The 72,089-nt window shown below is 38.9% G+C and overlaps 1 pseudogene; it reads right to left on the reverse strand.

The window, feature by feature from the left end:
* Window positions 1-1,686: 1,686 nt before the first annotated feature.
* LOC139207912 (piggyBac transposable element-derived protein 4-like) lies at window positions 1,687-24,393 on the reverse strand (annotated as a pseudogene).
* Between the last annotated feature and the right edge of the window lie 47,696 nt (window positions 24,394-72,089).

Below are 72,089 nucleotides of genomic sequence, written 5' to 3' on the forward strand. Positions count from 1 at the left end.
TATGAACCATGGATACACGTATGTTTTGACATTGAGGTTTGAGGTTTAAACTACTGGTTTGTGATCTGTCAATAGAAAATAGCATTTAAATGTTTAATCAATCTAATTTAAAACGAAGTGACCCCATCCCTTCACACAGTCTCACTTAATTTTCAGCTTGATTTAAAGTATAAATAATACTGAGCCTTGCACTGTACTTTAAGGTGCCCTTAAAAAGTAAAACCATTTAATACTGACGTTTAGCTCTTTGAATTTTAAAATTAACTATGCATCAGTGCCTCTAAAATAAATAAATGGATCAAAGTTAACACAGAAGTCATACAGTTTCTAGATTGGGTTCATTCGAGTGTTTCAGGTGACAGCATAGAGTACAATGTCCACCATGAGGTGAAGGACGGACGGACGTTAGATCCATTAAATGAAACACAATTGCACTGTCAGTCAAGTGATAAGCAAAACTCATACATTTTGTGCTGTATGTAAGGTCCTTATTACTTACTTGATGAACACTACTTGATAAATTATTACAAAATTTGGTAGATATCAATGGTTCTCTGATGATGTATCTTAATTACTTTCGTGATTCTTTGACGTTTCCTCCAGCATCATGATAAGGTTCACATTTGTGGGTTTGAAGTACAGCCTCACAGAGCTGCTAGCTGTAGACTCTTAGTCTTGTTAAGTGTTCACAAAAAGTAGCAGTGTACTTTTTTGAGAGTGCTTATAGTAAAATGAAAACTTCCAAGAGTCAACTATCTCATCACTCCGCCTTGATTTGTCTGCTCCGAGCTCAGTTTTACATTATCAAATTTGTTTCTGCATAAACATCATTTCTGCATTAGCATTTTAGTTTGCCCAAACTTTATGACTGACTTTTAGAGCAACTGACATAGAATTAAAAGTTTTGCATCTTGAAATACACTTTCAGTTTATGTTCTTATTTAAAGCACCCAATGGTGAGCAGGCAAACAGTCAGTGACTTTGATAGGGTTACTCTAGGTTTCCAGATAATCAGTTATCCTCCATCCCTCAGTGCCTCTCTCCCTCTTCCCTTTCATGTCATTTCTTCACTAACCTCTGCAGAAAAGTTGTTCTAAAAAGCAAAGATGGCAGCAAGCCAAAACATAATACCGGGAAATATGCTTAAACGCGCTGTGACAATGACCCAGTTTGCAATTTAATGACTAGCATAGTTTTTGAAATAGACTGCACAGTAACAGTGCACGTGATGAGGTAAAATCAACGGGTTGGGATATAAAAATATAACCTGCAAAATTCTGTACCAGAATAACAAAAATTTGCAATAGATATATATATATATATAGGTATATGTTAGTGTTGTGCGGGGGAAAAAACCCATTACATTTCAGAATGGGCCGCATTTAGTAAATCTGCATAGAAATGTTCTTGTAAAATAAATGTGAATGCAAAATTACTATTGAATTTATGATACATGCTCACTGGAAAATTTTATTGAATCAGAATCAGAAACTTACCATAATTTTTGGGCATCCATAAGTAGGATACTTCCAAGAAATGAAGGGCAAAGTAATGACATCCAGCTGGGACTTTCAGTAATGTAAGATGGTTTTGCAATTTTTTTGTAATTAATGAGCACGATAACATTTACATATCATTCTAATGAAAATAGCAATGCAAACAAAACTTCACATTTGAATTGCAGGCTCACATGATGCTGGAGTGAAGGACAATGTGGCATCGACCTCTCACTCCCAGCGGCCAGCTACACAGTCCAATTCCAAAAGCACCTCCCAGTGATCTCGTCAGCATGCCTGCATCCTGACCAAGAAGGTTGTCCACAACCAGCAGGCACGCCTGGATGCGACGGGCTCAAAAGATATTAAAGGAGACATGTTATGCAAATTTTCAGGTGCATGCTTTTATGTGGTGTTCCTAATATGTTTATATGTTGTAATGCTAAAAAAAAAAGCTTTATTTTTCTCATATTGTGCATACTGCTCTTTTTCGGGCCTCTTTCTGAAAGCTCCATTTTCGCTCCTGTCCCCACTCCCATCCCGAAAAGCCCAGTCGGCTGATGTCAAGTTGAATGGACTCACCAAATAAACAGCAAAACAACATGAGACATGGCAAATTCTTAGAGCTTCCAAAAACACATTAAAAAGTGCATTTTGCATAATATGTCCACTTTAATGAAACATTTGTTGAAAATCCTCACTAATAAATACACAAATGTTTTTAAGTGTGTGATTAATTTCAGCAAAACAGCCCTGCTAAGAGGTCCCACATTTGATTGTGTGTCAAAGTGGCCTGTTCAGTGTCTACTTTAGGTGGTTGCTGAAATCCAAAAATTACAACATTTCAGTATGGACAATAGGTTCCGTCTCTTTAAAAGCCTGCTGCTAATTATGATGTCATTGGCCTAAGTGGCCTTCAGGAAATTAGGGAAAGAAGGAAGAAGAAAAACTGTTGGCCATATTTTACATTTCATGCTTTTTGAAGCCACTGTCGTATTGTTCAGTTTTGATGTAGGGTTTTAGGTTTAAAAGCATTGGTATTTTCCACGCTAATATTAGCATGTGCTAGCTTTCGCTTGTATTGAGATGGATGGGATGTCCATGTTAGCGGTTAAGGCCAAGTAATAGCATGCTTTTAGAGATCAGCTGTATACTATGAATATTGAAACAGTGACGCTGAATGTTAGCATATAATTTAGTAGTCAAGATAATTCTGATAAGGTCTGTAATGTATTTTTCATACATACTTGTAGTTTTTACCCAATTCTGATGACCATCAAATGGAGCTGAATGAAATTTCTATTGCGTGATGATTTGAAGAGGAGTTGTCTGTCTGCGCAGGGCGGACAGAGGTGGCAGAACAGACATTCTTATTTATATATAATATAATATATTACAATTTCTTGGTCATTGCAGTATGTCTATTGAGCTGCATTCCCTGTAAAGGAACAAAACATTAATTTGTCATATACACTGAATTCATGTATTGATAACATTTCACCTGTGGTTAGCAAATGCTTGCAGCATGTGCTCCCATCCATGTTACCATACTGTTTAATCATTGTTGTTATTGTTTCTGTGCACAGCTTCCAGTGTAAATCATTTACAATGGAGTTCCTGAGTTTTGCCTATGGGGATCAATAAAGGGCGTCATCCTATCAAGCCAAGGGAGCTTCTTTGGGGTTCAGCTCAGTGCAGTTTGGTTAAGTTTCTTGTTGCCTGAGAGCCGTGGGCATTCTGGATTGTTTTGTTTGGCTGCTCGGTTCATTTATTAATTTTTGACATGTTTTTTCTGAGGTTGTCGTATATATTTTTCCCACAAACTACATTAAAACTGCACTCTGTTTGTTTTGTCTGGTGAAGATTATTCCTGGTCTTTTCACCACTGGGCCAATTTTTACATGGCTGAGTAGCCAGGATTGATGGCTTTGGTCTGCTGGCAGGAAGCCAAAATACCCTCTAATACCAGAGCCACACTGCCTACCTCTGAGTGGACTGCTGTGACAAGCACGCGTGTGGAGACCACACAGACAGAGCTACTGTGGCGCTGCTGCAGCGATGTCTGCCAGCCATCCTCTCTTTCTACACCAAGTTTGCCTTTGATTTGATTTATACTGTCTTTTTTCACTGTGAAACCAGTGCCTGTGTCGCAGAAAAACTAAAGACGCCTACTCTCAAGGTGAGCGGCAGCTGAGCCGTGCATGAGCCGCACCTGAGCCGCACCTTGCAGTGCTATTGGGGGGTGTGCCTCGGAGGCCACTCCGAGCAGATTGATTGCTTTGCAACGGGAAGTGCTGTTTGCAGCAATGTGGAAGAACGTTTTGCAATTGAATGAACAGTTGTTGAGAAAGAAACACACACCGTTGTGATCCTAGTCGAGGCCCATGTGCACACACGTTTAAATATCTCAACAACAAAAGAGGTGCAACATGTAAATATGAAACATCAAATATCAACATATCAATATCAAATGTCAAAAATAATTTTGTAGTGATTTTGGTTTTAGTTATTAAGTTAATTATTAGTCATAATACCAAATTGATAGTTTAGTTATTTCAATGAGACTGAATTAGTCAAATTGGCTTCTTTTTTTATCCTTGTTTATCGAGGTGGTGCCCCAATCGAGGGGGACCAAGTCCCCTTAATCAATATCATTATTATTGATTATTTCCCACAGCTAAATTGCCCCAGAAATGGTGCAAACCCCTGAGCACAACACTATTATATCATTTACATCACTGAAATAAATCATATATCATCTATATGCAGTGTTAACTAATTCGGCTTAACTAGATATTTGATATATTCGATAGATTTGATCATTTTACAACCCTATTTAGATTAAAATGTTGTGATTATTTCACGAACTTCTGTGATACCAGGTTGTGTATAATGAGTACCAGCTTTATCGAGTCACTTCATAAGTAACAGTTTCCACCTGCGTGTTTAATGATATCGTAACCTATTTTTATTGAGTTGCTTGTCAGCAAAAAGCGTTGTCTGATTTTGTTTTTGCCAGTAAAACAGTGCATGGATCTGTGGACTTTTATTTTGAAGGGGAAAGGAAGTAGTGGGTGAGATATACACAAAAACCCTCGGCTATAATAAAGAGAAAACCTGTGTTTAAGTCACATATTCAGATATTTGTTCATATATCAGATAATATTGAAATATGAATCCATATGCATGGACTGTTAAGTTACACTACTTGTGTACATCTGAGTATAAGCATTGCAATACTATATACTTTCTTTATTTTTTTTTTTTGAACATTTATTAGAACAAGATCCTTGACAGTGAGTCTCCCACAGTATGACATACATTAATACAAGTGTAAACCAAATAAAAAGAAAACATAGATGACAGAGGAAGTGGAGGGCTATCCTTCATGGATTCACTTCTTTCCTTTTTTTAGCTTGTCCAGGGGAATACTAACTGTATGATCAGTTTGCTAAATACGTTATAACAGGTGTCCATCTTTTTAAATAAATGTCCATTCGGAGTTGTAGGCTTGCGGTTATATTTTCCATGCAGTTCACGGTTTGGAGTCTTTGCACCCATTGGTCCAAGGTAGGTTGGTGGGGTTTAAGCCAGTTTACTGTGATTATTTTGTGGGCAATCAACATCAAAACTCTGAGCATATATAATTTGTTTTTTCCTAACCCCCTCGAAGGTGCAGTGCCCAGAATTAGCTGCTGCGGGTCAATCGACCTGTCCAAGTGTAAAATCCCACCTATTTCCCTCTTCACCTCCCCCCAAACCTTTTGCAATTTGGGGCAATCCCAGAAAATGTGAGAGAAGTCCCCTATAAGACCACAACCTCTCCAGCAGAAAGGGGAATACTTCCTTTCAAACTTGGCTATTACTATAGGTGTTCTAAAATATCTCATTCTTACCTTCCAACTGAATTTTCTCCAGGTTGGACTACTTAAACATTTATGCCAGGACATCCAAGAGTTTTCCCATTCATCATCTGCAATTATGGTATTAGCCTCCAATTCCCATTTACCTTTTATATCCAATGTGTCAAGTGATGTGTCCATGTGAATTTTACCATACAAACAGGATATTATGTTTTTTGTAGGGGTTTGATTCTTAGCAATCCCAATCCAGTACTGTTCAAATTTTGTCCCATTCCTTATGTGTCATCAAATAGTGCCGAATTTGAAAATACCGAAATAGATCATTGGCTTCAATACCATATCTTGCTTGAAGTTGTGCGAAAGCTCTGAGTCGTTCCCTCGAATAATTGATTTATTGTACTCAGACCCTTCCCCGTGGTAAATTTAATACCCGTCTCATCTTCTCCCAAACCTTTAATGTATAATTAACCCATTCATTTTGTATCTTAAGTTTGCGCCACGCATTTGTCTTAAGAAAGGGGAGGGCTGAAAGTGAAATATTTACTGAGCTTTGCTCTATATGTACCCACTTTGTATCCAAATCTAACCTCATCCACGAGACCAATACTCTAAGTTGTGCTGCCCAGTAGTAACTTCTGAAATGAGGCAGAGATAGGCCACCCTTTTCTTTACGTAAGCTAAGAACTTTGAGTCTCACTCTAGGCCTTTTGTTCTGCCATATGAATTGGGAAACCAACCTATCTAGGAGTTTAAAAGTAGATACAGGGACCGTAACAGGGAGAGAGCTAAAGAGAAACAGCAGCCTTGGCAGAACATTTATTTTGACGGCTTCTACCCTCCCAACCAAAGAGAGGGGTACCACATCCCACTTTTCAAAGTTTAATCTGGGAAATAAGTTTGTCATAGTTCGCTCTGTATAATTTAGAAGAAATATTAGTCAGAATCACCCCCAAGTACCTAAAACCTCCTTTTGACCATCTAAATCTCACAAGTCTGTCTAGTTGTGTAGGCCAGTTTCCTGTAATCAGCATTGCTTCAGATTTCCCCTCATTAACCTTATATCCTGAAACTTCTCCATAGTTCCTCAAACACTGCATAACCGCCGGTACAGACGACAATGGATTTCTTATAAATAAAAGAATGTTATATACTTTCTTTTTAATATTCATGTCATAGTTTTCTTTATTAGTTTGTAAATATGTAGTTTTTTATTGTTTATGTAGATCCACGTTAACTTCCACAAAGTAATTGCTTGTCATCCTGCGGTCTACACAAGAACAATAAAAACTAACTAGAGAATGCAGTGTCTGCAGATGTTGCGGCATGAATGCTGACTGCTGAACAGCTGATGCCAAACCTGTTGACTTTTGAGTTGAATGAAGAATCAGCTGAGGGAAGATGAATGAGGTTCTCATCACTGTGAATGGGATTTAAGAGTGGAATAATGCCCAGAAAATATGAAACGTGGACTATTTAAGTGTTTGAATGGATTACGAATCAGTGGATAAGGGTTGAAACCCTTGATTAAGTTGAATTTTCTGAATAGTTTGAACATTATTGAAAAGTTGAATGATAACCAGAATGTTAGGAGGAATAGTTGGAAAGGTGGGAAAGTTGACAGGCTGATGCTAAACTGGACTGCTGACCTTTGACTTTTGAATGAAAAATTACTTGCTGAAAAGCTGACGCTAAACTTATTATGAAAATCTGGTGGCTATTATTTTGAAAATCTGTTCGGTTTGGACTTGATGTGTGCAAGTTTGCTTGTGTCTATATACGTCTGTATGTGAATCCGTATGTGTCTGTGTGAGTGTCCAACGTCACTAGTTGACTGATTTCTTTCACCTGAGCATCCCCGTAGTAGTTCATGGTTTAAGGGTCCAGGGATTTCCTACTGCACCGTCCCATCAGTTAGGAATCCACTACCTGCTGTTAACTGCCATCTAAGTCCTGGATCAGACCAGTCATTTAATGAAACCTCACAGGAGCTCATTGAGGACATGCAGAGCAAATGAGCTCAGAGTGTGTAATTCCTGTCGCTGAGATGTTTTTACTTTGGAGATGTGAAAACTTATGTGTTTGTTTGTTTGTGTGTGAGAGAGTGGGTGTGTGTTTGTTTGTATCAAACTGCACTAATTAGCTTATCTCAATAAGTTGTGAGGTTGCCATGGTGCTGCTAAGTCACTTCTAGCTCACATATCTGTGGGATTTCAGCTGAGGTGCACCCCAGATTTTAGCTTAAGACAGTAACTGCCATTGCTTTAGAGTTGACACCACAGGAGACCACATCCACCTGCAAAGCCTGGACGTGCCACCCTGAATTCTTTTCTAAATTCTGACATCATAAACCGAATATTTCATTGTGCTGTTTCTTCTGTGCTGCTATCCCATACCAGATGTTAAGCTTTTATGGGACGGGGCAGGCTTCAAATACCCTTTATGACTTCAAGAATGTCATAAAATATTTCTGGGAGGCACATATAAAAAAAATAAAAAATAAGCTTCTGTGACAGGTTGTGTTGGTTATGCAATATACAAAACTTTGAAGCCAAAAAAAAAGAAGGTTGTTACTTTTCTTATTGTTGTCAAACAAGAATCATTCAGTTTGTATGCGGTGCTTGAACCTGTCTTTATACGAGATGATCAGTGTCAGTGGAAATATAGAGCAGGTGGTTATTTATAAAACCCAGACTACATTTAATTGATCAATAAATGAAGAAATCGCAGGTAACACTGAGGCAGTGTCATGAAACACATGCTGGCAATGGACCAGCAGCAGCGCTTCCTAATTAAACCTCTAGCCTGAACGATAAAAACTGACCCAGCTGGCCGCTAAGCAGGTACTGGGGAAAACACAGACTCCAGTGAACGGAGCCAATATTGTTATCTTGTCCAAGCTTTGGATGCAGCATATGGTCTCTTCTGATGAGAAAACATTGGGCTTCCACCTATCATCAACCAAAGACTTGCTAGGGTAAAGAAAAAAACCGGCACTGCCAGGTACCAACTGCTGCAGCCACCACCTTTTGTTTTCACCCCACTTGCCCCAAAATAACCCCTGTGTCTCATACACATACCCTGTGTTTGACTACAAGATGGTATTTAGAGATAACGCGTACACACATAGCTAGGTTCAAGGTTCACTTATTTTTTCATCTATTCTTTTCTTATTAAAACAGAGGAGACATCCCAGTATATTCCATTACACGCATTTGACAGGGTGCACAGATATTACTAAAAAGGGCAACATATGGATGATAAAGTCGGATTCATGAAAGATTATAAAGTAAACAAAGTTGGCTTTATTGGCGTTCCAGAAGCAGCTCGGAGCTCCACTTCTGTTTTCGGCCCAACAGCATCAATCGGCACAGAGCAGATGAGGTGGGCAGGAAGTCAGACAAACAAATGGCGAAAGAGAATCCAGTCAGTTTTCAAAATAAAAGCCCCCTGTGCCGACTTTCAATAGCATATTCCACCACCACATCAATATTATTGTATAATTGGTGGCACCATGCCAGACATTAACCAGTATTTTAACACCATGTTTGATGAGAGGTTCGTCTTGGATGTGGAAAAAACTATTTCACCTTCACTTTAGAGTGAATGGATGAATGTCTTTATTGTCATTGTAACAGGTACAACGAAATTGAAAGGTGCAATCCTCCTTAGTATAAAAGAAACATACTCGAATGCAGTGTAATAAATAGCTAAAAAACAAAGTGCAAAATAAAAAGTGTCTAAGTACACTAAAGTGCAATGTAAAAAAATAAATATCATCCACACCAAAAAAAACACGTCATTGCACAAGATTCCAGTCATACAGTATTTAGTGCAATTATGGCTCTTGCATAGAAACTGTTTTTTAGTCTGTTTGTTCCAGGATTTAATGCTGTTTGTTGGCTATAGTTCAACAAAGCAGTACATACACGCAATACACACATTTAAAACAAACAAACAACAAAACGTAGCTTGTTTGGACACGTTAAAGAACGAAAATCACAGGGAAATGACCAAATCAACTAGATTTGAGCAAGACAACTAATCAGCCAGTGGGTTTTACAACTGTGCTGAGGACCGAGCAAAACTGGACTGCAGCCAGAACGCAACGCAGACGTCCCCAGTAAAATTACTTTATACAATTGCCACACCACTTAGCTATTAGCACTGATATGGTGTCACCTACATTGTGTTCTGTGCAGCTTTAGAATATGGCAAAAGTCAAATTAAAATGATGAAGTAAATATATCTGACATACCTTTTCCCTGCATTCTTCTATAAACACTTTTACCAGCAGAAAATGACACACTTAGTGTCTTCTCGTTCAAATCTAACCTTAAAGAAGCTCATAAGCTTTTGATTGCTTACATTTGCATTTATTACATAAAGACACCAGAGCTCTGAGGCACTGCTGCTGCATTGAAATGGATGAATGAAATGTCGCGCTTGTTGAGGAAAGCTTTAGCTGTTTTCCAGCTTTTTGTGGGAGCCATATAAATATTGCCCCCTAGTCAAGCAGCCGCGTGATGAACATGAATGGGTGCGCTGACCTACAGTCATGTTATACCCTACATCGCAGTGATAATAACAGATGCAAAACTCATTACTGTTATTTCATGCGAGGCTTAAAGAGAGGAAATCTCTTCTTTGGTGCTACATTCACACATGAGTAACGTGGCAGCTGTGGTCACACAGCCAGGTCGTTTATTTCACACAAATGAATGCTCCTCGCCTCATCTCAGCGCTAAATTGTGTGGGTTGATCCGCTTAACGGTCTGACGGAAGCGGGGATATTGGTATTAATTGCACACCAAGGAAGCACCCCCCCCCCTCGACACAGACACCCCACCACACACACACACACACACACACACATACCTCACAGTCTGATTTTGCATTACTCTCATTTATTTAACTGTTATCATTATTGTCTTTAATTTTGTCTCCATTCTTAAACGGCCGTTGAGAGACGGAAGAAATTCATTCAAGCTGCACCTCCACTCTCTTCTTTTCCATCTATTTTCAACACTCTACCATTATCTATTATTTTCCACTTCCCCCTCTTTTCCTTGTTTTCATTTCTCTCCATGCTCATTGAGAAACGGACCCATAATGATTGATATTCCACAGTTACACACAGGTGCTCTGTTGTTGATTGCGCTCAGAGAAGTGAAGGTCGCTACTCCATTGTTTCATGGAGGATGTTGCATGAATAAACAGCTATTATAACCTTTCTAGAGCGATTATTATTACTGTGTGTAATTTTCAGCTTTTGTCCTCTTGTTTCTTCAGTCCAGTGTTCAGGTGTGAGGTAATGATTACTGTCCAAATTATAGAAAATGTTTGATTTCACTTTCTAAGTTATAGTTATCAACAGTTATAGTGATATATATAGATATATATCAACAGTGAACAGTGATATATAATAACGTCTGTATCATGGTGAGCTTTTACAATTATTGCAAAGATTTTTTATAATAATAGTTATAACAAAATAATATTGTAGAAATACATTTTCACTCATTCATAGAAAAAAAAATAAAATAAATGTACATAAATAAGTTAACGTTTTGGGAAACACACTCACGTCTGTATATCTGTATGTTAATTATGAAGCTAACCAGCAGGCAGTTGGCTTAGTTTAGCATTAAGACTGGAAACAGGGAAAAAGATTAGCCTGTCTCAGTCGAAAGGTGTAAACAAAATCCACCCTCCAGCACCTCTAAATCTGAGTAATTAACCCATATATCACTTCCTGGAGACTTTCAGAAGATAATGCTCTCGGCAGAAGAAATAGTCGGGCACATAACACCCATATAGCATCACAACTTGTAGTTGTTACACTTTGTTATTTGTATGGATTAAACAATTGAAGAAAGGCATGTTAACAAGTGAGCTTCAGCAGTGCTGGCAAGCGAATTTAACAAAATTGTTATTATTATTATTATTAGATTATTAATGCTGATGCAGTTGCTAGCATTTTAGTGTTATAGCTGGTTGAAGAGGAGACCATTTCAACTATTTTATTTACAGGCAGTTTGTGACTTAAAAGCTGTTAAATAACGTGTGGTTGGGTAAAATGTACAAATTTCCCTCTTCACTGTAATGAAGTAGAAGTGCAAAGTGGCATGAAAAGGATCCACTGTAGAACAAGTACCTCAAATTTGCACTTGAATACACTCCTTGAGTGTGGACAGAGCTCTGCTTTTCTCATGTTTGCAGCCCCGGTGCTATAAGCTCAGCACATCGAGACATGAGAGCAGAATCGATCCTCTCATCTACGTCTTCGGCAAGAAAGCATATGAGCTCATTTCCCCCCCAAAAAAAGTTAAATATCTAACAGAAGCCTTCTAAAAAAAACGTTAGAAGAGCAAAAGAAATCAGCATAATTAAAAAAAAAAACAAGCAACAGTGCACTTCCCATAATCATGGGTTGTTACATTGTATGTGATGATATTTGCTGCTTTGGTTCAATGGCCCCAGTAGGTTACTTTCTTTCCTGTTAGACCTCGCTAAACGTAGAGCGAATTTTAGTGCTTTGCTTTTGAGCACAGACAGCAGAAGTGCCAAGGCTCATTAAACAAGACAATTACACTTCTGTCTCAGCGCAATGCCACTACCTGATGTCTGATTTGGTTCAGGTAAATTACAGTAGGGTGGAGAGGATGCAGGTAACGCCAAGCAGTTTGATGATTACACTTACCATGCAAGGACACACACAGAGATGCAGTTAAGCACAGTCACACGCGTCCGCTTTCTCGTTCTCATCGGCGCTCTGAATGTCACACTCGGGCACATCCAGAAAAATAGATTACAACAGAAGACGAGTCAGTTTCAATCAACTATTATCGCAGCGAGGTGTGGACTATAATTATATTGTATGAACATTGAGAGTGCTCTTGATCAGCAATGGTATTACACTTTAGGTAATGCTGTGCAGAAGAAAATCATTTCTCTCCTAGGATAGTAAAGGGATATAAAACATGTAGAGGAGAGTCTTTTTGTATTTGGCCTGCAGCAGGGAAATGTCTCTGGAGAAGTGTTTTCACCTCACAGAACTTTTTATTTACTTTAATTATTAAGATTTTTTATTTATTTTCTCATTATTATTTATCAGAGCCAATAGATCATCATCACCTTCAATGAACTGGAAGGCACGATAATTGCTATTTGACATTTGTTGCTCTCTTTTACAGTTTTTCATTTCACAGCAGCTTTTTGCACTTTTTCTAAAAGGCCCAGTTCGCTGTTGTTGCAAAGGCTTATCTCCATCCTTCTCCTCCTAATGTAAGTAGTGGGTTTTTTTTTTGAGGAACAAACAGAAAGACATAAGCTGAAGAAAGTTGTGGATATCGGTGAATAACAGTAAATATCCTCATAAGTGATGTAGAGATGACTTGCAGGGCTAGCTGGAAAAGGTGTGCTATGATCGGCAGTGATAAGATTAGTACATTAGTACATTAGTATATTTGAACAATGTGGTGAATTGTATAGCCCACTGAGCTGGCAAAAAAATATGCTGGACTGAAAATGAGACCTCCCAAATGATTCAAATTCGAATCGCAAAACCGTAAAAGACGAACCGAATTGGCGGGAGATAACGATAAACAGTAAACGCTGCTAAAGGTTGTTAGAAATCTGTCCAAGACCAAAGAACTGTTTAGCTACCCCAGGAGAGATGAAGTGGAGAGAAGACAAAAAGTTTGCCAGGAAGGATGGCCACCAGGAGAAATAAAGAGGAAAGCCCTCCTAGCATTAATGGAATAGATAGATAGATATCTACACATGCACAACCTGCTATACAGTATTAAATGAAGATCTTATTGTTGAATATGAAAAAAATGACTGACAGCTGAAAATTTACTTCCCTGACAACTAAAAGCAATTAGGCCTTTATTTTATATTTCTAAGTTTTTTGTATTTTAGCATTTCAGCAAGGTGCATTAACAGTAAAATGTTGTACTGTAGAATACTATTATTGGTTGTAATTCCTCCATTTATCTGCCTTTCAAGCTTTTGAACAGAGTAAACTTTGTATAACCAGTTCACCAATGTATTTGGGCCATTGTTTGTTGCTGTCTTTCTTTGTTTAAAGATCATGAAAAAGGAAAAATGTTTAACTTTTAGATTTATTATTACGTCTGTTGTAAAAGTTCTATCATCTTTTTGATATGACAGCTTAGCTGAATATATTGGGATTAAAGCTAGTTGCATTCTTCAGCAGGTGGGGAGATGAGGGGGTGATGCGTAATGATAAATACGAGAGCCACCATATCTGGTGCCTGAACAGGGGTCTATGGGGAGGTACTCAAGCTTGTGTAGATGTGGTCTTTACCCAAAATGGGCCTCTTTACTTTGGAATGCATTAAAAACATGTTACAACATGCTACATATATATATGTGTATATGTATATATATATATATATATATATATAGCAATATCATAGATATATATTGTATCACTATTGTAAGAATTAAAAGTTTCAGTAGAAGAAATTCAGCATGTGGAACTGAAAATAGAACTTTTGCTCACCTAGAAGAGGACATCATCTCACCAGTCTGTATCTAGTTATTGAGCTGTGACTTCACTCCCCAGTGTGATGCTGTTGGTGTGTCCTGTGGTGTCCTTGACCGGTGCGCACAGAGGATAAATGAGCTCTTCTCTTTATTGGCTTTTTTCCCCCCTCCAAGTCTCAGATACCCTCAGAGATAATGTCCCGTTTGTTCTTATGCTCATAGTCACACTCACAGGTAAGAGCAGCTTCACATACGTGTCCATGGTAACAGATACCTGCTAGCTAGAGACTCCAGTGAGCCAGATCAAACAACTAACCCAGTCTTTATTCTTTTATAAGAGGTCTAACTTTCATTTAATGCGTATTGGATCAGAATTGGTGTCATCCGACACATGATATCGCTGTAACAACTGTGCACAATCTATTCTGTTCAATCTAACCTAAAAGTCGTCAGTAACAAAATGACTTTAGATGTATTTGCACAATCTCTTTGAAGAAAATTGACTTAAGCTCTTCCAATCTGGATGCTGTAACACACACACACACACACACACACACACATACACAGGCAAATCCTCAGCTGGCAGGAAAGGGCCTTAAGCTGCTCTATTCTAAATAGCATTCCAAAGACAGCAAGGGGCATTTGTTTGCTGAAACGCCTCCATCCTTTAAACCTTTAGTAACATACAGACACTCATAAACACACTCTCTCACACACACATGCACACAGACACAGACAAATGCTGCCTTAGCAGTCCAATCTTTACCACATACCGAAGTCTTAACATTTAAGTGTCACCTTACTGCCCCTTGTGAGAAGGAAATGGTGAAACAGCCCCCATGTGGCCACTTCAGAAACAATTTTACAACAAAACGTCTTCAGTGGTGAGAGTTTATGCACGTGTTTTACATACGACGTAGATTCAACAGGTTTAATGGCAGGAAAATCCATTCGAAACGTTTCTGATCGTATACAATGCAAGCGTCAGCAAGAAAATAAAAAATCCCGACTTCCTGGCTGTTTGTGAGGTTCGCTCTCACAGCAGCACCAATCCTGCTGTTGTGCATCGTGCGTTTATTGTTCAGATGACGGACGTGACAAACATCTTTACGGTGAAGCACAGCAGGGGTGGCGTTCAGGAGGATCTGTTTGGACTGGATGTAAAAATTACTCTCTAAAATCTCCTTCTACACTCCATCCTCTGTCTCTCGTCATAATCTTCTCTCTTTTCTTTTTCGTTTTGTTTGTACACCTCTCCCACCTCTCTTTTTTTTGTGTTGTGTTGCCATGTTCCCTTTTTCTCTCCTCCTTTGTGTTTGTCTCCTTTCATCCCCTCCTCTCCTCTCTTCATATTTCTCTATCTCACAGCCCTCATTTTTCCCCCTAATAGCCTTCTCCTAGATTTATTTTTTTCTCATTCCCCACATCCACTTTTTCTGGCTTCACGTGTCCTCTTTTTCCTCTTCACCTCTTTTGTGTTCCATCCTCTTCTATTTCACACATTTTCTTTCTCTCACCAAATTCTATTTGAGTCTTCATCTAATTTTTTCTGTCACTTTTTTCTCTATTTGGTCCTACCTTTATCATTTTCTTCCCCCTATTTTCTCCATGTTTTCTTCACCCTCACTCCCCTATTATATATTTTTTCTCCTTCTCTTATCTGTCCTTCTCTTTATCCCCCTCTCTTATCGCACCATCTGTCCATTCCTCTTGTTCATCCCCTTGTTCTTCTTCTCTGCCTCTCCTCCCCTCATTTCTTACCTCCCCTGCTCCCCATCCCCTCGTTTGCTGGCTTTCGTTTTATCGTCACGCTCCCCTTCCCTTTCATTCCTCGCCTTCTCCTCCCACCCATCTGTCTCCTCTCCTTTCTTTTCCTACCTCTTCACATCCTTTCATTTCCCTTTCTCAACCTTGTCTCCACGCGCCTCTCATCTCCCTCTACTTTTTTTTTTGCCTCAGTCTTCTTTTCTTCTTCAACACTCTTTCTTGTCTTCTATCAAACCCCACAAATCAGTCTCCTGTCTTGTCTAACTTTGCCCTCTCCCACCTTTCATCTCCTCTTCTCCACCCCATCATCAATCTATCTCCTTTTCTCTGATCCTCTCGCTCTTCTTTTTCCTCCCTGTCTTCTATTTGTTTCCCCACATTTTTTTTTCTGCTGTGGCATGTGATGTGCTGTTGAGGCATGTCTGTTTGTTTGGCATTCCTTTAGCATTTCACATACCTGCAGTTATGGAAGTCAGGTCACAGATTAAATAGACAAGTCGGTACGAAACAGCCAGGAGAGGTTGCCTTTTTGTGTGTGTGTGTGTGTGTGTGTGTGTGTGTGTGTGTGATGACTGTAGGATGTTGTGTGTTTAGTGTAGCCCTGTAAAGACAGAGGGAGAGAAAGAGTTATAGTGCACAAAGTGAGTCATCTCTGGCCCCTTGCTATACCCTCTGGCATTCTTTTGTGAGCTTTAGACCAACAGCCAATGACTTATCTCTTTGTGTTTGTGTGTATGTGTGCATGTGTCTGTGTGTGTGTGTGCGTGTGTGTGTGTGTGTGTGTGTGGGATTATCTACTCTGTGTACACTGGTAAAAAAAAAAGTTGTCAATGGAATTTTGGTTCAAGGACAAAGGTCTTTCTAAACACACACACACTGCTTTCTTCTACCTACTCAGATGGCACGAGTAAATGGAACGCATGTCATGTCAGGCTCTTAGCAAATGTCCATTAAAGCAGAGAGAGAAACCCAAACCTAGTGGATTTTCATTGTGATCTATATCTGTGATTCATGGTGACATTATTACTATTGCTATTTAGACAGAATTACCTTTTCTAAATCCCAAATAAGTCTAATTGGATTTCTGTTTCTGGGGTATTAAACTGTTAAAAAAAAGAGTTTAATTGACATCTGTAATGTCAGTCTGTAAGATAACTGCTGATACTGTACAATCTCTAAAAAGGGAATTTGTATGTGTTCATGCATATAACATAGGGAACTTGACATATTTTCCTTATTTGGTGTGATAACAGTGAGTGATTTATGAGCGTTTGTTTATTTGTTAATGAATGTATTTTGCCACATTCAATGCCAGGTTGCCACCAAACAGAAGTTATTTAAAGAGCTATTTGTTTGTGTTACCCTTGTTTGCACTGAGTCACTGTGAGTCACTATTGTACTGCAATACACAATACGCATTCACAGACACACATTTGCTTTAAAGGAACACTTCAAATATATCATATTTGAATATTACTAGTGACATGCAATGGTAAAAATTAGGTATTTCAACCAAATAATGCATCTTTAAAGTAGATATGTGTCGTGGAGACAGAAATTGTAAACTAATTCTACACTGTTACAAAGTTGGAATACGCCCAATTTTGTTAAAGCCTGAATACACAGTTTGCAAAGGTTAATTGTGGTTTAAGTTTCACTGTGATATGTTTGGAAGAGTTTGATCAATAAAGTTGAGAAGATACACACTTTATTTATCACGAATAAATCACAGTGTCACAATCATTTCATGAGAAGAGGAAGAAAAAACATGTTGTTCCAACTTTATGGGCAATAGTGACACACATCATGTCACTTCTGTGTAAAAACGCAACATGTAAAGCAACTAACTAGAAAGCAAGATGTAACATTGTTATTGGAGAATATGTCTGTGTGTATAACTAGTTGCTTTCAAACACTTGTTTCTTTTGGCGATTTTATTTACATTTTTTTTAATGTATTTTATTTGCACACTAATGTTTTCATAAGCCACAGCCTAAGTGTTATACTGCTTTCCCGTTTCCTATTTAGCTTTATTCTATATCTAATTACATAACGTTTAGTATTTTGGTGATATTAGTTTTCAAGGTGTCTTTCTCTCAAATATCAAATATTAAAATCAAGCAAGTGAGATGTCAACAAATGTGGTTCATCATTCCTGAAGGTTTGCTCAGAGGCATTATTAAAGCACTGACTCTGGAATATTCTTCCTGCGTTCCAAGCCATAAACAGTAGTCTGCATTAATATCCCTCGACTAATGATCACCAGCAGCAATGCAAATCTTCATAATTAGGTACTTTGTTGATTTGCTATTTCTTGTTTGTATGTTTAGTCCCCAGGGCTTGCTATTATTCTGTTTATTATACTACTCCTTTGCAGAGCAGGAGATGAAGAGAACAAGAGCAGGGCAAAAAAAGGGGGGGGGGGGATTATGGACATGATGTTTAATTAGTTTTAATATATGGGGATTTCAATATCTCCATTGTGCATTAGTCTCTCATAAGTGTCTTTTCCTGACACACACAATTAAGAAAAGTTGCAATTTACTTTTTATTTACTGTTCCCGTCTGTCTTTGTATAACACACACAGAAACACAAAAGAGTTTTTGGCTTTCACAAATAATAATCAGAATTTTATATGCAACTGAACACCTGATTCTGAATGGTAACCAGCACTGAATGTGATACAATTTTCAATTCAGACACCAAAATTCTAGATGATCTGATCTCTTTCAGAGATCTGATCTATATCCTCAGTAGCCAAGACGTTTACGTCTGTTTATTTCCTCTTCATCTGACATTTTGACTTTGGGGTTTTCACTTCTGGCATGAAAATCGTTTTTCATATACTGATGAATAATTTGACCAATCTGACATGACTAAATTAGAATCTATTCATTATCAATATTATGTGGTTTATTTGACAGATGTATCTTCTTTGTAAACAAGGAAATGATAATTGAGTGATGTGTTTATTACATAGATCTTAGGAGGTGGAGAATTTAAACTGTCTGTGCTGCTGCAAACTTTACGTTAACCTGACTTGCTGAAATGTTACTAGGTTCTTATTACGCACTTATTCACACGCGAGACTGGCGTGTTATTTTGCTGTTTATTGCTACCGCAATTACATCATGAGGTGCTTGTCTGTCAGGAGCTTAAGATAAGATAAACCTTTATTCGTCCCACATTGGGGAAATTTGCAGCAGCAAAGAACAAGAATAACCGTGCAAAGATAAGTTAAACAACAGTTGCCTGTATAAGTAGAATATTATATAAATAGAATAAAAAAGATTAAGATTATAGACATATTACTGCTACCTGAAAACAACTATACTATTTTGACCTTTGTTTCCTCACATCTTTCTCTGGCACATTTCTGTAGCTCTACTTTCCCTTTGCAACACTGTCTACTCTGATTCTCTTTCTTCAATCAAGCATCAGGAAAGGCCTCCAGAAAAGTTAAAAAAAAAAGCCATTCAATCTCCCTGTGAAATATAGTTGCTCTAACATGCATGAGCCTCCTGTGTGGCACGGTTTTATGTGTGAGTGGTGTATGCATCTTCTGTGTCAGTGTTCACATTTAGGGGGGGACAATCAAAAAAACACCTGCACAATATACAAAGATTATGAAACCAGAGATAAACATAGTTTGATTGTCTCATCCGTGGTCTGTCCTCAAGAATCATACCTCATTATGGGCAAACTGCTTCCCTGTAGTCCCAATTTCAAAGCATTAAAACCACATCAATAACATGTTGCTAAGTAGTACTCATTTCTCTCTTTCTGTGTAATTTATCATCTCTCTTTGTCGGCCTCTTCCTCTGCTGCTCTGCCGCTCTGGTGTTTGAAGTCTACCTGTGGTGGATTCCCAGGGGGCTTGGCCAGGTCTTTATGAATCATTAGTGCTGCACTGGGGTTGTCTTTTCTGCTGCCTGCTCCACACCCACATACTCCCCTGAGGAGAACTACACACACACACACACACACACACACACACACACACACACACACACACACTCTCCTGTGGCCCACCACAAAGATTGGGAAGGTTACTTTGAAAATGTGAACTTTAGTTGCATGTAAATGACGTGAAGATCAAAATGAAGCATAATGTTTTCCATTACTAAGAATACTATTATCCATTTTATTTGAACTTTTCTGCTACATTTTGTTATTAGTTGTATTGTCTTGATTATTTTGCATTGTCTGTGTTCTACAGATGTGCTGTATTTAATTAAAAAAAACAAATAAGGCAACACAAATCTTTTCTTGTCTTACATTAACATAGGAATAAAAAATACCACAGCAAAATACAACAGCAAAAATAAAAAATAATTATAAAAACAAACAAAAATGAGCACCTCATAATTAGGATAAGAGGAATCTAATCCTGACTTTTCCGTATGAATGTCATTTTTGTAATCTCTTCCCTTTATTCCCTCTTTGAACAAATGTGGCAAATGTTGCAGCTTGTTACTTTATTGTTCTACATAATTTAATCGCCCCACTGTGTCCACGAATAAGTGCGGCTCTTGTCTCTGCCCTTCACACCAGGTTACACACACCCGATACACACACCCACACACATACATTCTGACCTTATATAAAAGCTATTTAGAAAGGTTACAGTGGAATAATATGTCACATGACAAATATGAGAGGCACATTTGTGCATTTCCAAAAAAAGCATGTAAGTGTGTATGAGGAAAGTTTGAGAACATAATATTTCACTTTACTAAACAAACGTCATTATTATTATTATTATTATTATTATCATTACTAATACTATTATTGTGTCACTTGTGGTAGAGTTACCATCATGTTCAACAGTCACAGTTTCAGATATTACTAACACGCTCAAATACCGCAACTGTACTTGTGTAATGTAACTAAGACATCTAAACACTTATTCATGTTACTGTATGTAAAATGAAAGCAAAAATGATTGTAGGACTAAACCTTTTGGGATGTGAGATTATCTCTGGCGTGCTGAGCATGCAAATGTGAAATTTACCACAGCTGAAGAACACTGAGTAGTATGCTAAGGCTAGAGATGTGCTGCATCAGAACAAAACAGTGAAAGAAAAAATAAAGAGGGAAGAGGCAGAGATAAGAAAAGACTGACAAAGAGAGACAGACAATAATTATACAAGGACACAGCGGGAGACACATGCAGTCAGACAGTTAGTCAGATAAACATACAGACAAGATGAATGTATTCCAAAGCTCAAAGCATGTCTTGAGGGAGCTATGAATCTCCTCATCCAGCTGTTACATATTTTCAATGCTCCATTTACAGTGGGTGGACATTCGCTATGAACCTGATCAACAGCCTCATAAGTATTCTTTCTCTCTTTAAGCAATGTCTGGGTTTGGGGAGAGGCTGACTGGCGGGAGGGAACAAGGGTGGCACTAAACACTGGTTAGACTCCACAGATTAAATGTGGTGGAAATGTGTCATGCTAAGCTACTTACATTAAGATATTGGACATTTTGCCTCAGTGTGGCTGGAGCATTGGTGGAGAATGTTTTGCTCTGTGACACCATTATTTTGGACACCAGTAGTAAAGGTAATTTGGTCTGGATAAAGAAAGGGCAAGGAGGGGGGTTCTCTGCTGTTGCCCTCTGATTTCTTGTACGGTTCATGTTCACACTGACTTATTACAACCAGACTTACAACCAAGAGCTAGAAGCTCGAAGTCAAATGGACTGACAGGTCCATTGATTGGACTATTTTGACAGCTGTCATCCTGCATCATCAGTGTTACATAGATCCACAGAGGAAAATAAAATTCTGATGACTGACTGCAGGTCATGCAGCTCTTTGCTGAACCTGTTGTATTATTAATGTTCACTCGTGTCACAAAGAGGTAATGGAGAAATAACTTATAATAATATTACTAGTATAAGTCTGCAACTGAGCCTCATGAGAAATAATGACAACCAAATTGAGAGAGGATAAAAAAGTAAAAAATTTGCTGTAATATTACTGTGGGATCATTTTCTGATTGATCAGGTAACATCCTTTCATATATATGTGTGTGTGTGTGTGTGTGTGTGTGTGTGTGTGTGTGTGTGTGTGTGTGTGTGTGTACACTACTATGCAAAAGTTGTAGGCAGGTGTGAAGAAATGCTGTAAAGTAAGAATGCTTTCAGAAATATTAAATTTAATTCCTTTTTTATCCATTTTACAAAATGCAAAGTCAGTGAACAGAAGAAATCTAAATCAAATCAATATTTGGTGTGACCACCCTTTGCCCTCACAACAGCATCCTCTTGGTAGACATGCACACAGTTTTGGAAGGAACTCGGCAGATTGTTCCAAACGTCTTGGAGAGCCAACTACAGATCTCCTGTGGATGTAGCCTACCTCAAATCCTCGTGTCTTGTCATGTAAGCCCTGTGGGGGCCATACCATAACTTCCAGTTCTTCTTGGTCTTCTTTACGCTGAAGATAGTTCCTAATGACATTAAGAAAAATGACCCCCCTTCACTAAACACCTTCAAAATAAAGCAGCTTAATTGAATTTTAAATCCCAAATCTATTTTGCATGATGAAACAACCTGTTATTCATCAATTCAACTCAATTCAATTACATTTTATTTGTATAGCGCCACTCACAACACAAGTAATCTCAGAGCGCTGAGCGCATCATAAAACTTTTTTCTGACTTTTCTCTTACACAGTGCAGAAAAACTTCATCTAACCAGTGGACATTAGTTTTCATCACAACGCAACTGTCATAATTGTTTTCTTCACTAAAGTAGAGGTTTATTATCACTATTGCTAAATGTACTGCATAGCTGAAATGTGCAGAAATTAGTTTTGAATGAATTTTATTGAAAGGAAACAACAGTCAACAGTCTGGAACGTTTTGGCAACAGTTATATATTCTTATAGGAATTCGACTACAAAATACTAGTCTTCTCCCATTTTCTGAACCATTGCCCCCACAAGGTGTATGAACAATAACAATAAATAAGAATAAAATAAGATAAATGATACAAAACAAAAATGTGATGAACAATCCACTCTAATTAGCACATGTAGGACAGTATGCAAGTGTGTGTGCATGGGCTTTGCAGATGTATTTCTCACATGTGCAGCATATACTATTTGTTTTGCAATCCTTCATTGGGGGGCAGAATTGACATCCTCTTCTCTTGCCCGGCCCAGCTGCAGCCTCAGGTGGGTCAGGACATGATTCGGCCCCCTGAACAGCTTTCACAAGTGCTGCAGAGGCATCTGTGCGGGGGAGGTGCTCCCTTCTCTCAATGTGTGGGGTTACAAGTGCCTTTCCCAGCTGCTCCAGGAACACCCTCCTCTTGTTCTTCTTTTCAGACATCCAGGTTGGGTTGATCTTGTTCCATATCACAAAGGCATTGTATGAGGACACATCAATGATGTTATGGAAGATGACCAGGGGCCAGCAGGCAGTCATCCTCCTGCAGCTGTGTGTTCCAATAGCCTTGTCCAGGTTGTCCACGCCTCCTTTGTTGCGGTTGTAGTCAAGGATGATGGCTGGCTTCCGGTCCTGACGATAACTGATCTCAGCTGTTTTGTGCAGTGTGCTCAGGAGGACCACGTTCTTGGTCCTCTTTGGGAGGTAAGAAACAAGAGTGGTGGTGGGGGGTGGAGGCAAATTTTGACTAAACGACCTCTCTCCCCCTTGTTGCGAGGAATGCAGGGGATTTCAGGCTTGTTCTTCCTAACTGTGCCAACCATGGTGATCTTCCTCTTCAGGAGCTGCTGTGCGAGTTCATAAAAAGTAAGGAAATTGTCATACGTGACATTGTGCCCCCTCAGTCCATCTGTCACATCAAGCACAACCCGCATCCCCTGGTTCTTCTCCGGACCTCCATTGGTCGGCTTCCCTGTGTACACTTGCATATTCCAAGCGTAGCTGGATTGTGCATCACAGGCCACCCATATCTTGATGCCATACTTTGCTGGTTTGCTGGGCATATACTGCCGGAAAGGACAGCAACCTTTTGACAAAAAAAGATTACAAGCAGTAATGAGTATGAGTGTCACAGAAAACAATCACATAAATCAATGATGTTACAGCACAATAAAATAAAATTAACATTGCAAATGAGTAACATTACAGATATGAAAATAAAAAGTTACCTCTGAATGGAACCAGTTGCTCATCCACTGTGACTTCAGGCCCAGGGTTGTAGAGGTATGGCAGACGCCCCAGACCTCTCTGATGGCCGCCAGTTTATCTGTCACGCGGCTTGTAGGTCTTGACTCACGGTTGTCAAATCTTAGCATTCTTGAAAAAGTGTGGAAGACTTTCAGTGGCATTGTCCACTCTCTGCATCCCAGAGACGTGGATGTAGCATCGCCTCAGGACCTATATACACCTGCTAAGATAAGCAGCCCTATGTAGGCACACAGGTCAATCTCATCCATCCTTTTCCAGTTGTCTCCATATTTATGGAAACCCTCCAAATTTGTCATCTCCTGGATGGTCTTTTCAATTGCTGGTGTGATGAACATGAGGAAAGTTGAAGATATGTCCTGGGCATGTGCAGCTACATATCTTGTGGGCCTTGGGGTCATCCTTATGACATTTTGTGCTGCGATCCTGCCCTGGTTGTCATATGGTGTCAAGGAGGTGGTGGAGATGGTGGAGATGGTGGAGATGGTGTCTGTTCTTTGACAAAAATGTCTCTCTGTCAGTTTGGGGGATTTGTTCTTCATCTGAAGATGCATCGTGCTCTGGGCTGTATTCTTCTTCCCCATCTTCTTCTTTAGCTACCTCTTCTAAATCATTGTTCTCTTGTTCCTCCTGGACATCTGAAAAAATCTCATCAAGGACCTGTTCTGGAACAATGACCACTCCTCATTTCCGCACCAAAGTATTTAAGCTCATCATATCTATTTCTTCCCCTTTTTTGACTCAGTTTTCACATGACTTGTAACAATCTTGCATCACCATCTCTATCATGGAACATAAGCTCTTTCGCAATACTTCAGACAGTGGTCCCTTCGAAGATCAGCTAACTCCTTAAGTTTACGTGTCTCCTCAATCTCTTTACATCTCAACTTTTCAGCAACCCTGGTTGCGCTCAGCTGTCCACATTCCATGGCACTTGTGGCTATCACAACTCCAACACCGCCAGATCTTTGCCCGGCAACACCAGGAAAAGAATTCGGCTTCGGCGTCCAAGAGATGTAGCCCACTCCAGACGCCTCTCTCCGAGCCATTCGAGATCCAGGCACTTGAACGATAGGCGAAGCCTCCACGACACAAATACACCTCACTAACATTCTGACTGTCCCTCAACTCCAAACATATGCCAGGGGACTGTCACTCACCTGAAGCAAGCACTCAATCAGCGCAAAATTCCTTTTCAGCCACCTTTGAGCTCGACACTGTTGACAAACTCTAGATTAAAGAACTTAAAGAAGGATTCATATTCGTCCTTTTTCCAGTCCTCTTTTCCCTACATTCAGTCGTGTAAGAGCAGCCCAAGAGTATATCTGTATCTGAAGCACTCCGCTGGATCCTGATAAACAACTACAGCTCCCGTAAGTCATCCATCTCCTTGATGACTTTCACATTGTCTCACCTCCATCTTCTTCCCCAGCATATCGTCTCAAAGTCTTGACTTCAGCATTTCATGCTCTCATCTTACCTGACCGGATGGAACTGCTTCAAAGCCTTCCATGCCATGCACAGCCTTTCATTCCTTTCGCTTGACGTCCTGTTCCTCAGCAGTTTCATCACATTTGCTCATTCAATTCTCAAGATTAAATCTTCCACTATTCAGGTCTATATCAGCGCAATCAACTTCTTACTCAACCTGTTGTTAGGTGCACCCACACCCATATCACGTGTTTGCCCCTCACATCAGACCTCTTCATACAGGATATCTGTCTCCTTTCATAGACAAAATCCTAGAATCCATGTTCCTCCAGGCATTCTTCACTTTCCTGCACTGCTCAGAGTTCACCACTTCAACCCTTGACTATTATCCATCTCGTCACGCATCTATGTCAGATGTTTCCATTGATTCCTCCAACACTCTCGTCCTTAAACGCAGCAAAACAAACCAGTCAGCTATACCTCAACCCATCTTCATGTTTCAACTCGACTCAGCATGCCTCATCAACATCTGCAATGACCTGAACGACATACAAAATGGCCACATGCATCTCACCACCTAAACTGCATTTTTTGGCGATCTTATCTACAAGATGGTAGAAGAGACGGCTCCCCCACCCAGAGTCTCAACACCCTGGTTCCTTCCTGTCTACATTTTGCTAGCTGACACGATTCATCTGCATATTCAGTGCATCAGACCACAACCTTAATTCTATCCCCTATCCTACCCTCATCCCTTCATCCCTCAACCCTCACCCCATCAGATTAATCATGCACCAGATTAAATTCCTTCTTCCTCCCACCCACGACACCTTACAGTTTGTATGTCATGCCAGGGATGCATGCTGAGTCCCCTGATTTTCACTCTGCTGACCCATGACTGCGCACTAAATTATTATTCCAATCACTTTGTCAAATTTGCTGATGACACAGCTGTGGTCAATCTAATCAGCAAAAATAACAAATCTACTAATGATGTAAACCAACTGGCCATGTGATGCAAAGATAACGAGCACCTCTCCAGGACTAAAAACACTGCCATTAGCCCAGCAGTATTTCCCTCCTTAAGAAGCACCCATCATGTGCACCTTCTATGAAGGCGTCATTCTGACCAGCTGCATCACTGTGTGGTTTGGGAGCTGCACTACCTCCAACACCCTTCAGTGCATTATAAATATTGCTGAGAAGATCACTTGTGCCTAACTCTTTTCCCTCCTGGACATCTACAACACCCACCTAGCCAGCATTGTGAGTGACCCCACCCATCCCTCACACAGCCTCTTAGGTCTTCTGCCATCTGGGAGAAGATACCAGAGCTTGCTACACCAGATGCTATATCACCTTCATACATCAGGCTGTCAGGATGCTGAACTCTTAATCCTCTGTCTCCAAAAAGTCTGGACTGTATCTTACCCATCCCACCCCCTACATGTCCACCAGCACCAGCCATCAGAACTAGATTATACAAACATACTGAGTGTGCACACACACACACCCACACACACATATGCCTACACTGGGCACCAGCCACTTTGTCCAGTACCCTACTGCTGCTAATCACTCATCCTGTAGATGACATATTAGCCTACTTGCCTCCATGGTACTTTGTACATAGTTATTAGCATTTTTTTTTTTTATTGTAGTATATTTAAATAGTAGATTGTTTCGTTTTCAGTAATTGTGTTACAAAGCAGCAGCGTCTGCAAGAAACAGCATTTCAATCCTCTATTTGTTCTGTACATAAGGCTGAATTAACAAGTAAAGTTGCCTTTGAAATGAAGGTTTCTCTTGACTGTAAAATGGCTATTTTGCTAAATATTTTCAAATGAAAGCCATCAAACAGCATGAAAGTGGAGCTTGAAAGGCCTCATGCCATGTTTTTTAAACCAAAAAAACCTATTGCGCTAACATTTATATCAACCTGGCCAATAAACATTCTTATTAAACTGGTTATCAGACTTTCCAAACTGCTTGTTGGTTGCAGGCCCTTGTCACCCACCTATGTACTACACGGTTTGCAGTGGTGATCTTGTTCCTTTGTAAAGTTAAAGCCTCTTCCAGTTAGGTGTTTCCTTTATTTGGCTACCCTGAATCAAGAGGGCTTGAGTGAAGGAGAAGTTTGAAAATCACTATCCTAAGTCAACAATGAAAGTTTAATTTTCTCCCCCATGTCAGCCTGTCGTGTCTGAAAGAAAATGAGGTGAAAAACATCCAACATTCCTGATGTCCTGTGTGACTGGTTTGATTTCTTTTAAACCACTGCATCCTTGTACATCAAAAGACTCAGAACTGTATGAAATATACTCTGATGTTTTTGTGGGAACAAGATGTTAAAACATCAGAGTGCATTGCTGTGATAGCATCTGAGTTTTGTTTTCAGGTACAAGTTATGCATACAGATTCAAGTCAGATTCATGGTGCAAAAAAAGTTAAAGACCCAAGTTAAACAATATGTTAGAATTCCTGTTCGTGGCATTTAGGCCCCTCATGTTTTACATATCAGCAGTAGTTGCTTTTAACTAAAGAGGTACTGCTACCTGAAACATTAAATGCATGACTTTCTACTTTCCACGAGATCTTTCACATGGAAGAGCAATCAGACACCCACTGTTCAGAACAGGAAATGTGAAATTGCACTGTTATTACAAGAACAGCATCGTTACAACTATCGCATGAAAGCAGGAAGGGCTGCAAACTTAACGATGTGTGTCCTCAAAGCTTGATGATGTTGTGCTGTCTGTTTCACCAACATAGGGAGTTATTCAAGGGGTTTTTGATTAAAATAATTTTGCTGATTCTGTCCTCCAACAAGTGAGAACCCAACAAACATTGAGATGTTTGACCATCACCTGGACGTTCTTCTCTGGACATTTAGCTGTTCTTTAGAGATTTCTGTATACAGTATATATTCTGCTTTTGAAACAGGACTATATGACTTTTGATAAGCAGCCCTAAAAACAAAATCATTTGCAACCACATCAGTTAGATGCACAGACCCAGAGTTTGTGGTGTGTCATAAAGCGTTCTCTCATGAGATCATCTCTGAATTTCTCCTGTGAGATCATACTCGCCTGGCCCAAGTCACAAAGTGCAAGAATGGAATTAAGAGCGTATCATATTATATTAACTTCACAGAAACACACTGAGTAGACACAGATGTGCAACAATATTCTAGCATGATGGACAAAATAGAAAATGATGATCATCAACAATAGAGTTGCCTAATCAAAGAATTTGAAATCTTGATCCATCTAATTCAATCTGAGGCACTTTGTTCCTATTTCCACTGAAGTGCTGCAGTTGACTAACTCCAAGATGTCCAATATGACAACATCATGACAATCCTCATTGGGTCTCTGTGAGGGAAAGAGAAGCTCTCAATCACTGAAGTTTTCACTAACGGGAATGTACACAGAATATACCCGCTACCAAGCAGGTATATTCTGTTATAAAATATCAGAAAAGCCCAAGTGATATTTCTGCTCATCCTTGTCATGCTCTGCCTCTCTTTCTTATCTCTTGGCAAGCTAGACTTATGGATGCTTCACTCAAATATGAAGAACAAAAAATTATGATTTTAGATAACTCAATAATATATCCTACATATCTCTCATTAACCTTGTTGAAGCAACATTATAAAATGTTCAAAAACGTAGGGGTGTGAAATATTCCCAAAACTAACCAAATCATCCCAGTGAAAATGTTGCAACAAACTGTATGTTGTCATTATTAAACGTGTGTAGCATGGAGTAAGTTTGTAAGTGTCACCCCATCTTTTACTGACACTGACTTGATGTGGCTCACATATTCAAATACAGATCAAAGCAACACCAATTATGGTGGCATACTGCGATTAACACAGTAACACAAAAAGCAAATTGGCATACAAACCCATGTCCAGTCTGAACACTAGCATAAAGAGTTAAATACAGAGAGAGAGAGAGAGAAAGAGAGACACAAAGGACAGAAATAGAAAAGGACAGCTTTGAGCTACAAGCAGTAAAGAGACAGCTGCATGCTGAGAGAGAGAGAAAGCATAAGAGAAAGTTACACACTGAGTGATGGAGAGAGACAGAGAAGGGGAGTACGGAAAGGTTCTAGGTTATTATATGTAAGGTCTCCCCCCATGGAGAGGAAAAAATGCTCTTCAGCACCTAACATCCATCTTATACCAGGTCTGCTGCATGGGGAGTATATACACACACACACACACACACACACACACACACACACAAGCAGGCATGTCCACACAAAACGAGTTATCTGGGGCCTCAGACATACATCCAAGCAGTCATGCACGTGGACACATACAGGGCTCATGTGCACAGATACGCTCACACACACACACACACACACACACACACACACACACACACACACACATTCAGCAGAAATAGACCTGAGCACTAAAGGTGGTAAGAGGGGAAGACATAAAAACTGGATGTATCCCTGCAGACCGGTTGGGGTTGGGTGGGGTGGTTAGGGTGGGCGGATGAATGGGGCTCCTTAAAATCTGTGAACTCGTCCATCCAAAGCCTTACATTAAATCACACTCCGGAACCCAGTTTAATGAAAACTGAACAGCCGTCCTTACTCACAGTAACTGAACATTATTTTTAGCCACGTTTTGCCTTTAAACCTAATGCAAAATGGAAGAATTTGAGATTCCATTTGAAGGGGTGGGTGCTAGGTAGTGCATTTCAGATGTCCTGCCAGGCAGATGAGAAACTAATCCTCCCCCTGAGACCATAACCCATGAATATGATCATCGTTTTACTGTTAGTTGAACAACACGGGGACAGAGTTGAACCAGCTCTAGGAGCACTTTTTTAAGATCACGACAGCTGAAGAGTTCACACTTTGAGTGTTCTGGTTTATATTTTACACTTATATTATTTAATCATTCAGATCCAAGCAATATTCAAGGCTCTAATCTAGGTGTGCTAATGTTATAAGGATATATTGAATGTTGCAGGGAATGAAGCTGTTGATGGATCAGTACTATAGTGGGAACATGGAATGATTTAACATTCATACTATATACTGTATGTTTATTATCAATGAATTTATCTGTGTCTTTATATGTTGGTTCTTAATTGCAACTTGTCGTAAATGGCTTGATTAAATTTGATGAGTGTCGCCTGAAGAGGTGCGTAATTGCAAAATGTGATACATGCACTTTCGACGGCGCTAAATTCCTGTAACAATGGGTCATCCGAGCAGTCTCTCACTATGACAGACATAAACACAGAAACGCCTGACATGACATTTGACGATACAAACATCTTTAAAGAGCAATGTGGTCCGTGATGTAAATGGGCTGTTGTCAAGGGGATGTGACAGTCATTGAGATGGACAGGAGAATGTTATACAGTCAGTGATGTTACAGTGTCAGGTGCAGCAGAGGATCATAGAAGACAGCAACCTGCACAATGACCCTAAGGCAGCTGTCAGAATGAGGGAATATTCCTGACAACTATTCAACTGTAAAAATTGCCATGCTAGAATTTGCCATTCTATAATAAAATCTAAAAATATAACTGTCAAACCTCTCAATAAATTGGCAGCCATGATGATATGGTGATTTTGCATTGTTTATTTTAGTTATTTATTATGTACCAAATTTCAACTCGAAATTTGTACAACTATTAAGTGTTTTCCCCTCTGTGGAGAAAGACAGACAATCTGTACATAACTTGTACAACAGAGTTTACCCAGTGGTAATTCATACCAAAGAGGAATTTGTAAATATGACAAGTAGGTGCTTTCAGAAGAACTACTTGAATGTGTGCCATAGTTTGTTGCTTATAAGAGAATGGCTTGCTCTTGCATGAAACAAAATGGTTGACTCTATTATTGATGACTGTGGCTGAGCATTCCTAGAGATTTTACTTTTAAGTGATGTGGTCAGGTAGCCACAGGTAAATAATTCTGATTCAGGACATTTCAGTAAAGAAATGTGACACTGCTGCACCAACAGTCGGATTTAATTATTGGAGGAAAACCTTGATGAGTGCTCTGTGACTGACAACTATGACGGCTTTGTGTTCATTGCTGCAATATCCCAGACATAGTGACAAGGCAGTAATTTAACTGATTCCATTGACAGGGCCAATGCCAAAGATCTTTAAAATCTTAAAATAAGCATAATTTCCCAGATAGCCGGACCAGTGTTTCACTGCTAAAAACATAGGATGTTCATAAACCTAGGCTTTGCATGCAGTAAAAAGGCATAAAAGGTTTTGAAATTGTTACTACATGACCAAAGAAGGTAGAAAACCTACAACTAGCAGAATGCAAAGGGCTAATTACCTTCATAGCCTATCTGGCTATGAGCTTCTGGTGTGTCTAATGTAGGTGACAAACCCAGTATCCCATTTATATTGATAATAAACCAGTCAGAGATGCTAACATTAGGCTAAACTGTGATAGGACAGTGTACGTGTAGTGTCTTGAACATGCATCATAGAAAATACATTGTATGATTTTACACTATAATGTTGCCAAACTAGAAGCAAAACTATGTGACTACTGCACATGCTGTATCCGTTTTGCTTTTGGTTGTTTTTTTCCAGTTTCTTTCAGGATTCTGAACAGTCACATCGTCAGTAGTACCCTGTCCATATGTGGACCACAGCTTTTGTGTAACGTTACACATGCTCAAGCCATTTCCTCTGCAACTTAATCCAAAACAAACTAGCCTCTGTGAAATTCAGATTGCAGCTCCCTTTCAATCACATTTATGACAGTGGCATACAGTTGTCTGCACAGGGCGGCTCTGCTTTGCTTACCTCATTGGCTGGTAGTGCTAACTCTCAACTGTGGCGGCACCTTCTTCCCCCATACGCCATAAGTCCTCCACACTGCATTTTGGTTCATAGAGGTAGCCCAGAATGTCTGCTTCCACCATGAAACTATTGAAATTGTTTTCCAATTTCGCAGCCCCTGGAAAGAACTAAATACATGCAAAGAAAAAAAAAACATGCTTAACTACAAATCATGATTATACACACACACACACACACACACACACACAAGAATAAAGAAGCAAAAATGCAGTACATGCAATTCGGCAAAAAAACGGCAACTGAAAATATATCTGAAATACGAAGTATGCCACAGCCTCACAAATGGATCATATTTTCTATGTAAGATATGTCAAATAAGTGCAGTGGAGTAAAGATTTCCCCCTGAAATGTACTGGAAATAAAGTATTAAGTAGCATAAAATGGAAACGCTACGCTACTTTATTTTCTAGATTTACGAAATTCTTATTCTGTTCTTTCCACCATAATGAATTTCATAAGGAAGACCAATAACTAAATGTAAATCACCAAGTAAGTGACATTAGACTGGAGATACTGTAGCTTTTTTTTTAATTGGCATCTCTGTGCCATCACCTTCATCTAATGATAAACTAATTTTATCCTGATGGAAAAAGTGCCTCCTCGGTTGTCAATGACTATCAGACAGTATGACTGTTTATTACAGTGTGATTAATGTGAAGCTGATATAACTCGTGCAGCAGTCCTCCAGGTCACCACATTCAATTACATCAGTTACACTGACTGAACAATTTCCCACATCAATAAATGGCACGATGCAATTATTTTTTTCTTCCATAATGATTTCACCTGATATTTATTGATAGAACAAACAACAGGTGGAAGTTTGAATCTCTACAGATTGTTGCGAGCTTGTTGTGTTTTATCAAAACTTGCTTATTATTAAAAGTTATACACAAAGCATGTGCACATGTATATGTATGTTAATGCGTGCATAAACAGTCGTACAGAAATTGCTTTACATTTATTAATATGCACAAAGACAGATGAAGCACTCCAGAGAGCACATAATAAATACATAGACTGGATATAGGATGCTAATAAAGCACAGTGAAAGGGAGAAAGAGAAAAGTACACTGGCCCTTTACACGACAACAACTTACAGATAACACATTTAGAAGAAATAAAATGCAATTTTAGACAACATATAAACAGTTCACAAAAAATAAGGACTTTCTCATTCATAGATCTTAATATATGTCAATGAAGTCACTCTCATATAATGTAGACCTAGGGTAAAAAGAGCATTTAGTTTGTTTTTATTTCCTGCAATGTTGTTTTGTTTTTCCAAAATGAGTTTTCAGCAATAACACCATCATTTGAAATGCTTTCTGAAATCCTGTTTAGTTTCTTGAAATGTTGAGTTTTCTGAAATACCCGTTTTGTCGATTTATTTCTGAAGTGTTGCTTGTTTATCACGGCAAGGCCGCCACAGACAAAAAGAAAAAAACAGAGAGAGAGAGAGAAATATATATCCAAGGAGAACAAGTGTGGAAAAACAGCCAACAACACAGAGATACAGCTGTTCTAAAGACAAAATTCTGCCTGCAAGTTTCATCATTTGTTGTTTTATAAAAACAGCAACACAAATCGAAACAAACAAGTATTCAAATGCAAAAAGATTCAATCTCCTTTGAATTACTGGAACCAACGTGGAATTATTTCTTTCTCCCTCTTTCATGTTTACATGAAACAGACTGTTATCAACCTTTGTTGCAAAATGTAAAGCCTATTGTTGTTATCAAAGCTGTTAACCGTCTGGCCACATGACAAAGATTTTAATACACTTGTGTTATGTAGTATGGTGTTGGAAGTAGAAGCTTGTAAGAGTTGCCAACTCCGCTTATGTCAAGAGGAAGGAAAAAAAGAGTGAAAAACAAAAAAAAAACTGATGATGATATTTGCATCACTGAACACATCCATGATTCCAACCCTCCACAGAAACTGTTGAGCCGCTTTGGCTATTAAAAAAAACTGACATAAAACATGATTTTTCACGATTGAACGAGAAATATAATAAAATGTATGGTTGAAGCTTTAACTAATCATATTGTTGACTTGTTTCCGACTCTACTCCACAATCTGACAGGCCGGCAGGTGTTAAATAATGAATCTGTTGGTCTATAATTAATATTTAGAGTCAATTAAGCACAAATACAACTTGGTTAACCCTTTATCGGGCAAGGGACCATATTTGGTAACTTAAGTGAGAGTTCAAAATGCTGCCATGCTTGCCTCACCATGAGGCAATAAAACTACAAGATTTCTCCAAGCCAATCAGCGACAATCAGGCTACATGACAGACCAGCAAGAAACCATTAATGGTAACTTCACTGACCTTGATTTTCACCATTAAATTGAATTTTTTTTTTAAAAAACTCTCAAAAGTTAAAAAAAAGTCTTGGTCTAGGGTTGAAATTTTTGAAATTTAAGTATTTCAATGAGTGCCCTATAAAGGGTTAAAGGCTTAAGAAAAGATTGTGGTTTGGGTTAATATGACAACTTCTTTAAGGTTAGAGGACTTTTGTCTCCATGGTTATAATAATAGCTCTGTGGATCATGAACGATCAAGTGTCATAATCTAAAAAAGACAACTTTTGACTGTTGGTTTGAAATGGAAACTATGATCCCCTGTAAAAGAACACTTTAAAGCATACTAACCCCTTCATGATGATGGTTGTATCAATATATCAATAACCATGACAGTAAGATAGTTGCTGTTAATATGTGGTATGATTAAATACTTCCTAGTAGAAGAAATAGTGGATTCTTATAATTTCAACAAGAAAAAAAATCACAGGATAGAAATAGGGTGCTTTATTGAAATATAGCCCAACTTTTTATTCACAAGAAACACAATTTACAATTTTCACTGAAATTTATCTCAAATGCACAGAAAACCACCCAACCTGGAAGAACTTCAGTGCAAATAAAACACATTTTCATGCAGCATTCAGTCATTTCTTTATTTTTTTGTACTGATTTTCATATTAATGTTTTCAAATGGTTTTATAAACTGACATATGTTCACTTCTCGTGTATGTAATAACATAAATTAGGAACGGAATAAGTGAGCGCTCTTAACAACAGAAAAAGAAGCAAGCAGGACTGTGAGCTTTTTCCACCAGCAGTGATATCCACAAGTACTCTTGTCTTAAACAGCCACCCACAGCTAAATTATACCCCACACCTCATTCACACAAAGAGCCAATTAGTTGTCTACTCAAGCATTTGGACAGGAGGAATGCCAATTCAACCACTTTGATTGGCTTGTAAGCCAGTGTGTCGCTCAGCAGATCGCAGCTGACTGATAACAGAATTACCTGGGGGGGGTGGGCGCATACCAAAGGCAAGACACAATACATGACCTATTGACCTTGTGTTGGTGTGGTGGGAGCTTTTGAATGAATGTGGAGTTTAATGTTGGGTGTCCTGTGGTCAGGGTTACACTCAGGGTGAAGGGTTGTGAAACGACTAGTCAGTGTAACAATATTTCTTAATTCCATAGCAAAGTAACATAACTGTATAACCTGCTGACGTCTGTTTTATGTGTGTATATATGTGCCCAATTACACCTCCTATGAAGATAAAGAATTCTACAGGTTCACAAGTCTATAAAGCGAATTCAATGTAGAGTAAGTGATGACAGACAAAATGACAGAATCTCAGCGGTCTGAGTCACTCAATTCATGTGGGCATCCCTCAAAAGTTTCAGTCTAGTACTAAGTTCTCTTTGTGTCAAAGAGCGTTTCCTAGCAAGCCACGACAGAAGTAAAGTAACATAACGAGGGAATTCCACTTTATTTGTTTAACCTAGACTGAGGGTACAAGCCGTGCTGACTGATGTTGTGTGTTTATTTCAAATACAGCTTCAACATCTTCTCTTATTCAGTTGTTGCAGAATCTAACGATGGTGATGTTGAAAAGTCATGTCACGAGAATAAGAAGTTACTTTGGAATTAAGAAATGCATTCATTACCACAGCTGTGTCTCTGTGTGAGCTGTTATTATTGTTTCCTTATCTTAGTTTATTTCATTTCTTTTTCTTTTTCTAACCGCCCCCCACTGTTCTATAACAGTGGGACACCGTAACTGCTGAGAGGTTGGGCCAACCTAGAGTCAAACAGAAAGTAGTAGCTCCTGAATGTGGCGAACACATGGGGATAAGCCATTTCATGTGTATCAGCGGTAGTAAGAAAAAAAAACATAAAATAAACTTGTACTGCTAATTTCCCTCAACACACAATACTTTTGAATTGGAGTTGGTTCCTCAGTTAAAAGTTTAAAACCAAACTTCAAGTGCCTCGTTATAAACAATGTACACCATTGTAATTTGACTTGTCTAAACTTCAAGGATGAACAAGAATTCATTAAGAGTTTTAACCTCAATGGCTGTGCGATGACTCTCCCAGTAAAGGAAGCATAAAGTTCTTTGTAACCTGTAACCTGTAACTCCCTGCTTGACCTCTGACACCCGATGCCTTGATCCTGAGGTCAGGAGAAAGCTGCTCATGTGCTAGAGATTGGCAGGGTCAGGTGGAGGGCAAAATGACACCCAAGAAGGTGGATGATACCTAGAAGCAAGGCCAACCAAAATATGTTTTCCCTATGTCTGAGATGGGATTTTCAGCAAAGCCCTATCCAAGATTGCATTTTGAGAGCAAATTTACTTCAGATATTTTTTGACTGTTTTATTAACACTTTAAAGTGATTATTCAATAATATTTCCATTTGGCTTGGTGGGAATTCATTTTAGTGAAGCTTAATAACCACACTTACGAATGAAAACACCCTATGTATCTCCATTCTCCATACATTTTTAATTTCTTTTTTTAACCAATTGTGAACTGCAAGCTTTACTGAATAAATACCTCAGCCTACAGCTCTGGTGGAGAATGCCAATGAGGTCAGATGTACCACCAGATCAAATCAGGGTACAATACCTACAGTGCTGTGAAAAAGTGTTTGCTCCCTTACAGATTTATTCTGTTTTTGCTTTTTTTGTCACACTTACATTAATATCAGACAAAGATAACCTGAGTAAATACAAAAAGCAGTTTTTCAATGATGATTTCATTTATTAAGGGAAAAAAGGTATCCAAACCAACCTAGCCCTATGTCAAAAAGTAATTGCCACCTAAACCTAATAACTGGTTGTGCCACCCTTGGCGACAACAACTGCAATCAAGCGTTTGCAATAACTGGCAATGAGTTTTTCATATCACTGTGGATGAATTTTGGCCCACTCTTCTTTGCAGAATTGTTTTAATTCAGCCACATTGGAGGGTTTTCAAGCATGAACGGAATTTTTAAGGTCATGCCACAGCATCTCAATCTGATTTAAGTCCGGACTTTTACCAGGTCACTCCAAAACCTTCATTTTGTTTTTTTTTGAGCCATTCAGAGGTGGACTTGCTGGTTTGCTTCGGATCATTGTCCTGCTGCATAACCCAAGTGCGCTTGAGCTTAAGGTCACAAACTGATCGCCGGACATTCTCCTTCAGGATTTTCTGGTAGAGAGCAGAATTCATGGTTCCATCAATTACAGCAAGTTGTCCATGTCCTGAAGCAGCAAAGCAGCCCCAGACCATCACACTACCACCATCTCGTCAGTCCACAGAATATTTTCCCAAAAACTGGAAAATGTGAGATGGGCCTTTGTGTTCTTTTTGGTCAGCAGTGGTTTTCACCTTGGAACTCTCCCATGGATGCCATTTTGCCCAGTCTCTTTCTTATTGTTGAATCATGAACACTGACCTTAACTGAGGCAAGTGAGGCCTGCAGTGCTTTAGATGTTGTTCTGGGTTCTTTTGTGGATAATGGTTCTCACTGTGGTTCGCTGGAGTCCCCAAGCCTTAGAAATAGCTTTGTAATCCTTTCCAGACTGATAGATGTAGATGACTTTGTTTCTCATCTGTTCTTGAATTGCTTTAGATCAGCACATGATGATGTGTTGCTTTTTGAGATATTTTAGCCTTCTTCATGTTGTCAGACAGGTTCTATTTAAGTGATGTCTTGATTCTACAGGTCTGGCAGTAATCAGGCCTGGGTGTGGCTAGTGAAATTGAACTCAGCTTTCCAAAAATGTATTTAATCACAGTTAATTCATGATTTAACAAGAGAGGGCAATTACTTTTTAACATAGGGCCAGGTTGGTTCATCATTTAAAAACTGCATTGTGTATTTACTCAGGTTATCTTTGTCTTATATTAAAATTTGTTTGATGATCTGAAACGTGTGACAAAAAAGCAAAAACAGAATAAATCTGTAAGTTTTATACAGCACTGTACATCACACACCAAATGTGTCATCAAACAGGTATGCATTGTGTTTCAGCTGCATACTATTAGCTATTTGTGAATGTGAACAGTATCTGGATGTCTAGCTACACTGCTGAGAACTGCCGTTCACAGTGTGCAACATTACGCATCCCTGAATACAGTTGCCTTTTCATGATTCACGAATTCAAATCTCTTGCCAGACTTATTGATCTTTATTTATATAGTGTGTTTCATACAGACGCATATAAAGCATCTCATGCAGATGTTGTCGGCAAACACCAAGCGGCGGACCATGCAGCAGAATTTGAAGACCTGGGAATGAGGATGGCCTTGCACAGTGGGAAATAAAAGAAAAATATTCCACTGACTCTACACAGCAGTTTGACTGCACTGAAAATTCTTGGTCATTACAAGCATTAATCATCACATCGGTTTACTGGGAATAAACCAGCCATCTGGCTAGATTGCTGGCAAACATGCCAAAACATACTTAGGCCACTCCTGAGGCAAATCCAGAAGTCAGGCAGATTTGCAGCAGCAGCAATCAGTGCTGACGAGCAGATTGCATGCTTGCTTGTACTCAGTCAACAGCATGGTGCAAGGTAAAAACCTCTCAAATGACAATCAAATAGGACTGGGCTGCATTGTTACAACAAAGTAGCAAATGAGCATATTCAGACACACTGGACACCCACACAGGTGATTTCAGTTATTGTGACTGCTTAGACCTCATACAAAACAAATGAATAATTCAACCATCCTACCCAAAAGTATGACCAAACTAACTGGAGAGTCAGGTAGATGTCAATCAAACATTGTTTGTACACCCCCACACAGTCCTGTGGTGGGATATAATCAGCCTCTTCACATAATGATTCAGTCTCTAATCAGTCTCTCTATCCAAGGGCAGATATTTCATTTAACTGTTAGGGGGGACAATAAATATAAAATTTCCTCCAGGGGACACCAAAGGTGCTTTAACTATTATCATATAGTACCCCATGTACCTCTACCTCCACAGCCACAATCACCCTTAAAATTCCCCTTTTCTCTTCTCAATTCCATATGAAGACACAAGTGTCTGACACACCATTTGCATTAATTTAACCTCTCCAAAGTAACTACTTACTGGAGGTCAACCATCAGTGGCACACTTTCAGAGCATACTCTCTCCACAGGCACAACCACAGTACTGATGGCTAAAAAATGCAGAATCATTCTTATTGAAATGCTGTTAAATGCATGTGCTAACAATAATCGTAACCTGCTTATAGTTGTAATTTTTGGTCCTTTCATGCATGACAGTATATGGAAAAACATTTTAAAACCACAGTATTTTTTTTTCTTCACTTTACTCCCATCATACTTTGCCTTGCAGTAACCGCTCATTTTCTGTCAATTGTGTAGTCTACTCAAACAATGAGAAAGAGTTGCACACAACTGCTAGTGATGGAGACAGACAACGAATGCACACAGACAGTGGCGAAATTGGGATTTGTTATGGGGGGTGCTAATGATTCAGACGAGTTGTAAATTCCCTCTGTGCACCATCAGCCCACCTGACCTAGACTTAGATCTAAACTTAACTAAAATTCATTTGAAAGCCTTGTTCTCAGTCTCTCACATCCAACCTGGAAAACACTTAAGCTATTCATATGTATTACAGTGTACCGCCCTCCTGGCATACACTCTGATTCCTAACTGAATTCTCTGAGTTTCGATCAAATATAGTCCTTAGTGCAGATAAGGTAATTATGGTAGGTGACTTTAATATTCATGTGGACGATGATAATGATGGTCTTAGCACTGCTTTCATCTCATTATTGGACTCAATTGGCTTCTCTCAGAGTGTAAATCAACCCACTCACTGCTTTAACCACACCCTTGACCTTGTTCTTGCAAATGGTATTGAAATTGAACAGGTAACAGTCTTTCCATTGACTTCGTGAGCAACAGGCATTAATTCAACCTCAAACTTAGGAATCATGGAAACAGCTGTTGGGCTTAATTTGCATTTGGACTGCTTTTCTCCAATTGATCTTCCTGAATTGGCTTCAACCATTTCCTCATTCAAACTGTCAACTTGTCTCCCAGACCTCATTCCTACTAAGATACTTAAGGAAGTCCTACCCTTAATCAACTCATCTTTACTGGATATGATTAATCAGTCTTTACTAACAGGCTACGTACCACAGTCCTTCAAAGTAGAGGTAATTAAACCTCTTCTGAAAAAGTCCACTCCTCATTGGACTTTCAATTCAGGTGTTTCAGCCAGCTATAGACCTATATCCAACCTTCCCTTTCTCTCCAATATCTTCGAGAAAGTAGTAGCCAATCAGCTGTGTAATTTTAAATTCCATTTGAGTATTTTCAGTCAGGTTTTAGAGCAAACCATAGCACAGAGACAGCACTGGTGAATGTTACAAAGGACCTCCTTATGGCTTTAGCTAGAGGACTTATCTCTGTACTTATATTGTTAGATCTGAGTGCTGCATTTGATACCATTGACCATCACATCCTATTACAGGGACTGGAACACTTCATTAACATAAAAGGAGCTGCATTGAGCTGGTTTAAGTCCTATTTATCAGCTCAATTTCAGTTCGTACATGTTAACAATGATTCCTCCGTCCACACTAAAGTTAGACATGGAGTTCCACAAGGTTCAGTGCTTGGACTGATATTATTTACCTTATATATGCTTCCTCTGGGTAATATTATCAGCAAACACTCCATTAATTTCCACTGTTATGCTGATGATACCCAATTATACTTATCATTAAAGCCAGATGAATCCAATCAGTTGACTAAACTCCCAGTCTGCCCTAAGGACATGAAGTCCTGGATGTCCAGCAATTTTTGCTGCTAAACTCAGACAAAACTGAAGTTATTGTGATTGGCCCTAAACACCTTATAGATTAATTTAACAACTAACAATATAGCTACTCTGGATGGCATTACTCTGACCTCCAGCACCACTGTAAGGAATCTAGGAGTTATCTTTGATCAGGATTTGTCCTTTAACTCCCACATAAAACAAATTTCCAGGACTGCCTTTTTCCATCTACGTAACATTGCTAAAATCAGGCCCATCCTGTCTATGACTAATGCAGAAAAAGTAGTCCACGCAATAGTCCAAACTTTCAGGTTGGACTATTGCAACTCCTTATTATAATGCTGCTCCAATAAATCCTTAAAGACTCTCCAGCTGGTCCAGAATGCTTCTGCTCGTGTACTGACGAGAACTAGAAGAGATCATATTTCTCCCATGCTTGTTTCTCTTCATGGGCTTCCAGTAAAATCCAGAATAGAATTTTAAATCCTTCTCCTCACCAACAAGACTGTTAATGGTCCGGCGCCATCATATCTTAAAGAAGACTGATTGTACCGCACTACCCCACTAGAGCACTGCACTCCCAGAACGCAGGCCTACTGGTGGTTCCTAAAGTCATCAAAAGTAGTGCAGGAGGCAGAGCTTTCAACTATCGGGCTCCTCTCCTGTGGAATCTCCTTCCAGTTTGGGTTCAGGGGGCAGTTACCCTCTCTAGTTTTAAGAGTAGGCTAAAAACCTTCCTTTTTGATAAAGCTTATAGTTTAGGGTTGGCTCGGGCCTTAGACCAACGTTTGGTCTAGACCTGATCCAATCTGACCACTGCACACATGGAAGACTCCTGTGGTTGAACCTCTCTTATCAAGTTGATTGATAATGGCCGTCACGTAATGAGTAATATAATAAAATGTAATGCTGGCCATTTAAATACTTTAAATATATCTTATAAATGCACAAATGTTCACACAATAGAAGTGAAAGAAAATACGCATTAATTCACATTTTATTTTGCAGGCTTTCTTCAAGTTTTTCCCAAAGGTGGTTTCTGTCATTTTATGTGGTTCTAATCACACTGAGGTATGTTCAGGTGTTCATTTTTCTGATCAGTTTGGTTTTACCTAGTTATTTGATGCTGTAAAATGGGATGGAAATGTCATGGTTGACAGCCAACTCTAACCAGTGAGTGTGTCTGACTCACTGGTTGTATTTGGAAACGGAGTCTGCACAGTAGTGATCACAGCACCAACCCTGATCACTATAGACTGGTTCCAAATGACATCACATGTGCAAGATGGCAGGGATATTTTGCCTTTTTGTACAGTAGAAGGAAGCAGAAATGCATTGTCCATCATTATATGCAGCCAGTGAGCTGAATATATAAAACTGATATGACTGTGTAGACCTTTTTTTTACTCTTGCAGTGACAAACAAGTCATTGTTGCCTTGAAATGCTATATGTATTCAATATGTTGTCTACAATTAAATACTTTTATCATTTATTGTGCATGTGCACAAAATATCCTAGTTCATATCCTCAAAGCAGTCTCCTTGCAGGCATCTGACCACAATATACCTCTCTGACAGCAGGCTTCTCTTGTTTGATCTTTGCCTTATATTTCAGCAGCAGCTGAATGACGTTGTGGTCTGATTTATCCAAAGGTGAGTGGGACACCACTTTGAATAAATTGGGCATATTGCCAAAACATTAATACCGACAGACTATGTGTTGTTGTAGAGCAGGCAGATCACAAGGAAGATTGCAGATTTAAAATTCACCAAATCATCTGCCATGAGTGAACTGACTCGTGATTGCTTTTGTCTGAACAGATTCAAAGTATTTTTACATTGTGGTATCAATATTTTCCCGTGTTACATACCTTCTGAACTTGAAAACTGCTGGCTATGGATAAGCGGAAACAACTCTTCATAATTAATCTTGGCTGTCCCTAATGTTAATGTTGAGTCAGTGCACACATAAGCAAAGACAATATCGGACTCCTTAGTTTTCTCTGGTGTCCTGCCAAATTGGAACAGTGATGACATATATTAATTTACATATATAGCTATACACGGTCAGATTGGCTGTGGCTGTGGAGGTTATGTTCAGTAAATGACATGGGCTTTATAGATAACTGGCAGATTAGACCTGGTCTGATTAGGAGAGACAGCATACATTCCATTTTGGAGAAAGAACCTCCCATATCTAGAAACATGGCTGAGTTAATTAGACGTAAAACATGACACCCCAGAATTGAGACCAGGAGGCAGAGATGCAGTCCTGCACGCTTCTCTGCACTTTCATTAGAACAGTTACCAACCCAAAATCCCACAGAGACTCTGTCTGCATCATTTAAATCAGTTAAATCAAAAGTTAACAGCATAGGACTTATACACAAAAGAAACACCACCACTGCAATATTACAAAATAGAGTCTTAAACATAAGATCTCTGTCATTTAAAGCTGTATTATGAGACGATTCAATATCAGACTATCATACCGCTGTATTTGTCCTACAGAAACCTGGCTGTGTCATGAACAATAAATGAATCCACTATTCCCAGGCATATTAATGCTCAGAGTCCTAGAGACAAACAGGTGGAGTTGCATCCATTTTCATTTCAAGCCAATCAATTAACATAATCTCAATAATAAATGAAAACATTTTTCTTAGTCACATCCGGCCTGGAAAACTTTACAGCCAGTAAAAAATCTTAAAATTTTCTTTAAGAGTTTAGAGTTTTTATCAAATTCAGTACTTAGAACAAATAAAATAATTATGTAAGTATAGTAGATGACCTTAATATTCATGTGGACATGTACAACAACCTTTTCAAGTAGCTGGAATTAACTCTCTTCTTACAAGACCTCCCACAGAGACTTCTTATCAAACATAACTGGCTATGCTTTAAAATAGTCTGTAAGGAGCGAGAGTGGTGTAAAAATGGTAAGCAAATGCTGCTTCCTTGTATGTCTTGCAGACCTAGGTTATCCGATAACCCCATACCTTCTGGTGTGGGGAGTTATTTCCTCATGTGGTAGTTGGCCACTGGCTGTGATCTAACTGTTGTCCTCAGGTTCAGCTTTTAAAAACTAGGCACAGGCAGCATGAGGTGATGCACAAGTCAGCTTAGGTCGCTGGTGGTTCTTTGGTGTTGGGTTGGTGTGTAAGGGCCTTTAAGGAAATAAAGACAAGATGACCAAGTTATTGTGCCTGGCCTTAAACACCTTAGGAACACATTATTTAATGACATAACTACTCTGAATTCCATTACCCTGGCATCCTGTACCACTGTAAGGAATTTAAGAGCTATTATTCATGAGGAAATGTCCTTTAACTCACACATAAAAAAAAGAATTGAAGGACCAGACTATCATTGCACCTGCAGCTATCTCAGCTAAAACCATGTGAATACTTCTGAAGCGTGTGTGTGAGGTGTGCACAGTCTCACCACACATTATTCTTTCATAAATACCAGATAATTTGTATACATCCAGTCAGGACACCTGCGACATTTACTAACTGCTGTTGTTTGTGCATTATTTAGTTCTAAGAACTCAATGTGTCACTAAAGGTAACCGGGCCTTTGCTGTTCAGGCCCCTGAGAAACTCAGGCAGGTAAATCTACTATCTTCTTTTAAATCTCTTCTCAAGACTCGCTTTTACCATTTGTTTTTTCTTAACTATTGTTTTGTTGTGCTTTAATGGGTTTATGCATATATATGTATATGTGTATGCATGTATATTTTTTATCTACTTATTTTATTGTTATCTGTAGTTTCTTTATATTGTAGAGCACCCTGTCACTTGTTTTTGAAAGGTGCAATATAAATAAAGTTATTATTACATTATGAATAAATCTTTGCTATGTGATGACAAGAAACAAATAAATGTTGTGCTATTAATTGGCTCGTTATGTATTGCCTTATATGTAAAAGGTTTTGGCCAGTGTAAAGCACACATGTCATTCCATTTATTTAAACCTAAGTGATTTCTTGTCTTGGTTTAACTCAAATTATTAGGAACACAACGAGACTGCACTTTTTTTTCTTAAACTTTTCTACTGGGAAGCATATCGCTAAATGGTTTAACTTTCAGGACACTCACCAGTAATTTGGTGCCCCTGTGTTAAAGCCTCATGCTCCCCATGGACATTTGTTCTGGCACTGACGCTGCACATCCTGTCTCAAAAAGATGCAGAAAAGCTAGTCACACATTTTTTTTTTATTTCTAGGCTGGATTATTGTAATTTTTTTTTTTCTTATCAGGCTGCCCCAACAAGTCTCTGAAGACTCTCCAGCTGCTCCACAATGCTGCTGCATGTGTACTGATGAGAACAAGGAAAAGAGATCATATTTGTCCTAGATTAGCTTCTCTTCACTGGCTCACTGTAAAATCTAGAACAGATTTTAAAATCCTTCTCCTCACCTTCAAAGCCCTTAATGCTCAGGAACAATCATATCTTGAAGAGCTCATAGTATCCTATTTCTCCACTAGAACACTGCCCTCCAATAATGCAGGCTTATTTGTGGAGTCTCCAAACGTAGTATTGGAGGCAGAGCCTTCTACTATCAGGCCCTTGTCCCGTGGGACCTTCTTCCATTTTTGGTCCAAGAGGCAGACACCATCTACATTTAACAGTAAGCTTAAAAGTTTCCTTTTAAATGGAGCGTATAGTTTAGTGAGGGCTCAGGCCTGCTTTGGACCGGCCCTTAGTTATGCTTGCGAGAAGCTTAGACTGATGAGGGACTTCTCATGATGCACCAAGTTACTCTCTCGCCATCTGTAGGCATCCATGTCCCATAATGCATGTTACTAACTTGGTATTTTCCCTAGAGTTTTTGTGCTTTCTTGTCACACTAGTTTTCTTTGGTTTGTAGTTGCAGTACATCTGGCTGCAGAGCCTCCATGGATTGTCGTTGCATACTCCTGTTGTCATGGTCCTGCTTAACTCCCACTGCTACTATTATTGCTATTAGTCATATTTCTACTATAATCATCTGTTATCGTTATTGCTGCTGTTGCTGTAGTGAGTATGGTCTTGACCTACTTTATATGTAAAATAATAACAACAATAATAATGATAATAAATCTTATTTAAAGGCGCCTCGGCACTCAAGGACATCGTACACTGAATTAAAAAAAGTAAAGGTAGAATAAAATGTAAATAATACATGTAATAATAATAATGTAATAAAAACAGGGTAAAATCAGAAAAAAGTAAAAGTGACATGCAATAACCATTTTTGTGATTTGGCACTGAATAAACAAAACTGACTCGGCTCAAGTAACTTAGTACCCAAGGAATGTACAGTGAGCTTAGATGCAGCTGTAGCCTCTGAGCTCTCTTTTAAGCTCCGTGTCAACTGTATGCCAGACACCTTCTAATGCGTATGGCTGTGGCAAATGCAAGCATGACTTGCAGGTCATGTTTGATGTGAAAAATCAAATGAGTGATAAAATAGCTTCAATTTTTTCTGGGACTCTGGGATGCTGAGATTTCCCTCCGCTCCAAAGGCTGTTGATGCAGGGGCCTTTCTGTTAGTGAGAACTGTCATATCAAAAGACACGCTCTGTCCTTTTTTTTTTTTTTTTCGCTTTACATTGAGATCAAAACAAACACACACTCCTACATTAAACAGTTCCTGAAGAAATCCTGAATGTGGTTCTTCGTTTTGCACTCCCTGCATGTCCTCTGTTAAAGTTGTCGTCCGTGCCACCCAGCAAGAAAGGAAATGATAAGGAGTGCCGTTTTTTACTGAATGCAAATCAATTTCCAGATATTTTATGCTTTGACTGCTTTTACAGTTGACCCGGGGGTTGAAGTGAACTGCAGGGGAGAGGCCATTTTGGAGAATTCAATCTGCCACTGTGGTCATTCAGTGTGTCAGCAGAAACACCCCATGAGACTCTCTCACTCTCTTGCTAAACCCTTTTGCAACCACTGTTCTCTGTTGCTATGCCTCTCTGCCTCTCTGTCTCTGTCTCTCTCTCTCTCTCTATTCCTTAATTGTTCTACGCCTCTCCTCCTCATACAACACTGTTTTCCCTCAGCCTCTCCACTCTTTACAGCAGCCATTACACTAAATCTTATTTTACTTTTCTTCTTTAATCATATTATTCGTCCCCTTTTTCTCCCTCTTCTTTATGTGTCTCTGCACCACTGTTGTACAAATGTACATTTATTATCTCTATCTCATTCTCATCACATTGTTCTCTCTCCGTCACAGTATCTCTTGTCACTTTTTTTGTTGTTTTTTTGTCTTAATTATCACACTCTGCGCGTGTGTCGTCATAGCCCCAACCTCTTTCCATTAATTCCTAGTTCTCTGGAAAATTAAAATTTACAAGTGCTTGATTAAAGTGTTTAAATAACTAAATTGGTATGACTGTGCACAGTTTGTTTGGGGATTTTCTGTCAAATTCTCTAATCTGTGACAAGTCGTACCAAGTTACACTTATGTCTGACTCCAGAAATCCAGAAAACAAACTGCAAAGGCAGTGAATAAAGAATCGTTACGCTTTCGTTTAAACCTGCAGATACACATCCATCTTTTACTGAATAGTAATGCAGACCTGCAGTCTTGCTTTGGCTCAGTCAAATCGTGTGTGTGATGAGGGTTTTTACATCATTCTCCCCATCTGTTTCATGGCAGATGAACAGACAAAAGGATTTTTTGCTGTGATTCTGACTCCTGTTTATATTAACTTAATTTAATTTTTTCTGTGTTCCCTGTGTATGTGAATGTGTGTGTCACACATTCACACAAATTATCCCTGACCTAAATACAAGTACCCATAAATACTTTTATTTTAGTCAAACCAAGAACAGAAAAATACTCTGATACAAGTCCTGCATTCAATATAAAGGTATAATTGTATCATTAGCAAACTGCACACAAAAATTGGCCTTTGAGTGACATAGTTTGTTACATACAGTTTAATATTTGGTAATGTAGAGTATTTATGAACTTGTATTTTAGTTGTAAACCAGTAAAGCATTAAAATAAATAACAATAATTGTGTCTGAAATACAGAAAAGTATCTCAAAATTGTATTAATTATACGTTTAGTTACTTTCCACTACTTGTGTTTCTCAGCTTCTCTCTCAATCAAGTTACCAAAACCTGAAACAGAGGAGAGAGACAGCCCATTTAAGAGCTCAAGTTACAGTAATCATGTCGCTGTGTGTGTGAGGACATAAATTGTTCATGTTGTGGGGACATAAATCTGTTTACATGGTCACATTGCTGGTACTTACTGTCCCCATAATGTAAATCATTAAATTTTAAGGTGAAAATGTGGTTAAATCAAGTGTTTGATGTACCCTATGGTAAAAGAAGGGGAGTTACTATATTCAATTCTTAAAAATGTTAAAGATGCAGAAGGAAGATATGTTATGACAGTTGGCACAATAGTAGATACTTTTATGGCTATTACAAACATCTGTGCCGCAAATGAAGATCAGGTTTTTTAAAACAATAACAAATGTGTTTTCCCTCAGACCATGGCCCAGAATTGAAAAAATATTGAATGCTCACCAAAATGATTGAAGAATTGAGACTGGTTGATCCATGGAGAAACCAAAACCCAAAGTAAAAGACTTGCACTTTCTACATTATTCAAGGATTGATTTCTTTCTCATACCAAAGCAACATAAAACTAAATGTCCCTAAACTAAATGCAAAACTAAATCTATAACAATAAGTGATGGTGCTCCTATCATACTTAAACCGGAAACTTAATTATTGATCTAAAGATTTGATTGATTGATTGATTTATTAGATGAACTTAGAAAAATCATATAGCAATATAGCTGTAGTAAGACTGCAAAAAAATTTTAATAATGAAGGAACTTGAAGAGAAAATTAAGATTTTTGTGAATGAACACGAAATGACATTTAATGAAGAAAACTGAAGGATACTAGACAGAGACTAGATTAGCTATCAGCATGCAAAGTAGAAGGAGCTATAGCTTTTCAAACCAGAGATAATATGAAATGGGTAGTAGAGGAAGTCGTTCACTGGCATTCCAGTTTATGTATGGCGTAATGAAGTAGAACGGGCGCAAAGATGATACAACCAAAATATGAGAAATCTTTGATAACACAAGATACAGTAAAAGTTTTTGGAGCTTATTTGAGAAATTTATATACCTCAATAAGGGATGACAATAAAGATTTCTTTAAAAAATATATTTACTGTCACTGACAGAGGAAGAGGCATTTGATGTGACAAAATTGCTCACATAAGAAAAATAATTGAAAACGTTAAAATCACCAGGAACGGATGCATTGCCTGGGGAATTTTATCAGTTTTTTGAAGAATAAATTGAATCAATACTATTAAAAATGTTTGACTATACACTATCATAAGGGGATCCTCCACAAAAAATGGCCTGAAGCTATAATCTCTGTATTACAAAGATAGGGGAAAGATCCAACTAAATGCCAGGGATACAGACCAATCCCTCTCTTCGGCACTAACCTGGAAATATTAATTAATATTCTGGCGCAAGGAATACAGAAAAACTGATTAAACCTGATCAAACAGGGTTTATTCTGTTTCAACAGGGAGCAAATAACATGAAAAGAATAAACAAACCGTCTCTAGTGAATTTCCCAGATGCGGGATTAATAAAGTTTCTCTTATCTTATCTTAGTCCATTACTATTTGTTATTAGTATTGAACCACTGACAGAGATGAAAAGTAATGATAAAGACATATGTGGAATAACTGATGCTGGACATAAAGAACAAAAAATTTCACTGTTTGCAGACAATATACTCACGTTCATTAACGCACTTTCATCTTCCATATCTGCTCTGCTGAAGGATTTAAATGAATATGGCAAAATCTCAATTGCAATGACACTCTCTGGGGAAAAGCAAGCTGTATTGAAAGTTCCAGTGGATTAAGAAAGGGCTTAGATATTTAGGAGTGATAATAACCCCCATAACAATGCAAATATTTACAACTAACTAACAGAAGTAATGCAGAACTCTTCCTCAGGATAAATGCTGAACTTCTTTGATGGCCAAAAGTTCAATTCACTTCATTCTAAATGAGCTGGCTTCATTAGCATGGTTCTTGATATATGCTATGATTTCAAAAATCTAAATATATTACCTAATCCATCTACATGCAGTACCCGGGTACTGCTGCAGACAATTCAATTATTTACAACTATGACTATAACTATGAAAAACAAGATTGAAAAAGTGGGTGCTTTTACCTCTGACATTAATGGGTAGAGTAGAAACAATATGAATGAATATATTACCATGCCTGCTCTATATATTTCAATCACTTTTAATTATTTCAAAATCTATTTTTAAAACTTCAGACTTTTGAATTTTAACGTTAGAATTTTGTTTGGTAAAATAAAAAGGCAAGAATGAGTTATAAAACACTACAAAGTTCTAAGGCTTAAGGTTTAAATCTACCTAATTAGCAAAATGATTACTTGGCTCCACAAAATGTCATGGATGACAGAAGACATATCGTAGATTAAATGTAGGTTGGAATGGAACAGAATGCCTGTCCAGTACCTCTAGGTGCTCTACCAGTTTCTGCTAATCTCTACCATTCTCTACCAGCTACTCTACCAAACACTCAAAATAAAGGCTGACTCTAACATCACTACAAATCAATGGAGAACGTCTTAGTATTTAATCTACGTTTGAGATATCTAATGAAACTTGAGTTTGATGATTAGTAAACATGATATCATGCTAAATTGGCAGCTCCAGTTCATAAACATGTCCATATCATGGCATGGAAGTGTTTGGCACTTGGACAGAGAAGACTGGTAAAGTAGTCTCACATAAAATGACAGAAAGACAGAGGGACCCCAGTAGTAGATTTAACTGTCAGAAATGCCAAGAGAAAGAGATAGAAGCACCCTGTGTTGATTAGCTGAGTCCAAATAAATGCCAATTGATGGACAATGGATTGGGATTAGACTTGCAGATCCTTTCAGAAAACCTTCTGAAACTTTCCCTGCCCCTTTATCTCTATTCGCTTTCATCTGGTCTGGAGGAGATTAGTCCAAATGCCAGCGTATAATGTTGATTAGTGTCAACTCACATTCTTTGCACTAGAGTGAATCTGCAGCAGTAAACGGGGTAATGCATGTGGATGGATTAGCTAATATATTTTGATTTTTGAAATCTGCTTTCATAACACGTCAAGAGCCATGCTAATAAAGCCAGCTCATTTAGAATGAACTCAATTGAACTCTTAGCCGTTCAAAGAAGTCCAGCATCTATCCTGAGGAAGAGTTCTGCATTTCCTCTACAGGAACTCTTTAGAATGATGGTTATGACGCATACTTAAACCTACCCAAAGGTTTTCAAGATGTCTTAAGGGGAGTCCTTCCTTGCCACTGTTGCCTAATGTAATATCTGATGCTTGCTCATGTGGGGATTCTTGAATCCTTAATTTTGAATTTCTGAATTGTTGGGTCTCCCTTAATTAAAGAGTTTGGTCTTGACCTGCTCTTTATGGAAAGTATCTTGAGATAACGCTGTTATGAATTAAAGATTGATTGATTGATTAAGCCATAGTAGTAGCAGTAGTAGGGCACACCTCTCCTAATGTTTTCAGCACTTAAACGACATAATCTAATTTTAGTGTTTTTGTTTTCTATTTTAGACCAGCTGGCTAATCTGGAGGGGTTTTTTTAAAGCATGTTTTGGACTGGAAAAATACTTTGTACGTCCCTTCCCAGATTCAGCTATTAACTGTGTGAATAACATTGTATGAATAATGTTTCTGTGAGCATGGCAGACTTACAGAGCAGGATGCAATGCTTGGCAGATTGCTCTTTTTATTTTTATATTTACTTATCGGAACTAAGTCAAAGCACAAAACAGGTGATGAATAAAGGTGAAGAAGCAAATAAGTGAAGATAAGTAATTAGAAAAACAGGGTGAAGTCTCTCACCTCATTGCAACAAAGTGGTTTAAAGTGGTGTAAATCATTTGAGTTCACTCAGTTGCAGTCTAGATTTCACATCAGTAAGGGTGGCAGTTAATCATGTCATTCTTTGTTTAGCGCTTCAAGCTAACTTATTTTGCTTACCCTCCTCCAGGTAGAACAGGATCCCTGCAGGTGGTTTAAATGTTTCCTACCTGCTGGATTCTTCTACCATCTGGCCCCTAATTAACCACTGCCAACTCTTTCAAACGGAGCTTCCCCATGATGCTGAACATACACTAGAAGGCTTTGAAAATACTGAAGTTTGACACCCTCTCACTTCAAAAGACAATGCGTCATATGCTACAGTTTTCAGTCACAGACCAAGATTTTGTAAAGACTGGAGAGACTGGATCTTGCATGGTCACCATTTGCAAGACCTCAACTAGATTCCTTTTGAGATTTTCCATTATTTCCCAGGTTTTTCACATCACCTGTTTAAACAATGAAATTACATAAAACCTTTGTGAGAGAACATTGTATAATTCTCTAATACAGGACCCTTACCACTACATTTAAAAATGACCAAAACTCTCCTTGAAAGTAAGGCACTTTATACATAGCCAATGAAATGGAAATACAGATTCTGTAAATACAGTTTAAAGCACAGCGTAGCAAAAAGTACAGAGGATAGCTAGCTAGCTATATAACATAACATTACAGTGTAGGCACTGGAGTCTATGAGTCTATGAAGACCCGTCAGAGAGGCACTCTTGTCCGCCCCACAACTCCACCAGTTTCTCCTCCTTTTCCGCAGTCCAAGATAACCCAGACTTTACATTCTTGCGTCTCACCAAGTCAGCTTCGTGTTCACTATCTATCCAATTTGTTGCTTCCTGTTTGATGCTGAAGACAGCTCAACTATAGCCTGTTGACTATGTTCACGTTATTGAACGTCACTATTTGCATGAGCTAGAACTAAAAGACTCAAAGTAATATAAAACATGATTATATTGTAACGTCAAGACAAGGAGAAACTCTGCTTGAAAAATTGTTTGATTTAAAGGTACACATTGGGGAAATAGTAAAGTCATTCTTCTTCTTTTATAATGCGATCAATAATTAAGTGTCACAAGCCACAGCTGAGCAAATGTTTCAAACTGTCCTTGAGCAAGACGCAGGATACACGTGTTAAAATGTAATTACTGACTCAGAGCCACACATCAAAGTAGATTGTCACAATAAAATAATCTGGTATGGACCCAAGCAGCTCAGGGAAATCATCTGAAACGTGCAATTTTTACTGCAATCACTCATGTTGGACAAATCATTTGCAATAGAAACAGGAAGTTAAAACTCAGTTTCCATTGCTGTGAACAATGAAACAAATCTTGAAAAAGTTATCCACTGATTTATCATTGCACTCCCATAACACTGTCAGACTCAGATAGGACAATGATCAAAATCACTGCAACAACATCAGAGATATCGTATTTTACACATTAGAATGCTAAAGTGTGAGTTTGCATCACAGGAATGATTTGGAGAGAACATTTCTTTAGATTACCTCAAAGTAACAATTGTGCAAAATGTTTCAGGTAACCGTCAAGATGTTCCTCTTCTTCACATCTAGAGTATCCACCTCATTCTGCTCTTTCTCACTGCCTCTTCATCTGCCTTCTTTCCTTCTACTCCATCCACTCCATCTAAAAGTTTTCTCTCTTTCTTCTTTGGAACACACGACCAGCTCTTGTTGCTGAAACCCACTTGATTTATGTTCTCCAAGCCTACTTGGGAGAAGAGAGAAACAATGAGGGAGGGAGTGAAAAAAAGAGGAAGAGATAGCATCATCTACACTTAGAGGAGATGAACACATGGTGAGAGAGAATCCCCTGGTTCTCAAATTAGTCATATTCCATGAATCATACACACTTCCAATTTCACCCACTGACACACAGTCACACACACATATATAAGGCTGTGCTTATGCTAATGCAATTAAACACTCAGGGAAGGAGGGAACGAGCGCCAGTGAGCGCTGCTCTTGCTGATGCTGATGAGCTGAACAGAGAACATTGCATTACCATTACAGATGGGAGGGGAGGTGGAGACGGTGAGGTGGAGAGCTGCTGAGGGAGAGAGGGGGGAGAGAGAAAGAGAGGAGAGGGAGAGCACATGCAGGTGAGGGGGATTTCTGAGGAGAAAAACAATGAGAGAGGGGAGGGGGAACCAAATTAGGAAGGACAGATGGAAACAGAAAGGAAGAGAGAGATGAAGAGAATAAAGGAGTCCAGCAGAGGAAATGAACGTTTGTGTAAATGCAAAAGGATAAAAATTCCATTATATCCTGATCAATACATGTATTTGTTGTATTTGTTCAAGCCTGACTGTGTTTATATAGAGCCTGACTACTGATAATATAGGAGGCTGACATTGCTGGTTTGTATTACAGACAATGAGGACACTGTGTAGACATTAATTCCCTGGTCAAAGTTATTAATTACCTGTTTTTAGTCCACAAATGGGATCTGAGTACCCTCATTGTGAGTGTTACCTCTTTTCCACCAGGGAGTTTTGGGGGATGGTTCAGAGCTAGTGCCTCAAATCATATCTTTGAATTTCAACACCAAAAAGAACTGACTCTTGGCCAAGATAACTGGTTCCAGAGCAGTGCCAACACGCTGGACTAGAACCAAGAACTTCTTATGTCAGGAGCTGGGGTGGGATTATTGTGATCATTGATGTGACCAATTCAAGAATATAGAAATACTGGTATTAGAAGACATCCAGCGCAAAATGGCTATTGTGGGATTTGACAGAAACACTGATAACTAATAAACAAAAAATAAATAAACATTTTGAAAAATGACTACAGGGACCAAAGAAGGGCCTTGGCCTATTTCGATTTCCTTAAACTTGGGACTAGCCACGGTAACATCAATCATTTGCTACTAATTTCTATGCTATGCTTGCTTGGGTAATGTTAGCCAACCAACACCTAGCTAGCTCAAAAAAAAGTCATATCGCTAGTCTAAGAACAATAACCTACCTGAGTAGAATTGTGTGATACAAAATAGAGTCTTAATCCACATCAATCCAAATTGCTTTGAATAAGATAAACGAGCAGAAGCTAAATTTATCCACCACAGACAGTATTTGACCAGCATATTTCATTTCCTGCAGAAAACAATCAATTGCAATACAACCGCACAATAAAGATCTTTGTGTCAATTATTATTGTTCTTGTACACAGAAAAGAGAATAGAGCACAGCAAGAGAATAGCAGAGCTAGTGAGAAGCTCTTGCAGCACAGCAGAAACAGGAATCCTGCCATGGAAGCAGACACAAGTGCTTCGAGGACATCAAATGACTGCACATCAGTCACACAAAAGTGTTGTACAAAAGGTTTATTGCATGCTAAGTGAACTGCACTCTTCTGTTTTACTTTGTTGCATTTTTGTTTTTTGTATTTTGCATACTGGACTGTACTGAGTTTTTGGTTTTAAAATAAGCCAATAGACACATCTGCTTCAGTATGCAGTCATGGAGCTATGCAGTTATGACAGTTATGATGTCTTCGAATAAATAAACTGTACAGGAGGATAATGTGATGTGCTGACCTGAGCAGATGTAAAAAAAAAAAGTTGCCTCCCCACTGGATTGCTGTTAATTTCACTTTTTAGCACCTTTCATACCAGTGACAAGACGCCTCGGGGGCCACAATATGATAAAGACAACACTAGACAACATTTTGCACACCAAACAAGAAGAAAGAAGGACAGAAAAACAGAGCCGAAGTCAAAGCTAAGTCTTATGCTACCTATGTTAACAAAGACAATGTGCTTGATGCAGCATACGAGACTAATCTCATTGACGAAGAAGAATCAAATGTACACCGAAAAATTGTCGAGTGTTACTGTTAATATTAGGAAGGTGTAGAACAACAATTTTAGATAACATAATTAAACCACTTAGCTTAACTCTCTCAGAAATTTGTCAAACACATTGAGAAATTGGGGGGAATAGAGCAGCAGGTTTCACATTCGCAGGATGTGTCGACAACAAATGTACCCCGAGTCGGGGAAGGCATTATATGTTATCACCAGGAAAGTTTTGAAAACCAAAGTCAATGGTAGAATGTACGGTTGTTGTCAGACTGAAAAACACCCGTTGATTTCTCTAAAAACTGGATAACAGATATTATAATTGTGCAAGTGGACTCACCCGCACCCTTACATCAGTAAAATGTCATTATAAATCTCTGGCCTTGAGTTTAGGTAGACCCGGACTGCTTCCGGTATGACTGCTGAATTCAGAGTGACGTGAAAGAAGCACATTTGCATATCAAGGCTTTTCCTAGATCACATTATTTATTTATTTATTCATTTACTTGAAAAACATGACAACGTCTGTGCTTTTGAGTATGATTTTTCAGCGGCTATACCAAAAAGACATTTCCCCTCTGAACTCGTGTGTTTCACCTAAACAGGTAAAATTGTCAATATTTTCAATCTTTAACTAAATAAGAGAAACAAAAAACAAATCTGTCAGAAATGTGTTATCTCCGCCAGGCTTAAGCCTAGAGATGATCATGTGTTCTGTTGTGTGTGCACAGCTAATCACAACAGCAAATATCAATATCACATCTCACAACAGTTATCAATATAACGTTAGACATTTACCATCATGTTTAGAGTCCTAATTGCAGTTGGAGGAGGTTGCAGGCTGAGAGAGAAGAGAGATTTTTCTTTTTTGCTCTTTTGACTATGCGTTTTACGATAAGGTGATTCAGCTGATGGGAGGGGAGAACCAATGATCTTGAATGATTTATTGATTGTCTACTTATCCACTACTAAACTTGTGCCTGATGTCAGATGAATGATTCCCCATTCCCATTGTCTTTCCGAAGGGAGCAGGTGTTAACTGTGCCAAAGTTTGTTCCCCCGTTTCACAGTGTTTTCTGTAGCAGTGCCCTCCACAGTTGGGGTTAGGTTTAAGTTAGGTTATGGTTAATGTCTCATGTCCTTTCTGTTATTTGGAAGACTATAAACAATCACAGAGTCATCTATTAGTCACTGGGGACATTTTATTGCACTATGAGTACTTAAACTTAGGTTTAGATTTTTATCTTAGATTCTTGTATTGGTATTTTACTTAAGTAAATGATTAAGAACTTCATCCATCACTGGTCCTCACACACAGCTAAGAAAATGCATTTGCTGAGTGGAAAAACATATTATGAATATATTTATGCGATATGCACACCCACACATGCTCTCCTCACATAATCGTGAATTTTCCCTCTGCCTCCCACAAACATGTGCACACACTGAAATGTAAATACGTTTCACAGAAAAATGTATTATTATGTTTGGTCTGCAGAATAAAATACAGAATTATATGTCAAATGTCAAAGTCTCATTAAGGTTAAGGGTTAAGATAGTTAGTTACCTATGTAGCAGAATAGTCTTGTGCCAATGGACTGCTTTTGTTTTGGGTACCTCAGGGGTAATAAGCCAATCATGGCACGCCGGCCTCCTATATAGTTGGGGGTGGTGGCCCTTTGGGGCACCCTCTCTTCCTCCGAGGCCGAGTGCACGCCCTTCTCTGGTTCGCTTCCGGGTCACAGGTACCTCTAAACCTTGCCAGGTAGGAGTAGTGGCAGCTGCTTCACTTCACTTATTTGTCCCTGAAATTATGCTAGTTGACCCAGGAGACGACATTGCGTGAATGGTAACTCAATGTTGTGATTTTGTAGGAAGCTACGAGGCTAGCGGCATCTGACGCGCTCCCCCCCGAGTGTGAGACAGACGAGCTGTGGGTGCTGCTGGCCGCTGTTGTACTTCGCTGCTGCTTTGCCTTGCGGCGGGACTACCGCCGCTCACTGCGGTGCTTCCCTGATGTGTTTTGCCTTGTGTCTGTGGCTTGCCGCTGGATTACTGCAGCTTGCTGGCGTCGGACTTTGTTGCCGCTTCTGCTTCACTGCTCGGCTGCTACACTGATGTCCGCGGGATGAACTGTTTTAATGTTGTATGTATTGCCCGCTTTTAGTGTTTAAGTTGGTTTATTGTGCATAGCAGGTTCCACTCTTTTTCTGAGTTAATTTTGTTAATTTCTTTCTCCTTATTTTGTATCGGTTTAATTTATTCTGTTTCCGATTATGCATCAGTTTGTTTAGTTCTGTAATTGGTTTGCAGTTTAAGGACTTCTGTTAGTTTGGAATGTTAAGTTCCAGTGTGGTATTTGAGTTGTTGTCATTTATTTGTGACTTCAAAATTTGTTTGATTTTGTTTGGTTGAGTGTGCCCTGTTAACTGTGTTTTTCTGTTTCAGAGCTGAGCCCCTGCAGTGGTGGGATTGGTGTCTCGGTGGTGGTCCCCCTTCCTAGTGTGCTGTGTCGTCAACCCTTGGTTTTTTTCTTTTTCCCTTTCACGCGTGTCTTTTCATGTAATCACACAGGGTGACCCTTTTCCTTTGGGATCCACGGCCCTATTGACACACCGCACCGTAGGTGAGCCCCAGCTCTGATTTATTTCATTTTTATTCCTGTTTCAGGTGCCTGGACGTTTTAGTGTGTTTTCTTTAATTATTGTTAATAAAAGATTGTTATTTGTACGGAACCACGTCTCTCTCTTTTGCGAGTATAACAAACCTGTGTGCCTCTGTGGTATAGAGGCGGAATTAATTCCTTGGGTGAAATTCCCGAGGTGGCGTTGTCAGCAACCGCATAGTAATTGAGTGGGTTTACCCCCATTCGGGCTCAAGCTCCCCTATATTCCCCTATTTAGCCCCTTCCCGCACTCCGCGCCACCACACCTAGTTGCTGTTTTTCCATACATATTCACATTCTCTCATACACAGACAAACACACTCACACACAAAAAAAATAAAAGCATCATTCTGACTGTATTCATGGTTGCAAGGGCCCTGTTCAACAGTAATATCAATTGTGAATATCTGTCTGTTATTTGCCCATTTGCTCAAAAAGTGTTACATCTGCTGTTTTTCGGCAATATTACCCATCATTGCTGCCTAGAAGAAAGTGGATTTGAGGTGAAAAATTCAGTGAATATGTGTATATGTAAAAAAAAAAAAAAGAGAGAGAGAAAATAGGGCTACATGCACTACAAACCACCATAAACTAAAGCTCTCTTCCAACTTACTTGTATGAGGTTTTGGGACTGCAGTGTGTAATGACTCTCCCAGCAGCAAGTTCACTATGTTTAAGTGTGTGTATACATATGCGCTCAAGACACTTCATATTCATTCATATATAGCAGGTGTTGGGCTCCACCAAATTGATGAGGAATGTTTCTTCCTCTTTGAACAAAGGGCTCCCTCGCTGAACTCAGTTTCCACCCTTGGACCCAGTTTATCACTGCCATTCGTCAATGTGTGTCACATGACCCTACAACCTCAGATGGTTGGATCCCTGAGAGTCCGTTCACAGGCCTGCAGCTTACTCCTCCAGCCTCAGCCTCAGTGTGGCCTGTACGAGAGCACATCACCTTTTTCATGGCAGCGACACAACGCCCTGCCTGAACCAAGTTGCTCAGTGCCAGCGGGTATGACCACAGTTTACTGTGCATCCATAAAGTTAAGTTGATAGTTGATAGTTGAAGTTTGTTCACACAGACACATGGTCTTACATGCAACTAACCATCCTCTCCTAACCTGGCACCTTTTTCCTACACACTGACACATACAGTCTTACAAATAATCCTCGGCCAAGAGAAGAAGCTAAGCTAACAGCTACAGCACGTGACTTTCCTTTCTCTGCCTCTGACCCACACGCCAGGGGTTCTGATGGCCATTTTGTAGGGAGTCACAATTTGGTTCTCCCACCTTTTGTAGACCTCCATGTTAAATTCCTTTGCATATTCACATGTATACACACACACACACGCACACACACACACTAGCAAGGTACAGTTAGTTAGATTGTTTGTATGTTTGATTTTGTTATGTTTTAATAAATGTTTAAATACACATGCTATCTTCTATAATATTGTACAAGACTGATTACTGCCAACATTTACTCTGTGAAGAACTCCGAAATCCTTCAACTAGCTGTCAATATGGTAATTTTAGTAGTAGTTATTAAGTCAATTATTAATCATAATACCATATTGATAGTTATGTATTTTATGAGATCTTATTCCTTTTTTTATCGAGGTGGTTCCCCAATCAAGACTTTACACTAAGTCCCATTAATCAATATAATTATGAATTATCTTTAATAATTATTGATTATTACGATAGCCAAGTTGCCCCAGAAATGGTGCAAACCCCAACATTTATTGGTGTCCCTGAGTACTGAGCACAGCACAGGTCAAGATCATGCCTTTTAATTAGGTTTCAAGAATTCAAAGAAAGATTTCAAGAATCCCCACTTGAGCAAGCACTAGGCAACAATGGCAAGCTACTGCATGAGATAGACGTCTAGTGAAGACATTTTTGTCTAATGGTGTGTAGTTCACGTATAAAAACAGAAACATTGTTAGGTAATGGTGTAGTAAAATAGGATTCTGTGGAAAGGCCAGAGCAAGGTCTAGGGTGTAGTTAAAACACTCTAAAGCATAGTGTGTTTATTTACATTTTGAGAGAAGCTAATTCAGTCTAAAAATGAGATGAACACACTGCAAAGGTCATCATTATCAATATCCACATCAATAATCACCTACTATCATTATCTTATCTGTTCCAATGACTAAATTTGATTAAAACCTATGAGGGCAATACACCATCACAAAGAGAATAAGCTGTACCATTTTCCATGTTGAGTGAGACAGACTTACAACAAGATTTTCAAACGAGTTATAATTAAGTTTAGGTCTACAGATGATTAATAGGCTTGAGGTGAAAATGGTTGCAAGAGTCTTGAGGAATGTAAGTATTAATGTCATTGAGGGGACTGGATTTCAGGGGACTATTCAGGCTAACATATTTTTCACGACACAGCCAGGTTTCAGTGTCAGTGAGACAAAATAAATCAATATGATGGTATATTAGAATGTTAACTGGTACAGTTTTGGATGACAGAGATCTAACGTTTAAGATTCTGCGTTTAATTCTCCTGTTGCAGTTTGTGTTCATTTTTTATTTTTATTTTATTTAACCAAATGGTCAGGGGCCAGACGCTGTCTTTATGGGATATTTGGTGGATAAGTGTTCTAATGGAAGCGCAGTGAAGCGTATAGGACTCTAGCTCTGCTTCCTGGTCTCAACTCTGGGTTGTCATGGTTTAGGTTTGATAAATTCTGCCATGTTTCTGGATAAGAGAGTTGCTCCATCCAAAGTGCCATGAAAACCATTTCTCATAATAAGCCCATGTCTGCCCCAGAAACTCTTCAAATTATCATTTGGTGGATACCACCTTGACAGCCAGTAGAATGATGACATGTGCCTATACATGTCAACCCTGGTCCAATCTGGCAGGGGACCAGAGAAAACTACAGAGCCCAGCATTGTCTTTGCATATGTATACACTGCATTACTAGTTACCTGGTTACTGTTGGAGAACAGTAACCAGGAATCACTGTGTATAAAAATCATGTAATATTCACAATTACCCTTGGCCAGTATTTTTAATTTGGATTCAGTGTCACCCCTCTGGTGCCAAGGATGCATCCAACTGTGGTCGCTGTGTCTTTACTTCAAGTTTGTAACTATGGAGCTGCTGATGATCAGAGTTGGTGTTCCACTTTTTCAGGAGAACCTGTTCAAAAACACGAACTGGTTGGTGGAGAAACGGGGGCTTTTGCATAGGGTTCTGGTTCCTTCAAGCCCAGTGTCACAGAGGTTCGTGAAACAGTCACAAAATCTATGAATTCTTGTCTGTGGACATCAGTGTCTCATTTGTTTCGTATTCCTGAGAACAAATTTCAAACAAAAGATAAGATTTAGGCAGATGTGGAGAAATGCTGTAAAGTAAGATTGCTATCAAAAATTTGAAATGTAATTGTTTATTTTTTTACCAATTTACAAAATGCAAAGTGAAGAATAAGAATGTATGGGTGCATAGGAACTCAGCAGGTAGGTTGTTTCAAACATCCTGGAGAACTAACCACAGATCCTCTGTGGATGTAGGATGCCTCAAATCCTTCTGTCTCTTCATGTAATCCCAGACAGACTCGATGATGATGAGATCAGGGCTCTTCACAGACTCCTTCCTTACGCTGAAGATAGTTCCTAATGACATTGGCTGTATGTTGGGGTTCGTCATGCTGCAGAATAAATTTGAGGCCAATCAGACGGCTCCCTGATGGTATCGCATGACGGATAAGTATCTGCTTGTATTTCTCAGCATTGAGGACACCATTAATCCTGACCAAATCCCCAACTCCATCAGCAGAAATGCTGCCCCAAACTTGCAAGGAACCTCCAAAATGCCTGACTGTTGCCTGCAGACACACATTTACCACCCTCCAGCCCTTCTGCGAAGAAACTGCCTTCTGCTACAGCCATATATTTCAAATTTTGACTCATCAGTTCAGAGCGCTTGCTGCCAATTTTTGCACCCCAGTTCTGTTTTCAGGCATTGTTGAGCCGTGTGGCCATGTTTCCATGTCAGAGGTATGGCTTTGTGGCTGCTATCCTTTCATGAAGACCACTTCTGGCCAGACATCTCCAGACAGTAGATGGTGTACCTGGGTCCCACTTATTTCTGCTAGGTCTAAGCTAATGGCACTGCTTGACATGTTCCATTTTTGAAGGGAAGTAAGCATAATGGTAAATGGTCTGTATTTGTATAGTGCCTTTCTAGTCATTTCGACCACTCAAAGTGCTTTTACATTACATCCTCATTCACCCATTCACACATCATTCATTCAGGAGGAATCTAAGATGGAGGAGACTATTCTTTCACACACAAGTTGGGGTTCATTGTCTTGCCCAAGGTCATGCTGACACATGCTGACTCATAGGAGCCTGGCCGACCACTGCATTTACGGTCCTCAACATTGTCTGTTTCTTTGTGCTTCTTCAAAAGAGCTCGAACAGCACATCAGTGTGCTTTGAAATCTTTGACAAGAGACCTTGCTGATGCAGTACAATACTACATATGAAATTGATTATCATTAGCACCTGTTTGGTATAACTGGTTAATAATACACCTGACTATGATCCTACATAGTAGCTGCCTTTGAGCAAGGGCACTTAGAATAATTGATGCTGTTTTGAAGGCAAAGGGTGGTCACACGAAATATTGATTTGATTTAGATTTTTCTTTCTCTAAAAATAAACTATTCGATTTTATATTTGCCTAATATTTTGCACAGTTCTGTATTTCTATTTCTATGGGATTTCTTTTTGGGTCCATGTCAGGTCTTCATTTCTGTAGGACCTGTTTTGGTTCTCATTTTATATTATTAAGTATAACCACTACATTACTCAACATTTAGCCATGAGATTGTGTCTTTGTTTTCCTCTCTTCCTTGGTTTCCTCAGTCCACATCAGTTGGTGGCAGTACAGGGGGTCCACTGCTGGTCAAGACATGTGCTTGATCAGCTTACAATATGACCGGTTAATGCTATGACCTTCGATTTTAATTTATTTCTCCCTCCATCCAATTGCGAAAGCAGCGTGACTGTTTGTATGAAGGCGAAGATGCTCCATTTTTCCTCACTGTCACCGCTTTCTTGTTAAACATTTCTCAACATAAAAATACAACAGTGTTCTTGATGCCTCAACAATATGGTGAACCGTCATTAAGGCCATCAGTTTTAATTATTCTATCAGTAGTTATTAACATCTATTAATAATTACTCTGAAAACAATCAAGTCTGTTTTTCATAGTGGAATGCCGTCATTATCCAGGATGCTTGTTGACTGTTGCTATGGAAACGAACACATCCGCTTTGCACTAAAACACTTAAACACTATATTGTTTATTAGATATTTGATACATTTGATTTATATATCTTTTTACAACCCTACTTTGTAAGCTGTAAGAACTGCCAATCCAAAACATCATGTTCTAGAATACTAGCTTAAATATCTGACATGAACCAATATATATATATATATATCTTTTTATGACCCTATTTGCAACCCTAAACTGAGAACTACAACTGTGGTGCTGATTTGTGTCAAATTGCATGGTGCAGCTCTAGGGAATTGAAGTTTTTGATAAGAGCTCTCCATAACAGTTGGCCCATGAGTGTAGCCCCTTATGATGCTGAATCATAAGCTTTCAAACGTGCACAAAGGTCAAGGTTCAATGGTTAGTATTACACAGCAGGAGCTATGTAGAATTTTCATACTGATTTATGTTACTGTCCAGGCTGAAACTTTTCTAACACTGCATTTGAATTAGCTCTATGACATCATTTTTAGGTATAGTGTCAGGGAGCACTTTGAAGACATGGTGTACTTTTTTTTAGGATATAAATAATGCAAGAATCAAATATCAAGTACAGCCAAATTAGTAATAGGATTGCTTATAGGTGATCTATGATTTAGGGGTAGCATGGTGGTGCGGTGGTTAGCACTGTTGCCTCACAGCAAGAAGATTCCAGGTTTGAACCTGAGGTCTTTCGGTTTGCATGTTCTCCCTGTGGATTTTCTCCGGATATTCCAGCTTCCTCCCACAATCCAAAGGCTTGCAGGTTAGGTTAAGTGGTGACTCTAAATTGCCCGTAGGTGTGTGTGTGAGCATGAGTGATTGTCTGTCTCTGTGTGTTGGCCCTGTGATCGGCTGGCAACCAGTCCAGGGTGAACCCTGCCTCTCACCCGAAGTCAGGATTGGCTCCAGCTCCCCCGCGACCCTAACGGAAAAGCGATATAGATAATGGACTATGTTACAAGTTTTGTTACGTAATGCAAAGTGGATGTGTTTGTGCATCTCCATAGCAATGGTCGATGGAGGTCATGGATAATGACACCACTTTCTCAATGAGAAACAAAGACAAAAGCTTGACTATTTCTAGAAATGAGGACATAATTCAGACTGATGGCATTGATGATAGATAATGATAGTTATTGCCCTATCACATTATGTTACATTGTTATGCCCTGACACTGTTGTGTTTTTATGTTGAGGAATGTTAAACTGGAAGCGGCGACAATGAGGAAAAGCGGAGCATCTTCACCTTCATAGAAGCCCTTTCACTATTAAAAACAGACAAAAACATTATTTTCCAGGATCTAAGGAGAAATAAATTAAAATAGATTGTCATAGCGTTGTATTGTTGACTTATCAAAAATATGCTGTTGACCAATAGTGGACTCTCCAGACCGCAGCAGACTGAGGTAGACTAAAAGAATAAAGAGAGGAAAAAAAGAAATCTAAAAAGAGAAATAAGAGCACAGCTTCTGTGTTCCCAGGTCCTACAGAAGTCCTATTGACATGAAAAGATAATCCGATAGAAATACATTAGTTTGAGATTTGTGCTCAGGGACATGAAAAAATGAGAAATTCATGTCCACTGACACAAATTACCAGATTAAATTTCGTGACTATTTCTTGAAATTTTGTGAGACCGGGTTGTTCCTTCAGTCATCCAGCCGCCCTGAGTAGCAGCTATGCAACATTGGCCCACCAACAGTCATTGGGGGCTGCCTCACTTTATTAGCTAGTCATTGGGTTTCCATGGTACAGAGCTACATTCCTATTTCTAATTCACTGAGCCACCCTCCAGCACAGCAAATAAATTGCATTTATTACCAGCCACCGCCAACTACTGAACTAAGTTAGCTGCTGAGATAACTGACAAGCTAAAGTGAATAACAATGGTGACATTAGCGCAAAAGTTGCTTAAGAGGGAGAGAACAAAGACTGCAGATCTACAGCAGGTAGTTAACAACAGTAACGACGATACAGCAAAATAAACTGTTTGAAATGCAGAAACGTTATGAACAACTCATAACAAAGAAGCTCAACCAGAGCTGAGGCACTATGCATACCACAGCACATCAGCACCATATCTTCCCCATTAAATGTTTGCATGAGAAAAAACTTACATGATTTTCAAAATAGTTGCCAATTAATTTTGTCAATTTTCTACTAATCGTACCACCTGTACTGCGCTATATTTTCATATGTTTTGTGTGCAAAAGTCTCAATTTGCAAAGTAACTAGTAAATAAAGCTAAAATAATTGCAGTGGAGTAAAAAAATACAATATTCTCCTCCAAAATGTGGTGGATTAGAAACAGAAAGTGCCATTAGAAGAAAAGACTTAGGTATGAAGTAAAATACAAGTAACCTATTATATTTATTTATTTACTTACTTACTTGCTTATTTACTTGCTTATTTTTCTTCAGCATAGTACTTGTGCAATTGTATTTAGCTACATTCAACCACTGGGCACAGTTATTTTATCTTGAGTATAACTTGACATGTGAGTGCAGAGACTCGACTTGATTTGCTTAATTCTCACCACAGTACCTTGGGACTTGCTTGAGATTTGAAGGTCAAGACTTGAGACTTGCTTGTTACTTGCACGTGTGATTCCCACTTCTATGCCAAAAGAAGCTCTGCTTTCATCTTTGTTGAGGGCCGTGGTATGGTTGCTTGCAGATTTTTTCAAGAAGACACAGAACTACATCAGGTTTCCAGCAATACAACAGCCAAGTGTAAAGTTGCTCAGATAAATGGTTCTGGAAATATGTGGAGGGTAGACATACACACAGAGATTCCTTCCCTTATACTCTGTTGCCCATAAAGTTGGAATAATTGTTCAATACCCCCAATTTTGTTAAAGCCTGAATACACAGTTTGCAAAGGTTACTTGTGGTTTAAGTTTCACTGTGATATGTTTGGAAGAGTTTGATCAATAAAGTTGAGAAGATATACACTTTATTTATCAAGAGTAAATCACATTGTCACAATCATTTCATGACAGGAGATAAACAACAACATTTTAATTTATTTTTTATTCCAACTTTATGGGCAACAGTGTAGTTATAAATAAGCTGTATAAAAAATAAATAGGTAAAAATAAATAAATAAGTAAATTGTTCCTTATCAAAACTGAGTGTAGAAGTTATTGTACACTGGGCAGATATTAAAACCCTTTGGGGCAAGTTTGTGATATTGGCTATACAAATACAATTGACTTAAGTGATTGGAAGCAGCTGTTTCATTCATGCTTCACATTCACTTGACTTTCTTATTCATCAGTTCCTTTATTATCAGCTGACTAATAACATCATGTTCACAAGCATTCTAAAACTATTACTACCAAGGGCGGCTGTGGCTCAGAAGTAAGAGTTTGGTGTTTGTTCCCCGGCTGTTTCAGTCAGCATGTCAAAGTGTCCTTGAGCAAGACGGTGAACCCCAAATTTCTCCTGAAGCATGACTTCAGTGTGTGAGTGTGTGTGAATGATTAAAAGGAGAAAGGGTGAAGAAACAATGGACCAGAAAAGGTCAGAGAGAAAAAGAAAAAACGAAAAAGAAAAAAAAAAAAGGCTGGTGCTGCAAAATGTTCCAAGCTAACAAATTCAAAGAATCATACTACTATGTCCAGTGCCACACAAAATCCTGTTAGCAACATTAGCAGTCCACTGGCACCAAATAAAGACATGGAGGAAAGACTCAGGACATGGTCTGGGGAGGCGTTTGGCTGGCAGTCACATTTAAATGATATGGCAATATTTTCTTTTTCTTCTCATTACCATTTTTTCCCCCCGTATTCATACTGTAGATTTTCCTTCTCTTTTCACTACAGAAAAGTATTTTGTTTAAGCTTGAAAAATATGGCTAGTTACCCCTTGCCAAAAATATTAGCTTTTATAGACATGGAAATTTGATGGACAGTTACTTCAAAGGGCCCAAATTGCCATTTAAAGGTGATTGCTGTCACATGGATGAACATTATTTTTACTGCCTGCAGAGGTGTTAAGTGGCCATCACTCAGCCTTTTCTGCAAATCACTGTTGCACAGCTTCAAATAAAGCATGTAATAAAAGCATTTTCTCAAAGTACAGATAGATCAGATACTAAGAAAGGAACATTTTCAACCCAAATAAAGACCAGAATATATAATACTTTCAGAAATAGTCATTTCTAGGAGATTTCTAATTGTAATGATAGAATTGTCATATCAAAATAAACACAGGGGAAAAGCACACACACACACACACACACAACTACCTTATCCCCAACTAACTTTGTTTGTGAATGCTCTAATCAAACAATAATTGCAGCACGGCCTCGTATAGTTAGCCTTATTATGATTACAGTCTTAAAGCCTGTAAGTGGGTAAGACTGAGGTTGATGACATGCAGAAAATTATTGCTTTCACCCCAACACTGATATTATTTCTCACCCTGAGGGGTTTAGGATGGGCACAATTGCTACTGTTCCAAGCAATAAACTTCAGGTTTAGTCCAAATTAGCTCTAATGGGAATTGTAGGATTAGTTAAAAAGGAAGTAATTGCCTATAGAAATAATAACTATTATTATTAATATTATTATTATTATTATTATTGTTGTTTGATTGTTGTTGTTGTTGTTGTTACATTGCCTAAACAGATAATGTATAATTTTTTACTGATGCACGATAGCAGTGGTAAAGTGCAATAAATTACACAGACTTATTTAAAATAATAAATACACTAGTGATGGGAAGTCCGGCTCTTTTCAAAAATTCGGCTCTTTTGACTCGGCTCCTTTAGAAGAGCCGGCTCTTACGGCTCCCAAATGGCTCTTCATTTAGTATCACTCTGAGCCTTCTATTTTAGCCTGATTTAGCAATTATGAATGGTTTGTGTGTTGGTGAGCAATTTTTTATTCAGTGTTTTCATAAAATCCTTATTTTAATGCATTTTTTTTTGTTACAAAAGAAATACACAGTTACTATTGTTTACAACTGAACATAGAACCACAGCAAACATCAAATAAATAAAGGCAAGATGCTCCTTATTTTTCGGTTTTTGCTCATTGCTTGAATGAAAATGAGAAAAGTGAAGTTACCTGGCCTGTACCACTACACCAGCTGTCTTCGGAGCGTCTGCTGCCCTTCCTACTTTCACATAATAGTATGATCCTAGTCTGTTCTCGCATGTGATTGGCTGCATGGTGTGCCCATCAAAATAAAGTCTGTTGTTGTATGTTTTTCATGAACTGTGATAATTTACAACTTCCTGTTGCTGTTGTTACTATTCTTGTTGTACAACCTGATAACAGTGGACATAAACAAAATCAAGCAAGGAATTAAACCAAGTTATACTTTTCCGTCAAAGAAAGTCAAATAACCAACAAAATAGTTGTGGAACAGTTTCGACTCTGACAGAAAACATTAAACAAAATTGAATGGTGCAACACAGCTAATAAGTGAAGATGGCTTCCTTTATCTAACTCTCCTTCCGCACAAAGGTCAGTCCTGTCAAGACAGTTTGCAATTGGTCAGTGGTGCAAATTTGAGCACAGAGCACTCAGGGTCTCGTGTAAAGAATGAGAGTTGTTGTCGACAAGGGGTGATTTGGCCATAATTCTTTTCTACCACCTCCTCTCTTCCTCTGGGTTGAACAGAGAGCACCTCAGGACAGAGCTTGAACTCCTGATCCAACATACGTGCAAAAAATTCAAGACAGAAAGACTGAAAGAAAATAGAAGGAAATAGAGGTGGAAAGAAAGGGGGAATAAAGGGGAACGGTGGTACACCGTCGGATTAAACTGGTGAATGTTAAATTTAATTGCGTTAAGCTCCATTAAGTTGCCAAGACGAAAGGAAGTAAAGAGCTCTTGAGAAGAAAAAGACTTTCTCGCCCAGTTTCCTACTCTTTTCTCTATCCTCTTAATTAAGTATGTAGTTAATGACTTGAGCTTTTATTGGCAAAAACACCGACAGGAAGGAAGGAAGGAAGGCAAACATGGAAGGATGAACATATACAAATACACAGCATCCAAATAACGAAAAAAAAAAATAGACCAGAAATAATTATGTTCTGTCAGTTTAAGCACAAAAGAAAGTAGATGATCAGTAAAATGACCTGACAGGACAAGAAAAGTGGTCTCTAAATATACACTTGGGGTGATTATGAACGAGATGCTTCTGGGTAGGCTGGTAAGAAGATCTGGTGATTTCTAACCCAATAAGGGCAATTTGAAAGCAGATGAAGTAGAACAGAGTATACAGAATCCCAGATTCAGATTTTAGATTCAGTTTAGATATGGGGTTACAGGTTGCTTTCTGTCATAGGCTTAATTTACTCAACGTCATGTATACCAGAAAACTGATTTCCGTAATCAGGGTAAGGGATTAGAGAAACATAAGTCTCCAGATAGGTTCTCCTGGAAATGACCATGTTTATGAGTGACCAGGTTTCTCATCATCCTTTTACATTTATGCACAGGCAAAACAAAGACTTAGACACATAGCAATGCCCATTGATCCCTTATATATATGTTATACAGATAATCAGATAATCACTCATCTGGTTAAGGGTCACGGGAAGGTTGAAGCCAATCCCACTGACATTGGGCGAGAGGCATGATGCACTCTGGACTGGTCAACGGTCAATCACAGGGTGGACACACACAAACAGACAACAACCCACGCTTACATTCAGACCTCCAGGCAATTTAACCTATTAAACAATTAACCCAACCTGCATGTCTTTGGATTGAGGGAGGAAGTGAAGTACCCGGAGGGAGCCCACACAAGCATGGGGAAAACATGCAGACTCCACGCAGAGAGCATCACACCTGGGGCTTTCTTGCTGTGAGGCAATGGTGCTAACCACTGCACCGCTGTGTTGCCCCACAGCAACGTGTTCTCATATTTTAAATAACTCCATACAATGTCCAATTAAAACTGAAACTAACACAAATTAGCCTCTCGAAGTCTAAATATATATGCATCTCCCTTGGCCAGATTACAAATCTGATTCCCAGTAAATCAGGGTTGGTTCCACTCCAGTCCAGAAGGGGCTTATAATGATCTGAAGCTGTTTTGTAAGAGAATGTCTCATTGTGATGAAACATAAATGTAATTTCAGTGTAAATTTAGCTGCCATTATAACAGGGGAAAGGGAAAGTTACGTAGTGACACATGGCAGTAGTAGATATTGCGTATGCGTCCTGGGGAAACATATGCATTTTTGACATCTGGCTTAAATGTATCTCTGGGTTCTGGCTGAACAATTGGATTTCTGCCTGTTCTCAGTGCTTCTTCGTTGCATCATTTAGACATAGCTCTTTTTTTGGTTTGAAGTTACTTGCCTTCCCTTCTCTGTCTGTCATTCTGTCTGTCCTCCTGCCTGTGCATCTCTTTCTTTGCCTTTCTCCTTTTTCCTGGTTTGCTCTATTTTCTTCAAGTCATTTCTTCAAGTCCTCTTCTTTACAGCAGTGATAACCAAGCTAATCAGAGGAACAGGATCTGTGCTGTGTCAGTGACTTTAGCTCTTTACACTTCACTTCTCTCTCTCTCTCACACACACACATACACACATACATACACACAAACACACAGACGCACACCACAGAGACAACATCACTGGATGAGGATACTGAATGGGAGAGAGTGCATCATTTGGTGTGAACTTTTTGGTGTGAACATCAGTTTCTGGAACACGAGGACTCTGGGCAGTAGAATTAGTGGAAATAAAACTGATTCATGTGCTTAAATAGCCCCAGATTGTTTTATTATAGTGGTTGTAATTTGGGGTTCACTTCCGCATATTCCCTAGAACCGTAGATAATACGTCAGTAGCCTCAGAACCGGCAAAGATCTCAGTTTTATACTTTTCTAGTGATGAATTTGTAATTTTGAAGACATTGGTTATCCTTTGGGCCAAGACTGAAATTGATTGTGGGGCCCAGGGTGAAAGCTATTAGCTCTATGAGAAGATATGAATTATATATGAATACTGCACACCTGCCACTGATGAAATGTAGGGGTGATTTCTGCTAACACTTAAAATATGCTGAGATTATTTCAAATGATGTGTGGATCAGATTCACTGCATCCAAGCCTTGACACTAACTCTCCCCCAATTAGGGCTAAGAA

Source organism: Pempheris klunzingeri, chromosome 2 (genome assembly GCF_042242105.1).
Source record: "Pempheris klunzingeri isolate RE-2024b chromosome 2, fPemKlu1.hap1, whole genome shotgun sequence".
Lineage (NCBI taxonomy): Eukaryota > Metazoa > Chordata > Actinopteri > Acropomatiformes > Pempheridae > Pempheris > Pempheris klunzingeri.